This window comes from Neopsephotus bourkii, unplaced genomic scaffold (assembly GCF_033783945.1).
Source record: "Neopsephotus bourkii isolate Nb327-2 ecotype Australia unplaced genomic scaffold, CSIRO-AGI_Nbou_v1 NB_1477, whole genome shotgun sequence".
Taxonomy (NCBI): Eukaryota; Metazoa; Chordata; class Aves; order Psittaciformes; family Psittacidae; genus Neopsephotus; species Neopsephotus bourkii.
In genome coordinates, this window is record NW_026901953.1 from 247,442 (window position 1) to 307,349 (window position 59,908).

General features: G+C 47.5%; 1 protein-coding gene and 1 long non-coding RNA gene across 5 annotated transcripts; one reads left to right on the plus strand and one right to left on the minus strand.

Annotated features, from left to right (window-relative positions):
• Positions 1–724: 724 nt before the first annotated feature.
• LOC133220797 (uncharacterized) lies at positions 725–2,024 on the minus strand. The gene is made up of 2 exons (XR_009727787.1): positions 1,933–2,024; positions 725–1,400 (listed from the first exon to the last, which is right to left on the minus strand). It is a non-coding gene; the product is annotated as an uncharacterized LOC133220797 (long non-coding RNA).
• A 32-nt stretch (positions 2,025–2,056) lies between these two features.
• On the plus strand, positions 2,057–54,483 carry FERMT2 (FERM domain containing kindlin 2). 4 transcript variants are annotated; one of them, XM_061369150.1, is made up of 16 exons: positions 2,057–2,412; positions 21,967–22,200; positions 35,016–35,150; positions 38,786–38,818; positions 39,283–39,508; positions 39,650–39,752; positions 40,079–40,186; positions 41,790–41,924; positions 44,037–44,086; positions 46,698–46,822; positions 48,043–48,149; positions 48,517–48,738; positions 50,886–50,906; positions 51,417–51,541; positions 51,760–51,901; positions 53,139–54,483. In XM_061369150.1, exons 1-16 carry the CDS (start codon positions 2,256–2,258, stop codon positions 53,310–53,312), a joined length of 2,097 nt encoding a protein of 698 aa, XP_061225134.1. In that variant the 5' UTR covers positions 2,057–2,255; the 3' UTR covers positions 53,313–54,483. The 4 variants fall into 4 exon arrangements, with proteins under 4 accessions (XP_061225134.1, XP_061225135.1, XP_061225136.1 ...); XM_061369151.1 differs by lacking the exon at positions 50,886–50,906; XM_061369152.1 differs by lacking the exon at positions 38,786–38,818.
• Positions 54,484–59,908: the final 5,425 nt, after the last annotated feature.

The window sequence follows — 59,908 nt, forward strand, 5'->3', positions numbered from 1 at the left end:
TTAAAAACTGACAAAAAGAAACCTAACAAAAAAGGGTAAACCAAGCCAAATCAACCCACAACGGGAAAGGAATCGCTCAGCTTCATCACTGATTTCTTGAACATGCCCATTGAATCATTTCATCAGAAAAGCATCCTGGTTTCTGCAGAGCAGAGGCAGGAGGAGCAGCACGCTGGGAGCTGAGCTGTGAGCAGGTCTGGTAGGTATCATCCCTGTCCCAGTGGAAGTGTCCATGTGTTTCGGCACCTTATTTGGCTATTGCTGCTTGTACAGAGTGAGGACTTCTTGCAAACAGTGGGAAGAGCCCTGGGGATGCTTGGCTGCCTCTGACGCAAGAGCTTTGCCAGTGCATTTTTGACCTTGCTTTGCCTCTCAGCTGAGAACTAGAGATCACGCTGCCCACCTCTCTGCACACCCACCGCTGAGCAGTGGCACTGGGAGGAAAGGAACACCCCAAGGATGGTGGCACCTGGCCTTAGCCAGGACACAAAAGGCAAAGAGAGTGGCTTTCCCTGTCCTCAGGGAAACTCTGCAAATGGCTTTAAGAGCACAGAGGACCAGCACCCTCTACCTCATGGCATGCAATCAGCTGTACTAAAAGGTTACTAGCTCCAGCGGAGCTGTACTGAATTGCATCAGCTGGGAACCGCATCCAAAATGTTTGGGTTGAGAGTAACCCTTTCTATTTATTGCCCTATTGTTTTATACTGGAAGAACACTGAGATACAATCTGTGAAAGCTTTATTGTTACAGACCAGCTTTCCCCTGCTCTCCCAAGCTGTCACCCCCTAAATTATGCTTCAGCTTCCAAGTTTAGGGGGATGAAATGGGGATTATATTGACAGAGATTAAGGCACCACGAGGATTTGGTGGTGGAGGTCATCTGCTGCCCATCCTCCTATCATTCAGGGCAGTATTACCCAATTTCCCTCTGCACCATCAGCCACATGAGCCCAAAACCTCTGCACTGTTTATGAGTAAAACCTGGCTTACTCTGCCCAGGGCAAGCTCAGGAAACGCATACAGGAACATAGAGGACCAGTCCTTTGTAAGCATCTCCATTATAGCAGCAGAAGTAGAAAAGTAGCAAAACTTTACCATCTCCATTAAGAGCATTTTGCTGCCTCCACAATGGCAAAGCTCCCATTGCCATTCCCACACAGGACATGGGAACAGCTTTTGTGGGGAAAGTTCTGTGCTGGCAGAGCCATCCTCGAGGCTACCAGGGAGGGCACGGCTTTGTTGGGACATGGCTTCGCATCACCTGGCACAACATGGGATACATCCTGCCCGCTGCCTCCAACCACCATGCCGGACCCCAACACGCAGCTCCTTCCTCGTGGCGGTTTCTCAGGAAGCCCAGTAGCCTTGGCGGGATGTGTGTATCATTGGGTGGAGAGCTACAGGAAGCGGATAATACTATTTTTTTTCTCCATTTGTGCCGGTTCAGACTCATTTTACAGACAGTGCCCATTTCCTACATTGATACATGGTAAGGATGGAGAGACCCAGCACATCGCCCAGCCTCAGCACGGGCTCTGCACAAGCCACGGACTGCGATGCCAAGGTAAGCGGTTTGCCTAGCATGTCTTACTGCGCTTACAAATTAGGGGCTTTTAAATGGCCAGCGTCAAGAAGAACCCAAACGCACACCAAACTGAGCGCGGCAGGGGGCAGGGCTGCCAGCGAAAGGCGCTCGAAGCATCCATGCGTTTGGGACACCGAGTTCCCGCCGGCCCTAGAGGACGCTCTCGGGGCCGGCTCCCGCGCTCCCCTCCAGCATGCAGCCGGACCCCTACGGCCGCGCTGGGGCCCAGGGAACTCCGCGTCCAGCGGCTGCGCCCCGCAGCGACCTCCGCTGCCGCCGGGCCGGGCCGAGTCCACCCGAGCCGCCCCCCGGCGAGTCCCGGATGTTGGAGCAGCCCCACTTACTCCGTCCTTCGCTTCCATAAAAGGCCAAGGGGCCCGGCGGCGCGGGGCGCGTTTTTCCTTTAATTATTATCCCCCTCCTCCTCCTCCTCCTCTGCCTCCTCCTTCTCCTCCTCCTTCTCCCCGCCCGCCCCTTCTCCTCCCGCGGCGGCCCCGCAGGCAGCGGCTGGGGGCGGCGGGGTAGCGCTGCACCCCCCGATCCCGCCCCACCGCGCCCCTATCCCACCCCCCCCGGGGCACGGGCGGGCTGTGCCTTGCCGAGCCGAGCCGAGCCGTGCCGGCGGGCGGGCGGTGAGGCGCGGCTGACGGCGCAGGAGGCCGGGGCCATGGCGCTGGACGGGATCCGCATGCCGGACGGCTGCTACGCCGATGGGACGTGGGAGCTGAGCGTCCATGTCACCGACCTGGGCCGCGACGTCACCCTGAGGGTCACCGGCGAGATCCACATCGGCGGCGTCATGCTGCGCCTCGTCGAGAAGCTCGGTGAGTTCCCCGGTACCCCACATCCAGCCCAGCACTCTGCCCCGGCATCCTTCCAGCACCCAGCACCGTGCTTGAGCGCCCAGGACCCTGCCCAGCACCGTGCCTGAGCATCCAGGACCCTGCCCCAGTACTGTGCTTTTGCACTCAGTGGCCAGCATCGTGTCCCCTCTACTCTGCTTAAGCACCCAGCATCCTGTCCCAGTACTGTGCTTTAGTTCCCAGCACTCTGCTTAGCACCTTGAGTGGCCCAGCACCCATCTCAGCACCCTGCCCTAGCACCCCGTCCCCTGGCTGCCCACCGCGCCTGGGATACACAACAAAGCCCCCATTCCCCCGGTGGCAGGCGCCTTGTCCCCAGCCAGCGCCGTGGGTTGCCCCTCGAGCTGTCTGGGGCTGAAACCAGCCCAACATTTGCACCCCGGGGCCAGTTTGCCTGTGGCAGGGCCTCAGCCCCCATCGCCGCCTCCTTTGTACTCACTTTTACCCGGAGCTGGGGAACCTCTTCATTCATGGGATGGTGGGGGGGATTTTTATGGGTGCTCTCCAAGTTTATAGAACAGTTTAAGTCTGGAGTTGTATCTGGCTCTGCGCTGCTTTGGACGAGGGCCCTTTGCGAGCATGGGGTGTTTAACGGGGTGGCTTGGGCTACGCGGGAGCTTGGTCTTGGGACCGGGAACACCGCAGTGTCCGGTGGCTTTGGGTGCGTACCTGGACAAAGAGCCCGTTTGTCTGGGGCGCGTGGGAACGCGCGGCCGAAGCCGCAGGGACGGCTTTGTGGTGGGGGGGGCTCCGTGCCGAAAGCGAGCGCCCCGACCCGCCGGCCGCGGGGAGCTGTGCCCCGCCAAACCTCCCCTTGCCCTTGTATCGGCTCTCTGTGGCTCGGGTGTGTTTGCTCAGCGGAACGGCCTGGGCTGGCGGTTCTGATTGCTCAAAGAAAGTATTAATTGCGAGGTCCCCGCGCGTGCCTGCGGCTGTGGGAGTAGCGGAGCTGTCAGCTGCACACGCAGGTCCGCGTCCAGTGCAAAGCCTCAATAATACCGTTTTCCTCCATGCTTAGGTTTTGATTTATGAATTACCTGAAGTTGCAGGAAGGAAGGGATGGATATAAATACGCTTGTTTCTAAAGGAAGCAAGCGCTCGCATCAAAAGGTCTCATGCTGGAGATAGCTCTTGACTCTCCAAAAACTTGATTATTTTTATGCTGAAGCAGCAGAAAGATTTGCTGGATTTGAGCATTCAGTGGCTAGGATAAAGGAAAAGCTTTCTAGAAACGGTTAAACATCAACCCGTTGATCATGAATGAATGAATAAGCAATGCGCCCCTTGGTTTTGAGCTTCGCTGGGTGTCAGGACCAGCAGATGCCGAAGCAGAGCCGGGGCCGACTCATATGCTGTAAACTGCACGCATGCATGGGGATGAAGCCCAGCAAGGACTTAAATTAGTTCCTGACGTCATGCACCCCCCACTGCCCCCCCCACAAATGTGTTTGCCCGGATCCTCTCCACTTGTTAAATTAGGGATTGTATTAGAGGGAAGGAATGCAGTGGCCGCAGCCGCCGGCCCGGCAGGGGGAGTGGAGATGGTGCTCCCCGGGGGGCTCGGCCCCAATGACCCCCTTCCCAGGATGGGGGACCCAGATCCCAGGACCTGTGGATATCCCCAGCTGTTGCCTTCCCTTTCCTCCCGGCTTCTGTCGCTGAGCCAAGCTATACGTATTTAGTTCCTTTTAATCTTCCTGCATGTCAGCTCTTCCAGCCCTCTCATTACTTTTATGGCTCTTCTTTGAGCTCCTGCCAGTTTATCAGGGTCGGGTTTAGCAGAGAGGGGTGGGACAGGACTCCTGTCTCACCCTCATGTGCCTCCTGAATGCCCTCCTTCATGTAGCCTCTGCCACTGCTTCATCTCCAAATACCTTAATTTTGCAATTTTTCCATGTTGGAACCCTTTCCCTGTATTTTTATCGTTCCTCTGTCCCTCACAGTGTTGGTTTCCCTTTTTTAACAACTCCAAGTGTTAAAATGATTATTCGTCTTTAGCAAAGCAGATTTTTGCTGTGAGTTTTAAGGAAATGACTTAAAAACAAAGTTTCTTTGCAGCTCTGGGATCCCCTATGGACCACTCTGCTTGCACATTGCAGGTCTGTACCTTGGTCAGGGGTTTGCTGGCTCCATCCTTTTGGACAAACCTCCTCTGGGCTTTGTGCTGCTGGAGGCAGGGAAAGGAGATTTCTGTGGCCTGCTCAGTGTTTCAGTGAAGTTTAGGGCATCACTGTGATTTGCAGACATTGGTCCCACTTTGGCTGTAGGATGCTGGGTAGAAGTTCTTCCACCATTAGTGAGCAGGGGAGAAAAAATGGCCTGCCTCATCCCAGCAGCAAGGAGAGTCTGGAAGAGGGAAAATCTAGATTTATGTTAGTATTTTCTGATGCTTGTAGGGGAAAACAATTGCAGTAAATAGCTCTTTGCCCTGGTGAGGGCTGGGGTGCCATTCTCAGAGCAGGAACACAGGAAAGTCTCTCCTCCATATCTGCAAGGCTGCAGGTATCAGTAAATCTTGTCAGCTCAGTCCTTGCCTGCTTAGAGCGGCTGCAGTGAGACTATTTGGGAATAGGCAATTAAAATCTGCCACTAATACAGGCAAGGATTGGAAAAAACCCAAGCAGCAGATAGGGATTCTGGTTACTCAAGTGAATTGCAATGACCTGTTGGCTCCCCTGTTATTTATCACCCCGCTGGATTAAGCCACTTTGTTAATTGAGCTGTGCCTTGTGCTTGGCAGAGTCCTCTGAAGAATGGGCAAAAAACTGCTGAGGTTTTAAGAACAGTAGTATTTAGTTGGTCCATGTGGGTTGGGAGTACTGGAAACTCCTGGTACTCACCCAGGGGTTTTTAGGAATTTTGCCACTATTGACTTACAAACAAAACAAACAAAAAAAGAGGCTTAAAATCACTGGGAGCAGAGGAAGGAAGGAAGTGAACGCAGGTTATTGTTGTTGTCAACTTCAGGCTGTTTTAAACACATGCAAGGAAAACATGCTGCTTTTTTGAAATGCACTTGGGAGGAGCTTTGTGGGACATACGTTAAATGCAGGATTGCATTTAGGGGATGCTCTGTATGGTAGTGGGAATAAAAGAATAGCTGACAGAAGCAGGCAAGGGGGGGGGACAAATGGTGGCTGGCAGAGGACTGGTTTAAGACAGATGACCTAAATGTGCACTGAGCAGATTCAGAAAGTCTGTGGATAAAAGTTTTGTAGTGGAAGTACAGATTTCTCTGTAGGTTTCTTTTACAGGCAGGATATGCATGGCAGCCAGCTCCAGCTGTGGGGGCCCATGGGGAGGACTGAGCACCCTGAGGGGTTTGTACGTGAAGACAATAGATAAGTTGATGAAAAAGAAAAAAAGAGCTAGTTTGAGAATTGCAGCAGTCCTGGACCAAAAGGCATTAATGCTTGATGGGTCCTCTGGCCAAGGTGGGAGGATGGCTCAAGGTGCTGCCCTGCAGTGTGGTGGCATCCCTATTTTATCAAGCCAGGATGGGCACATCAGCTGCACTGGGGATAAATGTCAAAGCAAGCCTTCTGCCCTTGATAGAGAGCGGCTGATAATGGCAGGCAGTGATGACATCTTCTAAAGCCTTGGGGTTTTTGTGAATCACATCTTTGATAAGGATTTGGGCAGCTGGTTTAAACTCCATTGTTCCGTTTTGGCAGCTCCTCTGCTATCTCCTTCCCATCACTTTGGAGAGAGCAGGATGTCACTTAAGGACTGGCACAGGAGTTGTCACATGCGGAGTGTTTTGGTTTAGGTGCTTTAGCACATGGTAGCACACCAAGCTTGCTCTTTCCCTCTTTTGCAGATTTTAGCCTGCATATGGGATGTGGCTGGGATTTACCCAAGGGGCTCTCTTCAACCATCAAATGGATTCTGCCCATGTTATCCTGCCAATGACTTCATCTGTACTCTTTGAAAGATCAATTGAAAATACCAGTGTTCTCCCAGTAAAGTCTCTTTGTCTTAATGGACCCCTCAAAGGGTTATGAATAAAACACCAAGAAAGTGCAGTGTCATTGATTTCCTCAGGTTTGGGTTTGAGGTTTTGCAGTGCATATAAGTGTTCCAAGCTGTTGTGAGACTTGCTGGGGAAATTTTTTACTTGAAACTGGGATGAACCCTTTGAAACAGCTTAAGGCTGTTTAAGAGAAATGCAGCATCCTTGCTTCAGCCCATTCCTATTGCAAACACAAAGCAGGATGCAGTGCTGTTTTGCAGGTGACTTGCACCTTTTCCCATGGACTTTTCCAAATGGTAAGTGTTCACTAGGTGACTACATGTGTTTTGCTGTTGGGGAAGTCAAGAGAAATGGTTGGAGGCTAAAGAGAAAGAAAGAGGGTTTATTGTAGCCACACTTTCCAGTAATACTTACTTCGAGCATCAGTGCTTGCTGCCTGGAGTATGGTTGAGGCATTTCTCCAGTCCATGCTTCCAGGATGACAGCTGAGCATTTCCATTTGTGCGCTCTGCAGGTACTTGTCTGGCCATCAGATGTCGGTTGAGATGAGAAATTCCTCTCATTTTGAAATTCCTTATTCACTTGGTGGATAAGGAATTTGCTGGGTGGTCACACTCAAAGAGTTGTGGTCAATGGCTCAATGTCTAAGTGGAGATAGGTGATGTGGTGGTGTTCCTCAGGGGTCGGCAACATGGGCAGTGGGATCAAGCACACCCTCAGCATGTTTGCTGATGACATCAAGCTGAGTGGTGTGGTTGACACACTGGAGGGAATGGGTGGCATTCAGATGTCCCACCTCATCCAGACTGAACAAGCTGGAGAGCGTATTGAGAGAATGTAGAGAACATACTGAGAGCAGCCCTGAGGAGAAGGACTTGGGGTGTTGGTTGACAAAAATGCCCAACATAGGCTGGCAGTGTGTGCCTGCATCCCAGAAAGCCAGTGGTGTGCTGGGCTGCATCACCAGCAGCGTGGCCAGAAAGTCGAGGGAGGTGATTCTCCCCCTCTCCTCCACTCTCATGAGACCCCGCCTGCAGTACTGAATCCAGCTCTGGGTCCCCAAACACAAGAGGAACACCTGTTGGAGCAAGTCCAGAGGAGGTCACGAAGATGCTCAGAGGGCTGGAGCATCCCTCCTATGACCACAGGCTGAGAGAGTTGGGGTTGTTCAGCCTGGAGAAGGAAAGGCTCCAGGGAGACTTTAGAGCAGCTTCCAGTGCCTAAAGGGGCAAGGAATGTTTAGAGGGACTTTTTACAAGGGCACGTAGGGACAGGACAAGAGGGAATGGCTTTAAATTGACAGAGGGGCAATTTAGGTTAGGTATTAGGGAGAAGTTCTTCCCTGTGAGGGTGCTGAGGCACTGGCACAGGTTGCCCAGAGAAGCTGTGGCTGCCCCATCCCTGGCAGTGTTCAAGGCCAGGTTGGATGGGGCTTTGAGCAACCTGATCTAGTGGAAGGTGTCCCTGCCTGTGGCAGGGGGGGTTGGAACTGAATGGTCTTTAAGGTCCTTTCCAAGCCAAGCCATTCTGTGATTCACGCTGTGACTGTAATTCAAAATCAGTGCTCAGTCACTCTTCAGTATTGCTTTTCAAGTACACAGTGTTCAGGAGAGGACTCTTGACTGCCATTTAGTATGCCTGGGGGCTTCCGAGAAACTGTTTGTATTCCTTTTGAGGCTGAGTGGTGAGTGCTTGTCTCAAATAATGTGACAAATGGTGGCAGTGTTTGCTGCTGAGGGCAGTTTAGGTGGCTGCAGTATGGGCAGCCAGGACTCCTCTGATGCTCCACACTCATCCTCCTCCATATTTCTCTGGGAAACCTCATCTCAGGCTTTTAAACAGCAAAGCTTGCATAGCCAGTGAGAGGTGGGCTGGTGAGTCCAGAGGCTGAGGGGTGGATCTAGCATGCTGCTGAGCAGAGAAGTCTTCCTGCTCCAGAAATGGGCAGAATTCGGAGCCATTTTGAGGTGGAGGTGGTACCCTGGAAGATTTCAGAGCAGCCCAGTGGGGATGCTCCCAGCAGAGGTACTTCTTCTTCAGCAGCATCTTCAAGGAGACCAAGGGAGCCACTAATATGCCCTGCGTTTACATTTTCCCCTTGATTAATATCTTTGCTAGTGATCTATGCTGAATCCTCTTCCTCCAAATAACACATTTTTTATGACATTTAAGTGAGAATATGCAAGTGCCTATTAACACAGACACTCTCCAGCCACTCACATCGATCTGTGTAGGGCTGGCTCTTTATGTCTACCTTTTGACTCCAGGAAGCTTCTATGTGGCCTCACACCAAATTGTAGGATCATGGCTCAAATAATGTTCTCTTTGTTAGCCTAAGTAGAATATTCAGCTGAACTGCCAATGACCAGAGGAATTTGGGGCGGAGGTAGGTAAAATCCATATGCAGGCAGCTCTAAGTTGTGTCACGGCAATTAGTGTTTCTACCCAGAGTGGAGATGACTCTTTATAAGACAAAAAAAAAAAAAAATTTTTAAATTTTGGTTTTATTATTATTATTATTAAAGTTGTTTCACTTGAGCCATCTGCTTTGGTTCAGAAGAGCCCAGCCGATGACACAGATCGCAGTCAGAGGGGGAAGAGAGTGGGGCGGGAGGTGGCGGCAGCGTTCCCGCGAATACCAGAGCCTACCAGAGCCTACCAGAGCCGGGGTTTGTTGTACCACAGACAGGAAATTGTTGGGTTTGCTGCTCCCACCCAGCCCAAATCAGTAGTTTCCTCTTCCAGTTCCCTCAGGTTTCCATTTGACGTAGAGCGCATGGGGAAGCCAGCACGAGGAGCCGTGCTCACGTCACTCCAAGGGAGTTAAAATGATACAAGTCATCATGGTCACACACTTCCCTTTTTTTTCCCCCTTTTACTTTTTCTTTCCTTTTTCTTTTTTCTCTGTAGGTGTCTGTTCCTTTTCCCCACCCTCCTCTGTCCGAGCGTGCATTTTGCCCAGGCATCTGGATGAGTCTCAACCATATAAAATTCCAAACGAATTGTACTCAAAATAGAATCATAGAACTGTTTAGGTTGGAAAAGACCTTTAAGATCATCAAGTCCAGCTCTTAACCTTGCAGTTCCACTTGTGACCAGCCACCAACTGGATTTAACTCCGTTCACCACCACATTTTGTGCTGGGCCATCCGATTTTTACCCAGTGAACAGCACAACCCTCCAAGCCGCGAGCAGCCAGTTTCTCCAAGGAGAAATGGTGGGAAGTGGTGTCAAGGGCTTTACTAAAGTCCAGGTAGACAACATCCACAGCCTTTCCCACACACACTAAGTGGGATAGTTTAGTATTTATAGAAGCCAAATGCCTCCAGGTGTTCCCTGGCAGGGACTCTCTTTCTATGCTGTTATGCGTGTTGATGGTTGCATCCATGGCAGGTACCATCCTCCTCTGGCTACCAGAGTAAAATCATGCCTGACTCTGATTTTAGTTTAGTTTTAAAAATGGCATTTGGTAGTTGTCAGTCTGTGGCTTGCAGTCCACAGTGGGTTTATGAGCAACTTCTTGCAATCCCACTATGGGACATTATAAAAAGCAAACCAGAAATCTGGGTTTTAGCCCTTGGTCTGTGATTTGGGGGGAGAAGGATTGTGGATAACTGCATGAAATCATGGATGTGGGAGTGTTTACCAAGTTGAGAAAGAGAAGAGGGAGTATTTGCACTCTAAACTTCAGTCGTTTCAACATCACCCTTGACACCACCACTGTGAGTTCCTATTAACGGTGGGTTATAGTGATGATTTCTCTTACAGACAAGGGGAAGGAAGGAGATTTATGGTACTCATGGAGCTCTTGCTACACCACTTTCAGCCCAGCATCCAACCTGGGGTGTATCTGGGGGAAAAACTCCTGTAGTGTTAAAACTGTCTTAAAGAAGATGCATTTCTTTGTTCTTGATCTGAAATGTGGATTAGCTTAGAAAGAGGGAGAGAAACAAAACAATGCAAAACTCAGCTTGTGGGATTCAGTTCTGAATGTTCTTAGTGACTTTCAGGGCTTTTCAGATGTTACAGTTCGAAACTTCAGATTCCTGATGGAAGGAGAAATAACAGTTTTTGGCCAGAGTTGCAGTAACTTAGTTTTCTTGCCCAGATTTGATGTTTGCACATTGCTCATGTTTTCTTGGCTGAAGATTCCACCAGGTAGAACTGATGGGGCAGGGGGAGAAAAGTGCCCAGCAAACCAGAGGAAAGCTTTTTTGTGTTCCGTTTTATTTTCAGAGCCGTACTCGTTGGTTTTTCTCATTTTCACCCATTTTACAGCGAGGTTGCAGCAGCTCTGGGTGCAGCTCGTGTTCAGTGGCTGCTCAGATATGAATGTCACATTGGTCAGTAGCTGTGTGCATGGCATATACCTGTGCCAGCATTATTTCCTCTCTTGCAGACTAGGTGGGGTCTTGGAGACGGTAAATTCTCGTTAACATGTGGCTGGATTTGGACGACAGGTTGCAAACAGCATTGGGAAGGGGATGTGCAGAGGCAAACAGGCACTGCAGTGATTGTATGAACCTTCCCTTTTATAATCTCAGCTGGTGTTTAGCTTGCGAAGCAACTAGAAAGCAGAATTTCATCTTGCCAATTATTGCGTGTTAAATCTCTTACCAGCTGATTATACATGTTTGTTTGGTGGTTTTCTGTTTTTTTCCCCCTGCTCCCTGCAGGCATATGTACTTTTGGAAGGGTTAATTGCTGAAACTCCAAATTCAATTAGAAAGTCTGTGTTTTATGACATTGCCTGTAAAGAGCTGTATCTCTGTCTTGCTGAGCTTCCCTTTCTTGCTGATAATACACAGAGCTTTGCACGATATGATGTCCACTGGAGAGCTGTCTGCAGCAGAAATTGTCTTCGCTGCATCCTGCATGGCCTGCCCTTGGCTTCTGTGCCTAGTCTTGGTTCTGTGATGGGCAAGGTGGACCCAAGCTCAAGGTTAGAAGTCTTAAACCCCCTTTAAAGGTGTGTTCTGTGCTTCAGTGAGCTTGGGCTAACATGCAGAAATAAATAAGAAAAATGGTGGGGTTTCCTCCCCTTCCCATGCCATCTTCCCATGGCTCTGCAAAGGGCTGACTAGCTCATCCCAGAATGCATGCAAGGAAAGGCTGATGGCATGTGCAGTGCTTTTGGCTGCTGTCACTGCCAGGGAGGGATAAGACACCTTCTTTTCTTTATGCTCTACCTGAGGGTGTGCACTTAGTGTGAAACCTGGAAGGTTTGGTATCCCTCTGCTGCAGTCCAGGATCCCACCTGGTCTGCAGGACCAACACTGGCTCACAGGTTTGGGGTGGGGTGAGGCTGCCTGAGGCATCCTGACTGTTGCAAACCTCCCTTTCCAGGGTCCTGAGCTTTTATCAGAGAGTACCTGTTGTTAAAGTGCACTTGGGCACTTGCCTGATGAGATTGAAGCTTCAGACAGGGAATTCAGGTTGTCCTGTATCTGCCATATGCATTAATCCTGCCAAATGTCCTTTGGCTCTGTTATTTGCTATGATGTCTTTTTGGCAGGGACCAGCTCTTTTATGCCTTGCACGTTCATTGGGGATGAGTCAGGGCTGCAGACTGCACATCACCCTGGGGCACTTTTCCTTTTTGGTAAGGCAAGTGTGATCCATGGCTGGAGGGTGAGGGAGCGCCTGGGCTGGTAGTCAAGGCAGTTGAGTGCTCCCTGGAGAAATGATCATCCTTCCTTCCTTCCTTCCTTCCTTCTTTCCGATGCTTCCTATTTTGTGCTGGATGATTCATGGAAACCACACTCCTTAATTGAGTTTTATGCCATTTCTTGTGATTCCATTGGAGGCAGGGAGCAGCCAGTGCAAGCCTCCTCTAGAGGGGTGCTTGGTGAGTTGGGGGGAAACATGGAAAATCAGGTTGGAAAGATCCTGGGTTTTAAAAAATAAATAAGAATCCAGCCTTGGAAAACGAACAAGGCAAATGGCTCTGGGGGGCTGGTGCAAGGATTTAAAGCAAGTCTGCATGTGCTTGCAAAGACCTTCCTGAGCTGCTCAATGCCTGTTAGCATAGGGGTGCTGCGGAGCTGAGCTGTCCCCGGCTTTCGCCTCCTCGAGTGTTTCCTGATGCTTCAGCTGGGTTCAGCACTGCTGCAAATCTGCTCTCTCTGCTGAGAGGTTTAAACAGGGCTGGGTATGGCTGGGGAGAAGGTGAGCAGCTCAGAGAAACCCTTAGGCCTCCTGCTGCAATAGATGCTGAGAAATAAAATGTATTTTGTTATATATGTATAATAGATTTTTGTATAAAAGCATAATAAAAGTGTCTACGCACCTCTAGGGCCAATGCCATATGCTCAGTTCACAGCTTGTGCTACAGTTTGCATGTGCCTTTTGAGTTTGTGAGATAGTATCAGAGGTGTAAAGCAAATTTAAAGGTGCTTTTGCTGTTCTTTCCATAGGAGAGTAGCACATGTTCAGGTCAAAGGTGCTTGTTACTGTGGCCAGCATGAGATAAATCATTTCAGCCCTGGGAGGAGGAGGGGTTACTTGTGTTTTAGCACTAGCAGTACAAGTAGATAACTGCCGTGGCATCTCAATGAATTAAATTTCCAAGTGCTAGTTGAGTAATCCTGTTAACACTGAAAAGAGCTTCCTTCCTAGAGTTTACTTAAGAAAAAAAGTAACTTTGAACCTTGTCAGGATTTGCTCTTCTCCCTGAAGTCTGCTTGTGGACCTTGACTCCAGCAGAGATGCTTGAAGGTTCAGTATCCCGTGGGTCAAGCAGCTTGAGGGTGAGTGAGCAAAGCCCTGCCTAGCCAGGAATGGTGTTTTGGGAGGCACTTGGGTTTGATGGATCAGCCTCATGTGTTTACAAAGACCCTCACTGATGTTTTGGGCTTGTAAAATGCCCTTGCTCCACAAAATGGTTATAAAACAAAACCAGTCATGTAGAAACCAAGCGGTAAAATTTCACAGGGGCTTCTGCCATGCCTTGTTGCTGTGGTGGGCTCTTCAGGAGAGGGTGGTGCTTTTGAGCAGCAAAAAGGTTGAACATGACATTTTTTGCCACCTCTTTGGTGCTTTAGCTACCGTCCCTGCTCTATTGAGACATGGGCTTGCCCTTGTAAACCTCACTTAGAAACCAATTGAAAGGATGCTTCTTTTTCCAGCAGTGCAGCAGCACGTCCCCTCATTAGCAGAAGACGCTCCATAACTTTTCTGAGCAAGGACATTTCTAACATCTGCATTCAGTGCTGTGTCCTTCACACCCTTTTTTCATTGCTCTTGAATGGCTCTCTGCGACTACACAGTGTGCCTTGACGTCAGGATTTCATGGTGGTGAACCATGAGTGTGTATCCTGGCACGCCGGGCAGAGAGGGAGGTCTCCTGCACTGGGTTGCGCTCACAGGAATCACAGCAATGGGAACAAGGCTGCTTTTGTTCATATTTATTTATTTATTTATTTAGTAAATCAAACTTTTTCATGCAAGAAATGTTCTTCTTAAGCTTAAATTCCAGCACAGGCCCACCCTATTTTGGACACCTCCATGGGTGCGTAGATGTTCTCCTGAATGTTTGTTCTCCTGAACACAAAGTAGGATAAAATAGCGGTGATAGTGGCCCATGGTGGTGGATGCTGGAGAATTTGAGGTACCACTTTGTATTTACCTAAGGGCAAAAGCCCTTCTGTGGGTGGTTGTTGCAGTGTGTCTGCTGTATGCTGTATCTTTCATAGCACGTGTCAAATTTGAGGCGTGTGACTAAGTCTCAGTAATACCAAGAGCATCAGATTGTTGCGGCTACAGCTTTATTACAGCAGTCTGATAGTAATTTTCTAGGATGTTTATCTCCATGTTTCTAAGTATAATTTTTCAAGTGTTGTGACCAGAGGCTGGAAGGATTTTTGTTGCATTCTGAACTTTGCTCTCCAATTAAATCCCCACTGGGGGTTGGAGAGGCATCTACTTCAGTGCACACCATGCCTCAAATCAAATCATACTCAAATCCACACTGAAAAATAGATTCTGCCCCAAGACAGTGGCTTTATCACACAGCAAAAGACATCAGCATTTTTGTTGGACTCAAGATAAATGAAAACAGCTCCATCTTTAATTTATTTTTTTTCCATAATTACCCTGGAAGGAGTGGCTTTGGTATGTTTGAAGGAATCTGAGTTTAAAGAGGTCAATGCAAGCAGCAAGAAGGCTATATCCCATACCTCCCCATAGGGACCAGTGTGTTCAGCTATATAGAATCATAGAATCATAGAATAGTTAGGGTCGGAAAGGACCTTAAGATCATGAAGTTCCAACCCCCCTGCCATGGGCAGGGACACCTCGCCCTAAACCATATTACCCAAGGCCTCGTCCAACCTAGCCTTGAACACTGCCAGGGATGGAGCATTCACAACCTCCCTGGACAACCTATTCCAGTGCCTCACCACCCTAACAGGAAAGAATTTCCTCCTTATATCCAATCTGAACTTCCCCTGTTTAAGTTTTAACCCATTACCCCTTGTCCTATCACTACAGTCCCTAATGAAGAGTCCACCCCCAGCATCCCTATAGGCCCCCTTCAGATACTCGAAGGCTGCTATGAGGTCTCCATGCAGCCTTCTCTTCTCCAGGCTGAACAGCCCCAACTTGCTCAGCCGATCTTCATATGGGAGGTGCTCCAGTCCCCTGATCATTCTCGTGGCCCTCCTCTAGACTTGTTCCAACAGATCCATGTCCTTTTTATGTTGAGGACACCAGAACTGCACACAGTACTCCAGGTGAGGTCTCACAAGAGCAGAATAAAGGGGCAGGATCACCTCCTTCGACCTGCTGGTCACGCTCCTTTTGATGCAGCCCAGGATACGGTTGGCTTTCTGGGCTGTGAGCGCACACTGAAGCCAGCTCATGTTCATTTTCTCATCGACCAGCACCCCCAAGTCCTTCTCCGCAGGGCTGCTCTGAATCTCTTCTCTGCCCAACCTGTAGCTTCGATTGCTCCAACCCAGGTGTAGGACCTTGCACTTGGCATGGTTAAACTTCATGAGGTTGGCATCAGCCCACCTCACAAGCGTGTCGAGGTCCCTCTGGATGGCATTCCTTCCCTCCAGCGTATCAACCAAACCACACAGCTTGGTGTCATCGGCAAACTTGCTGAGGGCGCACTCAATCCCACTGTCCATGTCAGCGACGAAGATGTTAAACAAGACCGGTCCCAACACTGATCCCTGTGTGTGTGTGTATATATACATCCATAAAATACATAAACACACAGCTAAGTATGTATTTACAGATCTATTTAAATATATAAAAATATAAGTATGTATTTAAATAAATTGGTTGGTTTGAGGGTTTTTTGCCTTACTTGTGATTGCAGCGATGTTAGCCCAAGATGAGCTGGTCAACACACCGGCATTTTAGAGTTGCAGAGCAGCCTGAGCACATCTATCACATGAAATTCCAATCCCTGCACTGGCTGGGAGGATGCTTCAAAAGCAAATGATGATCTTGCAGCCATTCTCAGGAAACTGCATGGGTCTGGATCCAATCCACTGAGATGCAGCAGCTGATCCCTGCACCAGCTTCTGCAGGTGGGAGAAGGAAATGCAGCAGTATTTAATGGTTGGATCAGTAGTTTCTGAAAAGTACGTATTCATGACCATGAGAGCAGGTGCTGACTGGAGTGGGACCTTCAGCAGCACTTCTGGCTATAAGACACTGCTTTATTCTTGTACTGTGCCAGCACCTCTGTCCTGCTTCATGCACTGGATTAGCCATTTTGGGGTACTTCTGAATGTTTCAGGAGCATTTGCAGTATTCTCTGATTTATTAAGTGATGTGAAGATGCATACGCATTCAGACCTCATTGACACACACCGCTGGTAGTACATGGGAAAGGAAAACTTACCAAAGCCACACATGAGGTTATGTGCAGTGATTTTTCGTGGTTTGTCTGGGGGCATTTTTTCTCCTTTTTTAATTGTAGTCTTAAATTGCTCTCCTTTTCAAATTTTAGAATATTTTGGCCTTGCTTTTCGTGCATGGTGGCTGTGCAATGCATCCCAAGGGGACAGGAGGTGGAGGGGAGGATGCATCCCCTCCCAGGGAGCTCACACAGGGCACTCCCCAGCTATTTATTGCTGGAGGTCTCTTTTCCTTTGAAGGAGTTTTTCTTCCCTGCTGGCTTCCCAAGAGGGGTGTGTAACCAGCCAACACCCAGCCTCTAGCTTGGAGAGCCCTGGCCGCTCCTTGGGGTTTGCGAGTGCTGGATTAATGCGTTATCAGCAAGTATTTGAGCTTAAAGGTACTTTATTCCCCCAGCTGCCTCTTGAGCTGTCTGCTGCTTGCAGTCAGGGTTTTAAATGTGTCGTCCACGTCTGTATCCTTTTCAATAAAATGTGTATTGCATATTAATTCAAAGAAAATAAATGCAACCCACTTACTTCTTTCTTCCATCCTTTTAAGAACCCTTGAGGAATTTCAACCCACCTGCAGCAAAGTCATTGAAAAGCTGTAAAGTTGGTTGGTTGGTTGGTTGGTTATTTTCTCTATAGATTACCAAGTACAAAAATCAGGTTATGCAAGAAGCAGTGCTTGGCTTGTGAGCTGCTTCAGTCCTTGCACTGTGTCTTATATATGTAGCGTTTTTATATACGTATGTGTGTGTATAAATGTGTGTGTGTGACACATATATATGTATATATATTTCATGTATGTACATATGTGTGTACATATTATGTATGCATATGTTTATATATATGCTGTGTGTATATATGTGTGTTTATATGCATAATATATTTTATACCTGCATATATACTTCATATATATGGAGCAATATGAGGTATTGTGTGGGTAATTGAAAGGCATTTTTCCTACCTCAACTACCCAAGTGTGACTAGTTCAGAGCAGGAATAACCCTCATTAAAAGCACTCCCAGTGCACACTCACCCCTGGGAAGAGCCAGGACTGGGAGAGCTGTTGTGCTAATTCAGCCTCTATGGAAAAACAGCCAGTGAGATGAATGGGCTGTGTTTTGTACTGGAGGAGGATGGTTCTTTCCTATTGCTCCTATGGGAGGGTGGAAGACTTGAACCCATTCCTCTAAAAGCCATCACTTATAATTAAGAAATGAACTGAAAGCTTTGCTTTGGTTGTATCTGCTGACCCTCCTAAGGTGAACAGTATTCCAGGGAAAACAGCTTCAGCTGCCAGCCTTTGTTTCCAAAACTCAAACAAAAAACCATGATGCAAACTCGACAGACTTGCAGAAGTTCCCTGCGTACCTACTCTGGTTGATGTTGGAGCTTTTTAGTAATCTGCCTCCAATGTTAAGGTCATGGAGGCATTGCGAGGCTCTTTGCTGTCCTATGAATTTAATCAGGGATGTGTGTGTGAAAGGGGATCTGGTGCTACCCCGCAGGTCTAAAGAGATAGAGACCACCACTGCTGAACTTTTCCTAGTCTCCAAATATCAGTCTAGTGAGGTTTAACCATATGCTGGGGAGGGGTGGAATAAAAAGATGTTTATTTAGTTGTATCAGGGGTCTATTGTCCTGAGTGGTGCATGGAAGGAGAGCCCATCTGCAGTACGGGATATCTCAAAATAACAAGGCAAATACAGTGTTTATGTAACACTGGAGACTTGTATACTATTGCTAGTAAGTCATAAGCTTAAACAGAGAGCCTGCCAAGTGACAGTAATGCTTCTGAAGAAAGGAGGTTCAATAGCTGCTGGAGAAGTGGAGCAGAAAAGGGACTTTAAAAATCCATGGATGGGCAGAGGGAAAGTGTTTGAAGAGGCCAGGTCCTGGGATAAATGGGCCATCAGGCAGAGCGCAGGGGGCTTCTCTGCACTTTGCCAAAATTTGTCTTTGTTGCTTAAATGCTAGTTGTGTATGTGTGTATCAGTGCTGTGGCAAGCCCAGAATTAAAATACACTTTGTGTGCATCTCAATTAAGGTTTTGTTTTCTGCTACATGAGTTCTGGATGTGAATTTAGTGGTAGTTGTGGGAATAAAAATCTGCAGTTGTAATTATGCAGGGCAAGCTGGTGTGATGTGACTGCAGTGAGGCACTGGCATGAATTGAAAGCTAAGGATGTTTAAGGTTTAAAACACTTTATGAGCAGCCTTTCACCTCTTCTCATAATGTTTTGTCCTTGCAGAGATCTCTGCAGCTGTCTGGGTGGGTGATTTAAGATGCCTCTTGCATTTGCAGGACTGTCTGTGAACAGCTTTTCAAGGGGAACATCAAGCTCGCTCAGTGGGTTTTGCTGTAAAACATTTCCTCAGCATCACCAGTGCCACATCTCTGGCTCTTGACACAGTTTTGGGAGGCGAATGCAAAACCAGGTTCTTCCTTCAAAAACACAATCACAGCCAGATCCCCCAGCTCTCCCAGGCTCCAGCAGCTGAGGTTTTGGTTCAGGCTGCACTGGGAGGTGGAGGAAGCTGGGAGCAGTGATTATTTTTGATGCTGGGAAGGAAGTGCTGTGCTTCCCTTTCCCGTGGGTGCTGCTGCTAGGGTTGGGCTCCTGGAACTCCCAGTCCCTTACCGTGCTCCAGCTGATGCTGATGGCTCTAGCCTCCGCATCTCCACAGCCTTCACCTGGAGGGTTTCTTGCCTGAAAGGGCAGCATCAGTAGCAATGATTTGCTGTGACCATAGCAAATGTATGCAGCTCATGTTCAGGATCCCTCTGTGCTCTCCTTTGCCCAAGATGACCATGGTGGGAGGATGTTTTTTTGGTTGCACTGAGAATGCCTGAATCCCAGTGGTTCTGGTGTTCCTTTCCCCCTGCTGTGCCATAGGTAGGAATCAGCCTGATTTAGGCTAATACAGGTGGATTTTCCCATCCCACTGAACAAGCCTGTTTCTTTTGCTATTTGCTTTGATTGAGATGCTGATGAATACTTGCCAACTCTGAACATTTCTGCTTCTTTGTATAGCAGCATTGTTGTGAGGCTGGTACACTTCACAGCTGGAAATAGCAGATCAGGGATGCACAAGTTGCATTTAGCAGCTCAGAGGAGCTCTGGATCTGCAAACGCATCTGCTGAGATTTGCACTGTGGCTTTGGATCTGTAGTAATGTTCTGAGTTCAAGGCCTGTGATCTCTTAAATGAGTTTGCAGTGCTTGGAGACTTACCTGTGCTCTGGTAACTAAGAAATGACCAGTCCTATGACTGACAATAGTAAATGGGAAAAGACTGAGCCAAAATAATAAGCCTTGTCGTAATGCTGCAGCCCCAGCAAATCAGTAACTCGTGCATTGGGACCCTGGTGAAGATTTATAAACCTTTGATCAGATTTAACCAGGCGGTTGGCATTCCCCGGCATGCAAGGGTTGTTCCAAGCCCTGGGTCACACCACTGCTTTGCAAAGCACCAAAGGTTTCTTGTCAACGTGTGAAACTCAATCTCACAAGTCGGCTTCTAAACATTTGCTAAGCTCTCTTATAAATATATATATTTTTATATATATAAAATATAAAATAGATAACATATATATGGACATATGTTATATATATTATATAAAATAATATAAAATATATATAGTTTCATATATATATATATATATATATATAAACTATGCCATGGGGCAGCCACAGACCTTTACCTTTCTGGCTATAGCCAGCATCATATTGTTAATTCAAAGTGTTAATTGCTCTCAGGCCAGAAGACGATGCTGTGTGCATTTGTGCCTTAGCCTGAAAGGTTAATCTGCAGCGTGCATTCAAACCCCCTTCTGTTAGGCATAAATGTTAGTTATTCAAAACGCCTTTATTTTTCCTCCCCCCAGAGTGCCAGTTTGTACATTTCAGTGCCAATTCGTTCAGCTGTTAGTAGGGCATAAGTTGGACTTCATTACAGAGTCCATTGTAATGATTTTTCAGATTTTTTTAAGCATAGCCAAGGCTTGTGCAAGTTTGCATGCTTTTCTATATTTGGTTTTGTTTAATTTGATAGTACAAAGCTGTTGAAAAGTCTAGCTGAACATTTCTACTTTCTGGATGCATGATTCTGCTATTAGACCAGCTTCTGCTGGGTTTTCTCAGTAACACTGAGCTCCAGATCCTGTTTCCAGATGCAGACAGAAAAAAGTCACACTGTTCATATCTCAATTTTAATTTCAGAAGTGGCTTATGGGGAATAATATTCACGATGTTGGTCCTGGAGTGTGTTCCTCAGTACCTTCAGCCTGTTGGGTGGTGGTTCTGTTGGGGCTTTGTCCCTAGACTCTGCTGGCTTTGCCCCTTGCTTTCGGGCCAGTGCCCTGAGATGCATGAACATCACTGCCAGAGAATGGAGAAAGGAGCAGTTACAATGAATGTTATCTGGCAGCTTTAATTTGGGGAACAGTGATGTTTCATATTGGGAATCTAGGATCACAGGAGAATCTGGAGCTAAAAACTGAATTACTGTATAACCAGTGCTTTAACCTGGGAACTGTTTTACATTCAAGCTTCTATTTTATTATGAAAATTAGAATAATCCTCATACAAAGTCCGTAAGCTCAAAACTTACTGATAATTCTGTCATTCATGGTATCATAGAATCATAGAATGGTTTGGGTTGGAAGGGACCTTCAAGATCATCTAGATCCAACCCCACTGCCATGGGCAGGGACACCATCCACTGCCCGTGTAACTTGTCCTGCAACCTCTTGAGGTTCTCGTGTGCTTGCCCAAATGACATCCCGTGACAACATTTGGTTTGTCCTTTGAAACTGCCCCATGTCAGTATCTTCGGAGATGGAGGGTTTAGGCTAAGCAGAGCTTTGCAAAATGCAGCTGCAGTGTCTGGATCATTCCCCCACCTCTCCTTCCCTTTCCTCTGTGTGGTGGGGGACATTGCCCCACCATGGTTGATGGTGGTCGGACTGGGAAATGCTCTGCAGGAGTGGCAGGGGCTTTGGTGAGAACAGGGCGGGTGTCAAATACTCCAGATGTTAGGGAAAATAATACACAGTTGCTCTTTCTTGGAGTTATCACCATGCTTTGGTTCCCCAAATGCATCCCAACTTGGACATGATCTTCAAAGACCCCATGGTTATGTCCCTGCTGGAAGGAGACATGGCTGTTGGATTTTGCACTCATGTTCCTTTGAGAAGTAAATTTTAGTTTCATCTGGGAATTTTCCAGTTTTGTTTATAGAAACTGAAAAACCTGGAGAAGACACGGTGTTTCTGTTTAATTCTTCTTGCAAGCCTCCTTCTAGTTCTGCTTTTCATGTGTGCCGAGGGGGCTGAACTCACGTTTGGGTAGCGCATGTGTTCTACATGATGGGGATGAGGAAGGTATCGGGTCGTTCATGGCCCCCCAGATTCATGCTCCAGTCTGATGTTGGGCTGAGTGATCTGTGGACACATTGTGTTGCATCCTTATTCTTCTTGAGTTCTTTCCTACTTTTATCTCTGAGCTGGCTTTTAGATGCTATTGAGTAGAAGCAATTATTTGTATCTGAAAAGGGCTGTCAGCACTTTTGGATCAATAGTCACTTCACAGTTAAATGCATTTAAACTTTTGCTTTTGTCTTTTGAAGGCTAATTCTGGTCCTGTTTTTAACTGGTGAAATGGCTTCTTTGTTCTAGATGTCAAGAAAGACTGGTCGGATCACGCGCTGTGGTGGGAAAAGAAGAAAACTTGGCTCCTTAAAACGCACTGGACGTTGGACAAATATGGGATACAGGCTGATGCCAAGCTTCAGTTCACACCTCAGCACAAGCTGCTTCGCCTGCAGCTACCCAACATGAAGTATGTCAAGGTGAAAGTCAACTTCTCAGATAGGGTCTTCAAGGCGGTTTCTGACATCTGCAAAACGTTCAGTAAGTAGCAAATGCCGAGAGCCACTGGTGGGGACGTTGTCATTTGGTTGGCTCCTGCCTGTCCTTTGGTGCATGTGCTCATAAATTTACCGTTCACTGGTAATTCGTTGCTTTAAACAGCCAGCAATCACTTGGGCATCAAGCAGCTCCAGTATCCACTCTTTTCCCCTTGCAGATCTAACCTTTCAAGTGGAAATACTTAAACAATGAGACCAATTGTACCGTAAATGAAAGAAGAAACAGTTTTTCTGTGCTGATTTCTGTTTTGTAGTGAGGCTGTTCTTGGTTTTCTCTTAGGTGAGGTGGTAGCAGCCCTGCTTTCTGTAAAGCTGCTGGTGTTGGGTCATAATTTTTTTTCCTGCAAATTTATGTGCTAGATGAAAAACAAACCCTGAAATAGGAAACCTGCCAGCTCCGTGGGTTCTCTTCCAGTGGAATATCGCATTAGATTAAGTGATGATGCTTCACTGTAAAACTGTCTGGTGGAAGGAAGGCACCAAGTCCCCGTCGCTCCTCCCCAACTCTTCTTCAAGCTTCTTTCCCATGTTGAGAAGCTGCAGATGAAAGAGTGGATTATTTCCTACCAGGTACACAAGGCTTGTCGTCAGCTGCAGCTCTTGCGCATCACTTTGTACCCACCTTCTCATCCCAGAATTTGTCATCCCAAAAGATGGTGCTTCTTTCTCTCCCCCCAAAAACCCAGCAGATAGCAACTGCACTCCAGGGAACTGAAATAAGCACTCAGTGTAGGCTCTGTACTGGTGTCCTTCCTGCTTGCTCCCCTCCGCAAGGAGCCTGCAACCTGACCTCGGCTGTAGTAAATCTATTTCTGCTCTCAAAAAGCAGCTAGGGTTACTCTTGGCTGACCCAGTTGTTTTGTGAGGCGGGAAGAGCTCAGCCGTATGCGCGGTGTTATGGCATGGCCTCGGGCACATATGTGGTTAGGTCAGTATATATAGCTGATTACAAATCTTTGCTATTTCTTTCCTGTTTTGTTCTGCTGGGGGGGGAGGTAATATAAATATTGGGCAATTTCTCCTTAAAATAGAAAAGGCTTAGCCAGCATTATTTCCCAGTAGATTTTGCTTCCCCTATGTCTCCCATTGCCATTTTTAATGTCATGCCAGACAGAGAAGTCACAGGCGTCTGCCTGGTGCTGATGCATCTTCCTAGCAGTGACTCATGTCAGGAAGTTCTGATACAGTTAATCACATAACAAGATCTTTTACTGATGCTGCCAAGCAGTCAGAACCTTACATGGGCCTATTTATTTGATGCCCGGGCTCTCAGTTTCTTTATGAACAGAATAATGCTAATATTTAAAGATGTGGAAGGGGAAAAAGCCGCTGAGTCCTGCTGTGGTAGGAATTTTCTACAGCAGACCGGGGATGACATCTGCCGAGGGTGATGCTGACTTTCTTTCCATGGCATCTGATGTACTGGAGAAAATGTTCCCCATTTGGGGGAAAGAGGGATTTTTCCTGCAAACTTCACTCTTATTTTAGCGACTTTTGCCAGCCTGAGCCATTTGAGGACAGACAGAATCTACGTGGCCAAATACAGCGATTAAATCTTGTTTAGCCTTAGTCTTTGTTTTCACTGGGAGCCAGATGTTCAGTAGAGCTGTGGGGAAGATGGCCACGTTGGCTTAAAGGCCGGAGGGAAGAGGGGATCGGGATGGAGGGAGTCAGCAGTGCTGGAATTGGAGAGGCTAGAATACTCTTCCCTGCACTTCAGAGGTATTTGGACACCTATGTAACATACAGGTGTCCTATATCATTATATAGGTGTCCAAATACCACTATTTGTACAGAATATCTAATCTATTTTAACATATATATTTAATATATAATATACAGGTGTATATTATGTTTAATATATATAAGTAGGTGTCCAAATGTCTCTGTGGTCCAGGGAAGAGCTTCACAGTGGGAAGACATATGAGACATATACCAGGTTTGGTGTTTGACCCAAAGAGTTTTGGTTCATATATACACATATATATGGTCTTGGATCACATATATGCACATATATATATGTATACATATATGTATGTATTTGATCCAGGATCTCCTTGGGGCAAACACTGAAGTGCTCCATGCAAATCCCAGTCATGTAGCGCCTGTCCTTTCTTCCTCCATGTGTGACCTTGGCCCTGTACTGTGGGTCAGACACATCCTCAAGCACGGTGTCCTAGAGCTGAGCACTGACAAGAGTGAGGCTAATCTCAGCCAGGAGGTCACGCGCTTGCCAGGCAAGAGGGGCTGCTGCTTTCTACCATGCAGAATCATCCCAGGGTTGTCAGGCTGAATTTGCACAGGGCATTTCATTCCTAGAAGGTGTTGGGGATATCTGCCTGCACCGTGGTGCCTGCTGCAGCTTGACAAGAATTAGAGCGGCTGTAGGGTAGTGGAGTCAGCCCGGCTTGGGGAGCTCTTGTTTTTCTTCTCAACACAGCCCTCTCTTGGGGTCTTGCAGTCTGTGCTGTAACACTTTCCCAACCTGTTTCCCTCTTTTTTTCTCCCCAGGTTAGTGTTTATTCTGTGCCATTTTTCTCCATTATCTTTTCTTGCCCTCCACAGCGTCTCTGCACAGGATGACTGCAGAGAGCACTCATACTCTATACTGTAATATGTACTCATGCTAAGAGGAAAAATGAGTAGATATTTTGAAGTAGAAGGGGAAAGAAGCAGTCCTTGCTCGAACAGCATAGCTCTTGTCTCTGCAAATCCATTGATGTCTAAATTTAGGGTCCAGTGTGGCCTGGACCAATGTCCAGCTGACAAACTGCTTGTGAGTTGCTTATATTTTGGCTATAATTGTTTGCTGTCTGTGCCCTCCAAGCATTTAATTACACACTTCAGTAATTTTAGCATATGGCATGATTAATGAGTAATTTAAGTAATTCCTCATGTTGCCAGCACTCTAGCTGGTTGCATTTACAAAATCCTCTACGCACAAGCAGGAGCATACTTGGGTGAATTATTTAGGGTTGTGCCTTTTCTTATATTCCTTTTAAACTGTACCTAGAGCTGACAGCACTGCGGTGTGTGGTTGCCTTTTAAAGCAGAGGCTCTGTTCTTGTGCGGACTGGAGTTACTGCAAAGGGCAGCTCTCACTGCTGCCCGGGCTGCAGCTCCTGGGGGCCAGCCCGGAGGTGGTGTGGGAAGATGCTGGTGCCGCACGCACATCCCTCGCTTTCTTGGAGGTCGTGCGAAGCCGGAAGAAAACACAATCTCATTCCCAGTCGCTGGATTGCAGCCCCTCAATTCCCACAGCAACCGGTCGGGAGGGTTAACGGCACAGATTGACTCTGCCTGTGGTAGGAGCGGGCAGGAGAAGAGGAGCAGGGCGGTGGATGGGATGGGCAGCCCTCACCCGAAGGGTGGCCTGGAAGCCTGCCCAGGAGCAGCTGCTGGCAGGCGGCTCCGGCCTGAAGGGCCAGCTTTGATCTGCAATTAAAAGACCAGAGAAAGAGAAAGTAAAACTCCACTTTCTCTTTTTTTTCCTGAAGCAGCATGGATTTGTGCTGCCTGCCTGTCTGGCAGCAGGGCATGGAGGTTGGCATGGGGGCTGCCTGTGGGGTCCTGCATGCCCCCTTCCTCTAGTGGACAGCCTATCAGATTCATAAGTTCCATTTCATTGGTGTGGGTAGAAATATCCTCATTGGAAAGCAGGATTTGGGAAGACTCCATTGCAGACTCCTTCTAACCCATCTTCCTACTTAACAATGAACAGAAGAATCCTCTTTTCTTCCACAATGGCTTCATTTGAGTCCAGGACAGCGGACGCCTTGCATCTGCTCATGCCCTTAAGCTGCTTCCTGACAGCATCCCCCTTTCTCCTGCTGCTGCCTGTATTTTGTTCTGTGTGTGCTGGGAGCAGTGAGGGACTCCAGGCAGGATCTGCTGCTTCTGTGTGGGCACGTGAGAGAGGAAAAGCAAACAGCGAGATGCAAGTGTGAAGGTTTTTTCCCATGCCTCGGCGTTTCCTGCCCCAGTGATGTTGCTTCTCATGGGGAAACAGCGTGTGTTGCAGAGCCGCAGGGCAAGGGGACATACTGTGATGGCGTGAAAGCTTGCATCCTTCTCCTCCTCTTCTGGCTGTGAAGATTTGGGACCTGTGCTGCCCTCCAGCCTGAGCAGAGGAGAAGGGATCATTCCAGTTGATGCTGGTTGGAGCTGGGAGCACCAGAAGGAGGATGTGGTGCCAGAGCTGGGAGGAGGCAGCTCTGCGAGGAAGCGCTCCAGAATTCATGACTACTCCCTCCCTTACCCACCCTGAGGCTGTGCAAGATGGAGACATTCCCTTCAGGTCATTTTGGTTTTTTCCCCCGAGGCCTGGGAGGGCATCACACCCATGGGAGGGCATCACACCCAGCTCCTGCCTCATAATCCTCACAGCCTCCTGTGAGTTAATACCTGAGTTGGAAAATGAAGTCTGGAGAGCATCCTGTACTGAGCAGCAGAAGTTTCCATGCCCGCATCCCATCTCACTCCAGTCCCCAGCTCCCTGTTGGGACCATTTTTGCATAGGGTAAGGGTGGTCCCATCCCGGAGAGCTTGTGAGGCTGGGGGATGAGGGATGGGATGTGGAGAGTCCCACTGGGGCAATGGGCTACTTCCCCTCAACTCTTCTGCCCCAGGACGATGTGACTGATAGGAAGGCAAAAGCCAATCTTCCTTGCTTAACCCTCCAGCCACTGGATGCAACCTGAGACAAGGTGACAGAGGTAGCATTTGGGAGGGCATGATGCAAGCCCAGCCCGAGCAAGATGACACCGTCCAACAGTCTGGATGCTGTGTATGACCCTACCTATTTTTTTCTTTACAAACCGTCTCCGCTCCAGTACAGAACGTCCTCTGACTTCTGAAGTATTTGTAGTATTTCCACGCCCTCAGTTGCCAAAAAAACTTCTATTAAAAGCCACTCTTTTTTTTCTTTTTTTTTTCCCCAAAGCTGGATCCCTTTGGTAGTCTGAGATGCTCAGAGTTCCCAGGGCTTTGCCCATGCCCATGAGCACATGGAGCCACAGCCCAGGCACGGTTGCTTTCTGAGAGTCTGGACCATTGTGAACTTCTTCAGAACATTTTGTCTTCCTTCACACCCTCACTGGTAAATAAAGTAGTAGTTTCCCTAAAATAATAGAGCTGAAAGAGAGTCCTGGTAGGTGTATGTGAGCATCTCCGGGAGGGTGTATTTGTGGGGTGACAACAGCATCTCATGATACAGTCTCCGGATGCTCAGTAGCATCACAAAGATGCTTGGAGATGGCGTTTGCATCCTGGCGTGGAGACAGACCCAGTGAAAATCCAGGGAAGGGTTTGCTGTGTTTTGCTACCATGAGCAGAGAGGTTTGGCAGAAGTGCAGCTATTTCTAAATATGTCTAGGGGATGGGTGTGGAAGGAAATCTTACCATTTGGAGTGTCGGCCAAATTGCAATGTACTCAGCTTTTTAAATTGCGAGGCCCAAGTGTACTGCTGCCAACTTCTTCATTTCACTGTTTTCCTCTTATTGCTTGCCTGTATTCAGCTGCAGTTGCTGCGTAGGATCCAGATGAGCACCAGAAACTGGTGTAAGGGAAATAACAAGATTTCATTGCAAAGTGTCTAAAATGGAAGAAGATATTCCCATTTCTCCCCCCTCCCCAGGCCGGTCTGTGTGCTGCCTGTTGAGTAGCATCAGGTTGTATGTCACTGCATGAGTCAGTGAATTTTTTCATCCTTACTGTGCTGTTGACAGAGACCCTTTAAATAGCCTTTCATCCTGAAGACATTAGGAGATGCTGACAAATCCAGTGCCACCGCCTTCCTTAAGATTATTCTGATTGCTCTTTATGGTCTGATGCAGGGGTGTAAGTGGAGTTTTTTCTCTTGTTTTGTGGTGCTTAATTTAGTTGACTTCAGCTGAAGTTCGGACACTTCAGGGGCAAGGCTGGAAGTGCTGTCTGTCCTCTGAGAGGCATCCAGATAACGAGTCTGGGGATCTTGTCCTGCTTGTGGAAAAAACCATCCAGATATTCAACATTTGTTGACTCTGTCTCTCCAATGGCCTTTTTTATTAGCCTTGCAGTAGTGCTTGGCTCCATCACCACTGCCTGCCTCCTCTTCCTCCTCCTGCGTCCCTTCTGGCTGAGGGTGCCTGATTTCGGCTCTGGGTACCACTCACTCAGACGGTGTTTACAAGCAGCAGTCCACCACTGCACACCCCCTGACCTTGTTTCTCAGGTGGTTTTGCAGATGGTTGCTCTGGTGGCAAGTCAACACGTCAACAGGTGCTTGGGTTTTTCCACACTGAATTTGGGAAAGCCCCTCCCAGGGTCAGCTCCAGTTTGGTCTGCAGCCATGGCACTTAATGGGCATCTCAGGAGGCTTTGTGGGATGTCCTGACATAGCTGCATCGCCCCAGGCATCAAGTGGAGAACTTGGCTTTTACCCAGATAAGTGTTTTAAGCACCTAGGCAGCTGAAGAACCCATAACAAAATGTTCTGAATGTAGGCAGGTGTACAAACCCAGTAACTGTGCTAAGGGGTGAGGACCTGCTCCACCCTTAATCAGATACTGCCAGTGACCAGCACAACCATAGTCTTCTCTCCAGGCACTTCAGAAGTTACATAAAGTCTTTCGGCTTTTTTTTTTGCTTCTGGTCTGTTTTGCAGAACTTTATCTTGAGTGTATTTATGTTGAAGATAAGTCAGAAACTTAATTCTGTGAACTTAAACCATGAGACACGAGCCACAGAATTCACTCAGTCCGAACAAAAATACCTTTTTTTTCTTTTTTTTTTTTTTCACTTTTTAAGTCTGAAATGGGGTTTGAGGTCTCATTTTTCTAAGAATCGTCATGGTGATGCGCAAAGGCTGTAATTTGTATGAGTCATTGCTTTGAGTCCATGGTGATCCAATGCAGAGATATCCCACTTCAAAACACATTTCTTGATGGAGGGTAGCTGGATCAACATTAAAGAGAGGATTTCCCCTAAATCCTGTCGGTGCTACAAGTAAAATTATGGAGTTTGTATAATTCAGGAGCTAACGAGGCAAACCAGCTTCTGGCCTTTTAAGGGAACCAGAAATCATGTGGGAAAAAACATAGAATCGTAGAATAGTTAGGGTTGGAAAGGGCCTTAAGATCATTAAGTTCCAACCCCCCTGCCATGGGCAGGAACACCTAACATTAAACCATGTCACCCAAGGCTCTGTCCAGCCTGGCCTTGAACATCGCCAGGGATGGAGCATTCACAGCTTCCCTGGGCAACCCATTCTATTGCCTCACCACCCTAACAGTAAAGAACTTCTTCCTTATATCCAAACTTCCCCCATTTAAGTTTTAACCCATTACCCCTTGTCCTATCACTACAGTCCCTAATGAAGAGTCTGTCCCCAACATCCCTATAGGGATGGAAGGCTGCTATGAGGTCTCCACGCAGTCTTCTCCAGCCTGAACAGCCCCAACTTTCTTAGCCTGTCTTCATACTTCTGGGGGAGTCGATATGTACTCAGGCAGTCAGTGACACTGTGTTGTGTATGTAGGTGATGCAAGAAAACCACAAATCTGATTTCTTGTGGGAGAGACCATCCCTCAGAGCACTGAAATCACTGTGTGTCCGTGGACCCTTCGGCATGTTGCTTGGCAGCATCTGGGGACCCCCCATCTTGGACAGGACAAAGCAGCAAAATCATCCCTTCTTCCATACTGTGACATGTGGATTTTAGTCCAGTCTCTGACCACAACTGCTTTCCCATGACAGTACACCTTGATGGTTAAAGATGCAGCAGCTGCAAGATTAACTTGGTGGATTTAGTGCAGAAGAGCATAAATTGTGAATTTTACACCCTGTAAGGCAGATTGGGTTTTTCGAGCTGGTTTTCTGGGTGCAGGCAGTTTGATGTCCTGTGAAGAAGGTGGATTTCATCCCAGCCCTGCTATTTGTCTCTGGGTGGGAGATAAATGGGCACAGCTGGTCTGGGTGAGCTGTGGTTACACAAGTAAAAAAGGCCAAGGATTTGCTTTCAGTGGGAGGCAGCACAGGCACAAGTAGGCTCCATGCTGGCAAATGGGACAGAAGATGATGTCAGGGAGTAAAATGGCTTCATCCAACAGCTGAAAACTTTTCTTTTGGAGGTTGAAAGCTGCCTTGCCAGTCACATTTTTTAAATGCCTCCCATGAAATGCATGTATGTGTGCTCCTCTCGCCAAAGGACATTGCCCTCACTTGATAGAATCATAGTCGCAGAACGGTTTGGGTTGGAAGGGATGTTTAAAGGTCACCTAGTGCAACCACTGCTGCAGTGAGCAGGGACGTCTTTCACTAGATCAGGTTGCTCAAAGCCCCATCCAACCTGACCTTGAATATTTCCAGGGATTGGGCATATACCACATCTCCAGGCAACAAATCCCCTAAATTTGACAAAACTCTTCTGCTAGGACATGGAGCTGCAGCAGTTATGGCTCAGGCACAGCTGCAGCTGGTTCAGCGTGGACTGGAGATGTCAAAATACAAACAGTTCTTGCTTGAATACAGCTGAAAGATGGTTTGGGACCAGTTTTTGGTCTGTGCTCTCCTCTCCATACAGAGCATCCGCATATTGTTGCAGATGGTCTCTGCTAGTGGCTGCCACCAGCATCACTGGGATGCTTGGTAGGAAGCTGGGTACATGGGTTTTCACACACACACTAAATGGAAATGATATGGTAAAAGGATCATTTACTGTAAATTCTAGTAGATGTTGCCAGTGCCACCTGTCTCATATGTACAGACAAGGAATCTCTTTTAAGCAAACACAGCCCCGACCAACGCATCAATTGAAGGGTCAATGCATTAGTCTTGTTCAGAAGGTCACTTTTGCTGGTCCACTCACTTTTCAGTGACCCTTTTTCCTTCTAAGTGACGTTGTTGGGAGCAGCCTGGCTTCAGCTGAAAATATGGATGAAACAATTAACAGGATTTCAAGTGGGGATTTGGGCTGAAGTCAAACGCTAGGGAGATATTTTACTCCTGGTGAACAACTCCAGATGGGCTCATCCAGGTGCCCTGGGACTTAATGAAAAACACAAACCTGTATAAAGGACTTCATGGTTTTTGTGTGTCACTTGAATACTCTAAGGATCTTACTCTTGCTCTTACAGTCAGGAAATGGGCTTGGGCTTGGGAGCAGTTCCTTGTCCCGGTTTCCAGTTAACTGGAGCCCTACCATCTGCAAGCCCTTCCACCCTGGGATAGGCTCTGCTTTAGCTACAGTAACTAAACACCACGTTTGCCAAGCACGGCTCTATTCAAAACATGCTGTAAGACCCTTTGTACGCTTATTAATCATGAGCAGCAGCAAACATGTTTTTTGCCAGCATTTTACTGAAAGATTGAAATGTGAAAAGATGCTTCTCACTTCTAATTCTGCGGTAGGAAATATAAACATCGTGCTCTTGCTGCTGTTCTGCTTGCTGCTTTTTAGCACAGCAGGCTTTGGTTTTGATTTCCCCTGCAGCCCTCAGTTGGCTTCAGTGGGTTTGTAAAGTCTCAGAGATGATGGTACATCCAGCACGCTGCTGCTTGGGAGAAATCTACAAGGGGAATTTATCAAGGGGAAACTGGGAGCAGGGATGCTCTGGCATCACAAGAATGCCTCTGCCTTTGCTATACCCTATGGCCATGCGCTGTTTCAAAGCAGCTGCATAAAACTTGCCTGTATCCTTTGTAATCCAACAATAGCATCATGAACAACTGAGGGACTATAAAAAATCACTTTGATATCAGATGGTCAAGCTTTGGGCCGTCTCCAACAGATTGCTTCCAGGAGCCAAGCTTGGCCCAGAGCCCTTCTCTTGGCCTCTCTGAATGGTTTCAGCTGAGAAGCTGCATCAGTTGCTAATGCACCATAAATAAACATCAGAGTTTAAACCTTGCTAGCAAAATACCAGGGGAACTCCTTATTTTAGGCTGTCCCTTGCGCGTGACTCTGGTTGTCCCAGCAGATCTTTCCTCCATGAGGTAAGCTGGCTGGGGTAAATGGGAATGCGAATAGCTCTCTGGATTCATACTCTAGGTATTTATTGCTAGAAATGGTCAAAAAATTGTGCATTGAAACTAATGGTTGGTTAGTGGGTGCAGGGACGGAGTTTAGCATGATAACGTGTATGTAGGAATAATAAATCAGTGTTAAAGCTGAAATTAAATCATACATATAAAAATAAGTACAAAAATATCTTATAAATAAATATAATAATGTAAATAAAGATAAAGCTTAAATTAAAGCTGTGCTAGATGATGGCTTGAATGGGACACCCATCGTATCAGAAGTGATTAAATCCAGAAGTGCCCAACCTCTGGATTCAGGAATGCTGGAACTAGTGGGATCCATCCCTGGAGGTCATCTAAAATCAAATCCCCCAGATGTGACAGGCATGGCAGGGTTTGTGATGCCACACACGCTGTTATTTAGAATAGGATCGGGGTGGAGGGGAAGAGGAAATGGGAAAAGCAGACCTGAAATAACAGGTTATTATTTCAAACAGCATTGCAGGGAGGCTGTTGTGGTGTCCATTCTGATTAATGGGCTCACAGTGTGTCCCTGGATGGGGCGAAGAGGGAGCAGAGCTTGCTTCCAGCCTGACGTTTCCACGCTCATTTGCAGTAAGGAAGATGCTGGTGCAGGCAGACCCATCTGCTGCAGGGATGTGTCCTGCTTGAGTCACGTGCTGAGGACAAATTCCAGTTTTAATTAGAACTCTGGCCCAGAGAGTGTGCATTAAACTCCCACTGCTGCCAGTGCAGTGGTGAGATAGGAACCCTGTAACTTCTGCTCATTAGTATAATGACTTATTGTCTTGTTCAGCGTTCCTCTTGGTGGGAAAATAGAGCCTGGCTGCAGTGCAGCCAGCTCCCTTTCCTCTGTCTCCTGGCCTCCCTTGCAGCTACAGCTTCAGGCTTCGATATACAGTGGGGATGGGAGCAGGGGCTGCTTTCTTTAGGGCATCCCAAAGGCAAAGCTTTGCACACCTGTGTGCATTTGGGCATTTTCAGATGATACATGCAATAAACGAGCTAGAAACAACACAGGGGCTTGACCATGGACAGCCAGCTGCAAAGGAGAGCTCTGAAACTACTTTCCAGGCTCAAGCATGGCTCCCAATCCAACCCTAATTTCAGAGCTCTCCAACCTTTCTGCAGCCTTTCATTATTGCAGCAGGATGGCTTCATTCCCAGGTGAATGCTTTTCCAGGTCAGTTGTCACATACTGACTGAGGACAGTTTAGAGTAAAATGGAGGAGGGTTTTTCTTCCCTCTTAGTGTTTGCAGCGCTGGTGAGGGGCTCCTGGCTCCCATCCAGTCCCTCAGTGCTTTCAGTGGTATGATGAACAGTGGGCTCTGCTTTTCCAGAAGACTCCTTCCTGTTTGGAAGTGACTGCAGGAGAAGGGAACGCAAAGCACTGCCACAGTGGGAAGTGGCCTTAAAATCCTCACTTTCATTACCCTCCTATAGTCCCATGGCTTAAAACACAAATACACCGTGACACTCCTCAATTACATGGTTTTAAAATTATTCAGGCTGGTTCTGGACAGGGAAATGGGAGAGATTTGCTGTGAAAAAGAAACGCTTTGGCCAAGAGAAGAGATTCAGAGCAGCCCTGTGGAGAAGGACTTGGGGGTGCTGGTCGATGAGAAAATGAACATGAGCCGGCTTCAGTGTGTGCCTGCAGCCCAGAAAGCCAACCGTATCCTGGGCTGCATCAAAAGGAGCGTGACCAGCAGGTCGAAGGAGGTGATCCTGCCCCTCTGATCTGCTCTTGTGAGACCTCACCTGGAGTACTGTGTGCAGTTCTGGTGTCCTCAACATAAAAAGGACATGGAACTGTTGGAACAAGTCCAGAGGAGGGCCACAAGGATGATCAGGGGACTGGAGCACCTCTCGTATGAAGACAGGCTGAGAAAGTTGGGGCTGTTCAGCCTGGAGAAGAGAAGGCTGCGTGGAGACCTCATAGCAGCCTTCCAGTATCTGAAGGGGGCCTATAGGGATGCTGGGGATGGACTCTTCATTAGGGACTGTAGTGGTAGGACAAGGGGTATTGGGTTAAAACTTAAACAGGGGACATTTAGATTGGATATAAGGAGGAAATTCTTTACTGTAAGGGTGGTGAGGCACTGGAATGGGTTGCCCAGGGACGTTGTGAATGCTCCATCCCTGGGAGTGTTCAAGGCCAGGTTGGACAGAGCCTTGGGTGACATGGTTTAATGTGAGGTGTCCCTGCCCATGGCAGGGGGGTTGGAACTTGATGATCTTAAGGCCCTTTCCAACCCTAACTATTCTATGATTCTGAGATCTCTTTAAAAAGTGTGTGTCTTAACTGTAGGCTCTAAAATTTCCAGTCTTATAAGTAAATGAATAGCTTAATTCTTGTATTGCTCTTACAGAAGTGAGAGTACCTGGCCTGTTACCTAGGTGCTTAAATAGGGATATACATGGTGAATTATGTTTGTGTTTGTGTTTATTTATGGTTATGCTTATGGTTGTGAGTGGTGCTATGCTCTGTCACTGGGTCTAGCAGTGCTTGTATTTCTATTTGAGTGGCTGTGCCTGGGAAATCCTGCATTTTACTCAAATGCTGTGTTAACTTTCTAGCCAAGGACAGTGCTTGTTTCCAACAGGCTTGTGGGAAGAATGTTCTCAACTTGATTTTCAGCCATTGCAAAGCAGGAAAATCGGCTGAGATACTGCACATTACTGGATGTTGTTCCTAAAGGAAAGATCACTCTTCTCCCCCCCCGCACCTTTTTTCCCATCTTCCCTTTGTAAAAGTGGTCCATTTCCTTCCCAGACATTAGGCATCCGGAAGAGCTCTCCCTTTTGAGGAAACCCAGAGATCCATCAAAGAAAAAAAAGAAGAAGCTGGATGATCACTGTGAAGATGACGCCTTTGAGCTGGAGGGTCCGCTGATCACGCCGGGGTCTGGTGAGCTGGGGCTTGCTTTGTGAGGATGGGCTTGCAGGGAAGGGGCCAGCAAGAGTCAAAAAGATGATAAAATGGGGGAGGGAGATGACATAGCGGTATCAGTCTGGCCTAATTCCTTAAGGTCTGTGGAAGAAACAGACCCCAGATAAATTCCACGAGCGATCCAGGGCTGCAGCACTCGGTCACAGTCGCACAGATGCATGCCTGAAGCTGTCACGCATATAGGGGAGCAGAACAACGCCAGACTTTATAAAGTAAAACAGAAACCAAGTGTGACCACTTTAGAACTCGGATTGTGTTACTGAAAGATTTTCTTGCCCTGTTAAGAAAGGAGTTAAATGGAAAATCGTTCCTAATGTCAAATTCCAGGTGTGTTTTAGGCAGTACCACTGTTCTACTCCTGATTTATAGCCCAGCAAACCTAGTATTTTATTAATTAGTGTTCCTCTGTGTTAGGGGTGTAGTTATAGATTGTAATGCTAAAAAAAACCCACCCGACTTTTATTGCTAGGGGGGTAGTTTGCCAGTCTGGCTTACAGAACCAGAGCAGCATTGGTAAGAGAATTGCTAACACAGTAGCCTCGCTGATGGAGTAACATCTCTTGCCACATTCAGCAAACTGATGCAGGGAGGTTTGCAAGCAGAGGGTTTTTTCAGCTCTGCCCCGCAGCTGCTGGAGGTCTGGTGTCTGAAGGCAAATGGCAGGAGCAAAAACCATTAAATTAGTCAAGTGGGAGCAGTTCAGCCCAAATGGACTTGCAGAGAAAGCCACAGTGATGCACAGTGCCAGGCGGGCGAGATGTGTCTGGCTGGCAAAGATCTTGGTTTTAAATGCAGCAATGATGGAGAAACAGGGCAGCAATAATTAAAAAAAATAAAGAAAATAAATATCTTAGAATTCAGTAAAATTGTATTAATTTATCTTAAATTAACTGAAGTAAAAGTGAAGGTCATGTAGTGTGGTCAGTGCCACTGGTGGCTCTGGGCTTGCAAGCAGAAAGGCACAAGTGAAAGTGATGGTGCCCTGGAGCTGCTGAGCCACAAGGCTCCAGAGCAAGCCATCAGCACAGGTTTGTGGCTAGGGAAAAATACTCCTTCTTTTGCTCTGATCTTGTTCTTTCTTCTCTCAGATACTTAAAAATACTGCTGGGCTAGTCCTCTCCCACTGCTGGCTCAGGGAGTTTTCCCTGCATCAGGCAAGGCTCCAGCCAATTTTCATTTTCATTTGGCATTTGCATCTTAAAAGTCCATAATTAGTCATCCCAAAAGTCAGTGTTGGCAGAGAGCATCTCCATTAGATTAATAGGAAATACTTGGCCTGCTTTGGGGGGGAAATGCACATAAAAGATAGGGTTTATTTTAATTCTTTATTGGTCTCTCAGCAAGTCACTTTGAACTGTCTTGACAGTTTTGCTTTCCTTGTGAATGAAATTATTTTTGCTGTAGGGTTAATTACTGCAGCTACCTGCCATGTTGAGGTGCCATTAGTTAAAAGGCTTGGTTTTAATCTGAATAAATTGTTTCTAGCATTGTTCCAACATTAATTTGCATGCTGAATGCTTCTGTAAAATGAGTTTTATTTCAAGATCTGCTGTTTCAGTGCCTGTAGATGTAAACAGGCATGTTTTGTTACTGAGCACCTCCCATCTGGTAATGAAACCATTTAAATCACTGCAAGCAAAGCTGTCAATAAACCCATAGTAAATGTTGCCCAACACTTTCCATTAGAATACCTGTATTCACTTGTTTACAAGTTAGCCAAACTTAGAGCTATTTCAGCTGGAACTTCCCATGACATTGTCTGCCTTGGGCACATTTTTTAAGAGAAGCTTATTTTGAGATATTTCAGATGTTTGGAGAAGGTGATGAGGAGAACATCCGAGGAGAAGGTTTGCTGCTCTGGAGCAGACACTTGATTGGAGGAATGTGGGAAGATGTCTATGGGCAAATCTGCCCAATCTGGGGCAAGAAGTGAGCTTTTCTTTTGTTGATCCAGTCTGTGCTCAGCCCTGTCTGCTTGAGCCACAGGAAGGTTGTGGAAGGCACGCTGCGAGGGCAGATGGAGAGGAGGCAAGAGCATCTTTCAGGATGCAATTTAGGGTGGTGGTGGTGGTTTATTGCTGGTTCTTGTTGGACTGCTCTGCTCTGGTGTCCATGGGGAGAGCAAGGTTCTGCTGCTTTTATAATCTTAGAATAATCATAGAATATTTCAACTTGGAAGGGACCATAAGGATCACTGAGTCCAACTCCCAAAGTATAAGTATCCGGTATTAGTACCTGGCAAGTCACCTTGGCCTTTTCCTTACAAGTGTGAAGCTTGAAGGTAGATACCTTCGTCCCTTGATTGCTCCTGCTTTTTTGCTCATGCCTGGTTTACTGGGTCTGTCTTGATGGCAAGTACCCACAGTGCTTACTGGTCCCCCACATCATTAATCCAGGCGGGGATGCCAGCAAAACTAGCAGGAGCATTAAAAGCTTCCTGGTGATTTTCTTGTTTGATGCAATGGACAGCTTTCACTTACATTTTCCATCCTGTGAGACAATTCAGGATCATGTTTCTATGTTAAGTTTCCTTTCAAAGACATTGTCTGTTATTGGTGTGATGCTGCTGATGTAACCTGTTCTTTTTGTTCCTTGAGATACCCATCACAAAAAATCAGAGTTTGGAAAGGTTTTCCTATTGTTTTGGTCTTAGACTTTTCCAGATGTGTAGCTCAACTTCCTGTCATTCCTTGTGCACTTAGGAAGGAGGGATTGTTTGTAGTGAGGACCTGGAGGATGGCCCAAGGTTCAGGGCAGAAGTAGGAGATGGCACAGAAAACCGTGCTTGTGGCATCTCAACCATGCCACACACCACCTTAAAAACCCTTAATAGTGCTTGTAGAGGCAGAATTTGGGTGCATCGAATTGCACATCTAGGTAGGCTTCTGATGTAAAAAGGACGCATCTCTTTCCCAGAAAACCAGTTTATTATTGGTCCTTCTAGGTACTGAAGCTCAGATTTATGCCCAGCAAGCAAATGATGCTGAGCTCATTGCCCAGCATACATACGCAGTGGAATTACTGACAGTAGGATACGGTCATTGAACCACCCTAATACTGAAAATCCAGGTTTTATATTCTTAACATAAAAATCAGTGAGATGAATAGGGACTATTTAGCTCTCAGCTATTCAGGGGTATGAGATACCTAGCTGGTCCACTTTCTTCTCTTCAAGTGTGTAATTTTAAAAGGGGGGTATTTTGTCTGCTTTGAGTCTGTACGAGCTGTAAAGCTTTAAAAGGCCAGGAGTAATATGTGCTTCGGGATCAGTTTGGCACCAAATTGCACCACTTGCTCAGCATATTAATACCAAATTTGTTTGGCCATCTCAGCAAGCTTTTCTGTCCATGAAATGCAGCGTTTCCATGCCCAGCTTTTTCTTGTATCAGGAATAGAATAATGTGGAGTCACTTGGGTTGCTTTGCCTGCCGAGTCCACTGGTGCTGCTGCAGACACTCCATTTGGATGGTTAAACCTCACCTGTGCTTTCTGCTCTCTTCTGAAAATGGCTGTTTTCGCCTTCTGTCCTTCCCTACTCTCCCGGTGACTTTCTCTCGCCTTCTCACTTCCCTCCTTTCTTTCCCTCTCCATAGGCACTGATATTCTTTACATCGGCCCCGTCAAAGGTGAGCTCCACCTCAGTGGAGGACTTTTGCGCTCTGCCTCTGGTCTCTTTGGCTGCGCCCTTAGTTTATTTTCCTGCTCCTCTAAAACTTTTGACTTCCAAAATCTTTAAGCAACAGGTAATACCGGTAAGTTGGGGGCCCTCTGTGTCCCAGGTGCCATAGAATTGCAGGGGGCAGGAATTCCTGGCGTGGGAGACCTGCGCCTTTTCCCATGGATTTGGGCTGGAATGAGTTTTCCATCAGTTTTTCTCTTGGAGAAGAGCTGGGAGAGAGGGACAGCTTTTCATGGGAAAACAAGCAGCACAGTGTTTTCCCATTGTGGGAAAAAAAAAAGAAAGAAAATTGATAAAAAAGGGAAGGTTTTTCATCCACTGGCTTCAGTTTTGTGTCTGAGTTGGACTGGTTGGGAGCAGGCAGGGCTTGGCCCTAAGCTAACTCCCAGCTTTTATTCCTCTTACTGGTAGGAAACATATATTCAAGCCCAGGACTGTATAGCAAAACGATGACGCCGACATACGACGCTCACGATGGCAGTCCCCTGTCACCCACTTCAGCCTGGTTTGGTGACAGCGCCTTGTCAGAGGGGAACCCGGGCATCCTGGCCGTGAGCCAGCCCGTCACCTCCCCAGAGTCCTTAGCAAAAATGTACAAGCCACAGGCGTTGCTAGATAAAGCCAAAACCAACCAAGGGTGAGTTAAGGATTTGGTTTTCTGCTCTTTTCTCTTTTTGGGTTTTTTCAATACGCAGTTTTAAATTGTGTTCTTGAAAGCATCACTCTGACTTCACCAGAGCTCTTCGTGTGTGTGTTACTCCATGTTGACAATTTACAGATGGCTGGATTCGTCCCGATCACTTATGGAGCAGGAGGTGAAAGAAAATGAGGCTTTGCTGCTCCGGTTCAAGTACTACAGCTTTTTTGACCTGAATCCAAAGGTACAGAGCTATTTATTTTACTCGCATCTTGCAGGCAAAGGCTTTGAGCAAAGGGTGCCGGTATCTCCAGTGTGCTTTTGTTTTGGTAAATCCTCCACTACTTTGAAAATTAATTGTGCAGACAGCAAGCCCAGTTTGCATGCTCCCAAGTACCAGTTTGCTAATGCTTAGGTATTGCTAGAGGTGCTGAAGGCCACTCTGCTTTGGTGGTAGAGGCTTTTCAGTCTTAGATTGAGGCACTGCATTGAAATGAAAGATGAAGTTGTTTGTCTTGAGCTAGGATAATGTGTTTTACAACCAGCCTGTGGTTTTGTGCTGTGCCGTAGTACGACGCGATCAGGATCAACCAGCTGTACGAGCAGTCCAAATGGGCTATTCTGCTGGAGGAGATTGAGTGCACAGAGGAAGAAATGATGATGTTTGCTGCACTGCAGGTAGGAGACAGCCTGGGACACTTGCAGTTTTGGTTAAACTTGATTTTGTAGCTTTGCAGATATCCCTATTAATGAATATTGATTAACACAATAAGTGAAACCTCCTGTAACTGGTGTTCTAAGCCTCACCTTGTCTTTGATGGAGCCTGGCCTTCTCATGCTTGTAGAAGTCAGATCATTTCCTGTCTCCTGGTCCTCACTTGAGCTTATTAGGCAATTTAAATATTTGCTGCTGCTTACTTCTCATGAAAAGGAATTTGGCCTTCTTTTAACCAAACGTGTTCTGTCTATCTTAACTTGAAGGTCTGCCCTTCTTAAAAGAACCCACTAAGTACACTAGGTTACTGAACTGTGCATTCTGGCACGCTGCCCCCCCCAGCAGCTGGTGATAATCTGTGGGTTTCCCAGAACTATTTATTTATCTGTTTTATAAAATACTTAGCATGATTTGGCATAAATACTACACCTGCTATTGACTTCTGTAAGATGGATGGCAGGCCCTTTACTATGTGTGGTCTGGCATGCCTCGTTGCTGTAGGATGTAGAAATAGCTCCATCAAGAGCAGGGCTCTCTGCTCCTAGGGCCCCTCAGTAAAAAAATGAGTGAAAACAAATACAAAGACTGAGATTACCTCCGTGAACAGTGCAGAGTGGGCTGGGCATAGACCTTCCTTAAGATTTTGTGGGTGTTTTGGTTTTCTGGGGAAAAAACAGATGCAATGCTTCTTCCCAAACTGGGTGGTGTGGCTGATAGGCCAGAGGGTCAGGCTGCTCCGCAGAGGGACCTTGGCAGGCTGGAGAAATGGGCCAAAATGAACCTCATGAAGTTCAGCAAGGGGATGTGCAGAGTCCTGCCCCTGGGGGGAACAACCCCAGGCACCAGTATGTTTTCTGGACTATCCAGCTGGGAAGCAGCTTAGCAGGAAAGGACCTGTGGGTGCTGGTGGCCACCAAGTTGAGTGTCAGCCAGCAGTGTGTCCTTGGGGCAAAGATGGTGAATGGTATCCCAGACTGCATTGGACAAAGCATTCATAGCAGGTCAAGGGAGGTGATCCTTCCCCTCAGCACTGGTGAAGCCAAACTTAGAGTTCTGGGTCCAGTTCTGGGCTGCTTAGTGCAAGACAGATGTGGACATACTGGAGAGAGTCCAGTGAAGGGCCACAAGGATTATAAAGGTACTGGAGCATCTCTCCGATGAGAAAAGATAGAGAGAGCTGAGACTGTCTCCATCCTTGGAGATAATCAGAAGCCAACTGGACATGGTGTTGGACAGTAGTTGTAGGTGGGGGTAGGACCAGATCCCCTCCAGATCCCCTTCCAACCTCAGCTAGTCTGTGATGCTGTGAAAAGAGTAGCTCTGCTCTGCAGAGTCCAGAGCAGTCCTTCAGGGTTTGTACCAACTCCTTGGACTGGAAACAGCCAAGCTGGTCATTCCTGACACAATTGCACTCAGTCTCAGCACTTGCTGGCCTCTGTTTATGCAGAGGGTACAGCTCCATTTTTCCACTCTGATTCCCAAGCATGATGGCTGTGTTGTGATGAGCCCATAGCATCCAGCAGATCGCAGGAGCATCCCAATGAAATGCTGTGCCTTGCCTTTCAGTATCACATCAATAAGCTGTCTATTATGTCCTCTGAAAACCACCTGAACAACAGTGACAAGGATGTGGATGAGGTGGATGCTGCACTCCTGGATCTGGAAATTACTTTGGAGGGTGGCAAAACGTCAACAATCCTGGTAAGGGTTGCAGGACCTGGTGGCAAATGGCTTGTGTGTCCTGTCACCTCACACTAGCAGGAACAATCATTCCAAGCTGGGAATCCTTCCAGGGATCCTTCCTTTTGTATTTTCTTCCTCTCCTTTTTTTTTGTTGTACTTCTGCTATTACAGCCCAGTGAAGCAACACAAAACATAGACCCCAATAATATTTTCCTTAACATGGTACTTTTGTTAAGTATCCAGGGGTAGTTCTGGTAGGAGGAGACCCTGGGCCAGTGTCCAGCATGGGGCCAGCACCAAACTGGAGCTCTGCTCTGGGCCCAAGGCAGCATAAAAACCTCTTTGATCACATGCATGTACTGAACCAAAGGCTTCATTTAAGCTGTAAAACTGCCTTCTATTTTTTGGGTGTTCACAGTTAATTTAGCAGGGAGAGCTCAACCTGTCCTGTGCGCCCAGCTCTGCACTGCTGCGAAAATCAAGTATGGTATTGCTTTTTTCCTGTAGGGACCATAAGAGCAAATGATGTTGGAGAAATCTTGGAGGAGCTGGGGTCTCACTGACACCCCCTTGCACTAAGTCACTTTCCTTAGTAAAATAATGGAAAAATGAATTAAAACTAATTTGGTTTCTGTTCTCACTACCGACTTCCCAAAATAGTGGATTCTTCACGCTGAGGTTTCTCTTCCACTGTTTCTAATTCATGGCAAAGTTTTACAGCACCTAAAACAGCTGCTGTGATTTTCAGAAGTAACTTGTGCTTATGAAGCCCTATTTTTATGGGGCTGGATTTGAGCCTGGAGGGGGCTATGACTGTTTCAGAGGATTTCTCGGCTTTTTTGTCTAATACACTCTTTTGACACTGTTTTTCCACTTTTAAAAATGTAAAGCCCAAGAACTAAACTGCAGATAAAGGACTGAGTCCAGTCAGACTTGGCCCAGGACAGCTTTTCCAGGCATTTTGCGCATTTATGTCATCTCTGAGTTTCATTTTAAGTCCTTTCAAACCCTAAAATCCCTGAAATTTTCCAGTCTTACACTTCATATAATTTCTTTAAGTGTTCAAGAAGGATCTTTTTGAAGTTAACATCCATACTTAGCCTGCTTTACTAGCATTAATAACAGCAGAGGTTTAGGATATTAACCAGTCGCCGCAGGCACAGCAGCACTCCTTTGGTGCGACAGAAAGAATGCCAAGATTTTATCGCCAAGAGAGCCTTTATAATTTCTTTGCAAAACCAGATTTGAAGCACAGTGCTTAGGAACAGTCCCTGCCAGAGAGGAGGGAAGATGACAATGATTCATCAGAATTCTCCATCCCTTTCCGTAGGGGTTGCTAGCAGTAGCCATTTCCAGATGCACTCGAGTAATTGAATACGGATAATGGGCAATTACTGGATTGTTTGTTTAGATTCTGCATTTTTTTCCCTGTGGTATCTATAAACAGCATTGCTCACTGCAGATGGAAAGTAAACTGGCTTGCTACTGGAAGCTGTTGGAGCAGTCTTTGATTTCTTTGTCCTTTGAGAACCCTTTAGTTTGAGCTTGTGGGAATTGCAAGTGCCACCCTGTGTATTTTTCTCATGCATAGAATCAATATTTAAATATAACATAAACATAACATAAATAACATTTAAATAACATATTTAAATATAAATAACATCAATTCAATATTTAAAAAGCTGGGAGCAGGAAACTTCTCTAGACTGTCAGAAAACCCTTCCCTAGTCCTCCATGGAGGTGCAGAGCAGCATCTTTTCCTTTTGTTTGGAGCATAAGGAAATAACTAAGGGAAGAGAAAAACCCCTACGCGAACATGAGCTGGTGTGACCGCCAGTGACCTCGCGGGTGGGAATTGGCTCCAGCAGCAGCAGGAATTCCTCAAAGGAAAATAAAACCTTGTCCTCTGGTTTGCAGACAGCACTTCTGTGCCATGGGTTTTTCTCTGCTTGCTTCTCCTGTGAAGTGGATGAGGCTTTCTCAGGAGCTTTTTCATGACCCCTGAGCTCTGATGTTGTCCAGTGAAGCTGCCCCTGGCTTCCTCCCCTGCGCAGCATCCCTTCTCTCGCACACCCAGCACCCCGGCCCCACTCTGGCTTGCGGGTGAATGGGGTAATCTTTTCTTTCCAGGGTGACATCACTTCCATCCCCGAGCTCGCCGACTACATTAAAGTCTTCAAGTAAGTGCTGATGGGAAGGGGTGCTTGTGAAACTGGTAATGTCTGTGAATAATTAATGGTCCTATCGCCTAAATCCTTTTTTAAATTTATGTCCTGGCCTTAAGATCTTGCTGCACACCACTACCTTATTCTCCTGTGTAATACCACAGCTCAGTATCTGTGCTCTCTTACTGTTAAAACATTTTGCTTTATCCTGTAGCACAGCCACTATTACACACTATTGAAATACTTGATACTGAACTTGATCAGTTCTTAAATACAAAACAAAGGGTGTTTTCACACTGTTGCCACCCCAGCAAGTACACATCCCTCCAGGAAAGCTTGCTGCATCCTGTAGCCAGGAGTGCATGCTGGGATATTTCTGTCACACACTTAATGCCCAGGGGATAATCAAGCCATCCTAAAATTAGGAGTGGAACATAGAAACCTTATTCCTCCTCCTGTTTTGGAAGAGGCCGGATGAATTCTAAAGAGCTGAGATCCCGGTCAGTCTGCCCTCTGCTTGCCAAGAGGAGCAGGTTAAGCTGGCTCTGCTCTGCTCCTCTTCCAGCTCACGCAGGGTTTAGTTTGGGGTGTTTATATTTTGCTTTGACTCTGACGGTGGTACGTGGAAACCGGGAACGTCTGGACTTGGAGTAACGTTTTGGCAGCCACAGCCGTCTCTTGCAATTTATTGCCTGCTGCGGCGAGGGTTACAGTGAACATTCTGGAAACTGGAAATATGGATGAGATTCCACAGCATAGCTATAGGATGTAGAAGAAAAGCTGTAGCCAGCAAAATAGTTCTGGAAGAAGCCTTTATTTTATTAATTGTTTGGTTCTGGAGCCAGAGCTTGGCACTTATGTTCTGAAAAGCTCTTTCCCCCTCTCTGAAGGTGAATTAATAAGGTCTCCATGTCCATCAGGGCTTATGAACTGTCTTCACTGAGGCAAAGTTTCAGGGCTGCAACCTGTGCCCTGCATCTGAGGGGCTTCCCCCCCCCCCCCCACTCCCTGACCAAACAAACAAAAAATCCCTGTGCTGTTTCCTTCAGTGTGCTTGTTTGCAATAAAATGAGGCACAACCTGGGGATTTAATTGCAAATTGGAGTGCCAGTTGGTGGGACAGGAGATGAAGCAGCAAGAAGCTGTTGGCTCCTCACCTGATGCAAGCCCCAAGGGCTGGGTTGGGATTTGAGGCTGTCCTGCCATGGCAGGGAGGGACAGAATTGCCATTTGCTCCTAAAAATGTTGGCCAGGTGGTATTTTAGTGCCAGAAACCCAACATAAATGACATGACACTAGGAGATGGTCCAGCTTTGGACATGCCTCTTGTCACACTTCAGCTGGAGAGGAGCTGCAGTATATGTCCCTAGTATGCCTTACATAGAATTCCTACATGTATGTCCCTATAAATGCCTGGTGTTGCTGCAGTTTTGGGATGTTTCTCTCTCCCCTGCCCCCTGTGTTACTGCCCGTGCTAGCCAAAATATGTATTAAAGCATCTTTAGCAAAGCATGAGAGTGAAGGATGGAAAAACCTGCACGTGTAGGATGGCTTGGCTCAAGGTTGGTGAATTCTGTAGTGGGAGGCAGCTTTCAAAAGCAATTGCAGTTGTAAAGTTTGTATAGGACAGCGCTATGTGTGCCAGGGCTTTAGGAGGAGGAAAACCAGCAAAGACAGAAGGAGGCAGCAGATGCTTCAAGTTCAGATGCCCATTAGTGGTGTGGGAGCAGCAAGGCTCGTTCAGACACTGTGTTTCTCCCACACCATCCCAATTTCCTTCTGACTCGCACACCATGAGCAGCCTCCGGCATGGTTTTGCTTGGAAATGAAAATGCAGAGGGCCGTCACAAGCCCTCAAGCACAAGCAGTTGGGGCCATCACACATTTGATTCTTACAGATGAGGGTTCAGCAGCTGTTTCTGGGATAGAGATGTGAGAAGTGCACTGCAGGGAGAGGAGAGGCTGCGAGCACAGCCTGTGAATAAGGTTTAGAAATTAACTGGGGTTAAGAAATTAAGAAACTTGCAGCTCTCAAAAGGTCCTGGGCTCATGGTGGGATGAGGAGGCTCAGGGTACCACCATGCCATGTGGTCACACTGCTGCAGGCTTGCAGCCCCATCAGTTCTTATGCAGAGTTAAACAAAATCTATGTTTTCCATAGAAAAGAACTGAACCTTTTCTGATGTAAAGTGGCGTATTTAAAAAGAAAACAACGAGTGTACTCATGCATATACTTGTACTCTCAGTACTGTCAGAGTGACAGATCTGTTAGAAGTACCGCTTCCTTTCAGAGCTTGAGCAAAGTGGTTCCAGTTTAATGTGGTGGGTGAAGAGGCATAATTCACAGCAGTTTGTAGATAGGTCTGTTTTTGTAATACAGTTCTCCAGCTCCCCTGACCTTGCCCTAAATTAGTGGGACCTCCATGGGATCGAAGAATCCAAACTTGCAGTTACAGCTCAATTTCTTAACCCACCATTGTAGCGAAGGGATGATGAGTGGTGGCTGAGCTCACAGACAGGGACTGTCCCAGATTGCTGACACCAGATTTTCAAGGGTGAAATGAGTTTCCTGATGCAGCAGCTTGGTTTAGGAGCTTAAACTAATGTCCCTCAACTTGTCTGGCAGGCCCAAGAAGCTGACGTTGAAAGGCTACAAGCCATATTGGTGCACCTTCAAAGATACCTCTATCTCCTGCTATAAAAGCAAAGAGGAATCCAATGGGACTCCTGCGCACCAGATGAACCTGAGAGGTAAGAGAAGTGTAAATGCTGTTGTCTTTTGTTGTACTAATAGGCTGGTCCTCTTGCATCTTTTCCCACTGGTTTATCTTCTTGGGATGCCATCCTAGGGTTGGGTCAATGCATTTAAAGGAATGAGGGTGGCTGGGTTTGATAGCATGGTATATGTTTAGACTTCTAGAAAGTGAGTACGTGGTAATTGTGATCCCAGCCCCCCAGCTTCCAAGGAGCATGGGGAGACAACTTGCTGTTCTCCTTTTTGTCATGGCTATCCAAAGGAATTGGACTAACTCCCAGAGAATAAGCCTGAGCTGGAGAGAACAGACCGTTGTCTTCCTCTGCTGCCTTTAACTTTTATTCCACCTCTCCCAGGTGCTGGTTGTGACCAGCCTCGCTCTGTCACTCCCTGCGAGCTTTGCACATGAGTTTGTAAATTCCTGTGGCTGTTGGCTTTTCTTACGTCAAGTGAAACATTCCTGCTCCAGCAGCCACCAAGCTGCAGAGAGCTCATTGTGTTCCCTGTGGAGGCAGGACCTGTGGAGCCAGGAGACCTCAGGCTGCAGACAGGGTGAAGCCCGTCCTGCAGGACCTTTTTGGGAGCTTTTGGCATATCTGCTGTGATGGCACTTTTAGAAGATCTTGGAGGCAGAGTTGAAGCAGTGCCCGGGCTAACTTGGCTGGTTCAGTTCATCACCCCCCACTGTTCATACAACTGCTTGTAGTTCTCTACAGACACCAAAAGTGGGATGCTCACACCTTGCTACTGACTATAGCAGCGATGTGCCCATCTGAAATGATGTATAGGGGTTGGGGGGTGAGAGTCCCCACCCATCCTGCCACCTTATCCCACCCTTCCCTAAAAATTTCAGGGATGTGGGCTTTTTGTCAGCCATCGGGTCCATTCACAAGGCCAGGCAGGATCTACAAGGTAAATTCTGCAAGTGTGCTTCAGCTTTGGCTCCACTGCTTTTAGATCAGGTCTTGCTTTTTGCACCCTTTTTTCTTGTCACTTGGAAAAAGAGACATTGGACAAGTTTTTTTGTCCCTGCTATGTAGAGTGTTCATCCCATCGGAGATGTGGTGCAAAACTTTTGCAGTGCTGCAGTGTCATAGGAAACGCTTCATTTGGAGAGCTTTGGTTTTACTTTTCTTCCTTTGTGTTTAGGGTTATTTTTCCCCTTTTTCTAAAGCATGGTTCTTGACACCCCTGTTAAACCCCGGCCTCATTGCAGGATGTGAAGTCACCCCTGATGTGAACATCTCTGGTCAGAAGTTTAACATCAAACTTCTGATTCCGGTGGCGGAGGGAATGAATGAAATCTGGCTGCGCTGCGATAATGTAAGTTTATCACTTGGACTGGCTGTCTCTTTGCCCTTTGCCTACCATCAGCTCATGCTCAGATGGGCCATGTAGCTGGTGATAGAAGAAAAGAAAGACAGCAAATTCAGTCACGTGTGTCTGAGCTCTGTGTTCAGTATTGCACGTGGACACACATGGGAATTTGGAGTAGAAAATTAGCCCCTGCTCTTCCCTGGCTTTGTCCCGTGGTTATAGTCTACACATTGGCTGGGTTTCTGCCTGTCTTTCGTGTGTGCTTCAGTCTCCTGGGCTGGAAGGGAAATAAAGGCTCCCTGGAGTTTAACTGGGGGTGGCAGATGGTACCCCCACCACTCTGATGGGCATGGGTCTCTGTTTTGGGGGGCAGGAGACGCAGTACGCCAGCTGGATGGCTGCCTGCCGCCTGGCCTCCAAGGGCAAGACGATGGCTGACAGCTCCTATGGCATGGAAGTGCAGAACATCCTCTCCTTCCTGAAAATGCAGCATTTGAACCCAGACCCGCAGCTGATCCCAGAACAGATCAACACTGACATCAATCCCGAGTGTCTGGTTTCTCCTCGCTACCTGAAAAAGTACAAGAACAAGCAGGTACGTGCTCGCCTGCTCTGCCGGCACAGGTTTGGTGTGGACCCGGCTGACCGTGCACCCGTTCCGGCGGTCCCTGGTGTTTAACACTGCGTGTTTTGGATGTGTCACTTAATCAGATGCACGTGGTTACTAAAATGAAATGCCAGCTGAAATGTGTGGTTTCGATCCAGCACCTGGGGATGGCACCCACGACCTTAATTCTGCGTCCATTATGTGATGTTGCACGTACACAGCTTTGGCAGCAGGGAACTGTTAAACACATTCAAAATTCATTTATATTTACTTTAAATACATTTTGGGAATGGTTTTTACCCCTGCCGCTACTGAGCGACAGTGCAGCAAAGCATGGGTCAGCTGCCCCCATCTCTCCCCTCACAGATGTAGCAGCGGTGAGATGAAATCAGTCCCGGTGCTGGGATTAAAACCCCTTCCCTTGCACAGAGTCCGTGCAGAAATCCTCAGGATCAGCAGAGTTGCAGTTGCTTGCAGTGCTTTATCCAGACTTGGCTGTAATGCGGTTTGCATATTTCTCTCTTCGCTTTTCCACTACTTCCAAATGCCAGTCCTTGAAACATTTGCTTCATTGAGTTGCTGTGACTTGTGCTTGAACTCCACACTACATTCGGTCTGTGCATGACAGGGCTGAACTGTTCTGCACTGGAAATAAATGCATAACTTTCTGAAAGACATTATATGTCAGAACAGCAGCAAAAATAATTAAGTCATTGCTCTGTGGGCCTTTCTGTGACTTAATCATTCAGCTGTAGCTTCGCAGCCTGTGTGCTTCAGGCTGGCTGTAGCTAGATACGATTTTCTCCAAACCCAGAAGAAGGCTGCAAGTCAGAGGAGCAGGAAAAATGTAACTTTTTACTGGCAAAGCATGATGATTTCCTGGCAGTAGAGTTACATTTTATATAGCCCTTATTATTCTTGTGAATAAGCTTTTATATCCACTTGGATAGAGGAGAGGCTGCATAAATATACCATTTTAATGCATATAATGCCTTCTAGGCTTGAACTCAGTAAAATGGAGGCACCTGGAAAAATATTAGCTTGCAGAACTTGCTTACTGTGCAGGTATCCTCATTAGAAAAATAGCCTCCATCAAACCATGGGGATGGGCATGAGCCCTCTCCCTGCGCCTCGTTGGGCCGGCGGCTGCGATGCAAACACCAGGTCCCCTATAGACATGGGTTAAACATCAGATTTAGGGTTTTCCTTCATGGCCAGAGGCAGAGCTTGCAGCAGCGGAAGATGTTTGTGGGCAGCACTCAGCTGGGAGGGACGGAGGGATGGAGGCTGCAGGAATGCATGGAATTTGGCCACAAGGGTCCCTCAGCGCCCAGACACGGGCAAGGAGAAGGAGAAGGAGGAGGAAGAGGTCGTGCAGCTCACAAATGGTGGTGAAATGGAAATTGGCAGTGGGCCTTGCTGAAGGATTTATAGAGGCTCTTGGTCCCACACCAGCCCCAGACCCACTGGGGTGGTGTTTATCTCCACGTGCCCTTGCAGCAGCCTAGGGTTGGCAGGTTGGGTTTGGGGAGCACCAAATCCTAAATACAGAAAAACCCAAGCCAACACAAACTAAGTGTATTCACAGCTCTCAGGTGCCTTCCTGGGGTTCAGTGTCAGAGCAGTGTGCTGCTGGCTTGCAAGGGCAGATGCATCCCAAGGAAGCCCGGCTGATGTTCTCCTCCAGCCGCCTGCTACCCCAAGCAGTATCCCCATCATTTCTCTGTATATCTCACATAAAAGGAGCTATTGAGTTAATGACCCATAGAAAGTGGGCTAGAGTTCATGCAGGGGCACGGGAGGAGTGTGAGGACACTAATTCTCCTCTCAGCTGGCAGCTTCACTCTCCCCTTCATTCACCAGCAGGACCAAAACCATCTCTACATGGTGCTGGGCAGCCAGGACCACACCAGCGTTCAGGCAGGGCCAGCACAAGCGGCGAGCATTGTCCTCTCTCCGTCCTTACGTTCACTTTGGCTGCTTTTTCACCTGAGATACTGTGCATGTGGTTTTTTTGCTTGAACTTTGGTTTGCAGTTAATTTACACTTTTTCTTTGCTTTGTTGCCATTATTTCTGATTGCTTTTTTTTTTCTTTCTGCCTCCTTTTTTTTTTATTTCGCCTTGCCATCTTCAGCCAGGCTATGTAAGAGACTTGGTAAGTGACAGCAACAATAAAATACAGATAAATTTAAGATAAAGCTTTAAATAGTCTAGAGCCCCTTCGGTTTGGAGAACAGCAGGGAAAAGACTAACAAAACCTACAGTCTCCCTGAGAAACGTGGGCCCTGTGTGGTTTTTATAGTGGTCCCTAATGATTAATGCTGTGAAAGTGGAAACCCTACACCAGAAATTTGCCCCACTGTTTGCTCACATCCTGCATCTTAAACTAACTGAGCGTGAGCAGCTCTTTGCCTCCAGACAGCTCAGATCTATATTTGCTTTTATGTGTCTGGAGATACGAAGCAAAAGCAGCTCCATGTTATCAGCTGTGGTCACGGGGTTCGGGCAGTCATAGCTGAAATAAGAGCTCAGGGTAGAAATTGATTATGTGTGTTCATAACCGCGCTGGCACCCATACGCCTCCCAGGTCGTTGCCCATTCACGTGACAGTCAAGATGCCTTTCATGTCCCCTTGCCTAAAGCTGGTGTGTCTCACCGCCCGCAGATCACGGCACGCATCCTGGAAGCCCACCAGAACGTCGCCCAGATGAGCCTCATCGAGGCGAAGATGCGGTTTATCCAAGCCTGGCAGTCGCTGCCGGAGTTTGGCATCACACATTTCATTGCAAGGTTGGTGGATCTGCTGGGCAGAACAGGAGGGGTTTCATGAGCATGGAGCAGGTTACATATGCAGCACATCCTTAGCTTTGGAAATCGAAGTGGAACCGAAACAGCAGTAATTGCATTGGCTCATAAACCCAATTTTATACGTCAACTCAGCTGCCGAGTTTAACACGCGTAGCTGTGTATCACAGGCATGCGTTTATTAACCCCTCACTGTGTCACAGGTTCCAGGGGGGCAAGAAGGAGGAGCTGATCGGCATTGCCTACAACCGGCTGATACGGATGGACGCGAGCACGGGCGACGCTGTCAAAACCTGGCGGTTCAGCAACATGAAGCAATGGAACGTGAACTGGGAGATTAAAATGGTGAGCTGGTGTTTTACACCTCAGGCGTTTCCTCTGCTCCTGTGATGTGAGACAGGCGCTGCTCTCGGGGGTGGGGGGGTGGTAATTCAACTTTATAAGTCAGCTTGTAAAAAGTGAGGTTTTCACAGTGCTGTTTTCTAAAGCATGTCCCATCCAGCTGCACTGATGTGGTACAGTTTCTCCTCCTTCCTTAGGGATCTAGCAGAGCTTGTCGTAACTGCTGGTGGAGTTGAATATGACCCTTAAAAGAACAGCAAACCCTGAACCTGTCTTTAACACAGCTACACGCTTCCTGCATAACCATTTTCTCTGGTCTCTGAACACCCACTCAAAGGCAGCAAAATAAAATCGAACTAGAACTGATGCTCAGGCTTGACCCTAACAGTAACATAAATGGACCGGCTTTATATGCCCTAAAATTCCTTTTATTTGCAGTACAACTCAAACTTCCATGTAAGTAATGAAAAGCAACAGTAGAGACATCACTAGGGTCCAAGATGGGCTTTTACCCAACTGTTAAATTTGGATGAGCAAACTTTCTCTGCTCCTTTTCAGTGGAGCATCTCATCAGAATTGCCAGTTTTCCTCTGTGGTTTGCGGCCATTAAGAGTTGCTAGAGAAATTATTCAGCTTCCCCTCTGCCTCAGAGTCTTTGTTTTGACCCTGTTGCAAGCCCGAATATCCCGATTATTCATCTCGGATAGTCTGCTGGGAATTCCCTTCCCTCCTGTAGAGCTGTCGCTGATGGGGGGGACAAAAAAATAATGGGCATCAATAAACAGGCAGTCTATTCAGTCACTGCAAAATGAGCTCCCCCAGCCCCCATAGAGCATTTCTACAGCCAAATTTCCACTTACAAAACCAACACTCACAGGAAAAAGTGAAAAGATACCGGTGAGAGATGCAGATGTGCTGGGTAATTACCTGTGAGTCACGGGAGAATGAAAGGTGTAATGAGAATTTAAGTAAATAAATAAAAAGATAAATAAAATAGAAAATTAAATAAAAGGAAGAGGTATTTGTGTGTCTAAACATTTGAATAATAGTGACTGTATCGTAGAATATCTCAAATTGGAAGGGAGCCATAAGGATCAAGTCCAAATCATCATTTTTGTCACTGGATTTTGCTTGGAAAAGGCATCTGGGTTAACAGAAAAAGGAGAATGGGACAGAGGGAAGAGAGCGTGGCAGCGCCAGTCCTTCGGGTGAGCCTAACGCTGCGGTTTTTCCTCTCTAGGTGACAGTGGAGTTTGCAGACGACGTTCGGGTGTCCTTCATTTGCACGGAGGTGGATTGCAAAGTGGTTCATGAGTTCATCGGCGGCTACATCTTCTTGTCGACACGAGCAAAAGATCAGAACGAGAGCTTAGATGAAGAGATGTTCTACAAACTGACCAGTGGTTGGGTGTGAGTCCCATGTACTGTACACCGAGAGGAAACCCCATGGCCATATTAATATTTAACTTTAAAAAGCTGTTCTTTGAAATATGCTGCTTAATAAAGTAAGCTTGAAATGTATCTTTTTTTTTTATCATGACAATTTTTGCATTACCAGACCAGTTAATCTGTGTGCACTAATGAGCACTTCTGTTAATTTCCTATAACAAGACCGCATCTGGGCCAGGGAGATCGTGCTACTGGCCTTGAGATACAGAATCCGATGGGCAGATCAGGATAAGATTTGACTGACTTAAAATAGCCAATTTTCTACGAGAACTCTAAGCCATCTTCTTGTAAAGCCATCCAGGGCTTAACCTATATGAAGTCTATTTATCATGTTTAATGCATGAGTGTTTTCTTTTTCTTTGTGTTTTTTATTGTGTACATTTGACCTATTTGGAAGTCGTCCCACCCGTAAGTAGAACTGCCATCTCTTCTTTCACACTACATGCACCAGGACTGCTGCAGGTGCCTGACATGACTTTGAAGACAGTTGCGTGTGGCCTCAGAGATGACCTTCTGTTAATCTGTTACAGCTTGGTTTTATTTGTTAACTTGCCTTTTGATAATCATTTATATTGTCTTATTTTTTTTAATTTTATTTTATTTTTACACCATATTGTATTATGACACTTTTAGTATTCACCAGCATAGTCACTGTTCTGCCTATGATATGCAAACTTTTTCATTACAATATGAAGTAAAGGTCTATGAAGTACAGGTTTTGTGTAACTAATGTAAAAAACACAAATTTTATAAAATTGTACAGTTTTTTTAACTAGTCTCACAAGCCAGCTAGAATATTGCATAGATCTGGAGCATTAACTCTAGTATGTCTGTAAGGGGTACAGGGAGTAACCAAGAAACAAAAACCAAAACCCCACAATTTCAGTCCAGCAATTTTTTATCTAAGTTAAATGGGATTTCAGAGCTGCGCCACAACACCCTCAATAACCCATACCGGGGGCCAGGACCTCCCTGTTTGTTAAGCCAGCGTCGCATTAACACTAATGGAGAGGGATCTCCTTCCCCACTTAATGCCGAGGGATAACCAGTGTTGTGTTCCTGTAGTCTGTGGTTTCAGGACTATATACAAATGCATTTTATTTTAAATAAAAGTCAAATCTTTTATTTAATATTCAGCTGCTGCTCCTGGTTTTTGTGCTTCAACAGCGCTACGGCAGGGCCTTAAGCGTGTCCTCTGTGATTCAACCACCCTGTGCCATCCCTACACTTCCTCCCTTATCCTAAGCTTTCTGAAACAAAATGGTACTAAAAAGCAAAGCAAAATACAGGGATGGGCCAGGAGTGGCCAAAGCCCCGTTCCCTGCCCAGGCAGGCAGTGGCGAAGCAGCCCAGGGATGCAGGGAAGGATGCTGCTAGGACACATGGAGCCAGTATCCTGCCATCACCTATTTTGAAGGCTGCTGGTGGAGCACTGAGCTCAGTTACAATGGCAAAAAGGAAAATAGATTTGCAAGTCAGCCTTAAACCAGTGTATTTGAGCCCTTCATTTGGCAGTGAAATGAAATTGGGTTTGCTGCCACAGGGGAGCACTACAGTGGGAGAACCTGCAGCCACAATGCACCAGTGAGGGCCCTTGACCAGCTGCCCAGCAGACACAGTGCTGTTGTGCAGGAATAGGGTGCTGCGTGGGCAGAGAATCCAGTGAGGGATTCACCACCAAGAGAGCTCCGTGCACAAAAACACCCTGAGGGAAGGGCCAGGGACATTGCTTGGCCACATCGGGCTCAGCTCCCAGCTTCAGGCTCTCCCATCCCAACACGGCAGAGCCATAGCAGGGCTGGAGGGAGGCGAGGAGGGATGCAAAAGGGGGCAGGTGAGGATGGCTGCTCACCTGCATGTCTGGGCGGGACAGAGAAGAGCAAGCAACAGCAACACCCGCAGCACCTTCCCCAGGCACAAGCTGAATTTGCTCCCTTGCAGGTGGGTGCTCAGAGGAAATGGCGTGTTTCCACATCACTGATGCATTCCTGCAATGATCCTGTTTCTTGCACCATGTGCTCTTGGACAGGCTGCACTCTTGCTCCATAAAAGCAAGGGGAGTGGGTGGCCTGATGGTGCTGGGCGATTCCTCCCATTCCACAGTCAGGCTGCAAATGGGAGCACTGCCAGGGCAGAGGTGTGCTTGGGACGTGCTGGGGATGCTCCCAACCCTGCCCCACGCCTGTTCTTTTGGGTGCTGGCAGCTCCCCACTGCCGAACAAGCCCGGGCAGCCCTAGGAGGCACGCGAACAGCAGCAGCGTGCACGCTTCTGGCAGGCAGCGCTGGGATCTTGGCTGGATGGGGTGAGGCACAGCAGTAAGAACGTGCTGGCCTGGAATAGCATCGGAGATGAGCGTGTGATGGGGATGGCTCGCTGGAAAATATTTACCTCCTCCACAGCCTGAGGTTACGTGGGGTGGGGAGGTAACGGGGAAAGGAAAGGTGGGAGGAGAAGGTGCATCCTGCCCCCAGCCCATCCATCCCCAGCCACATCCACACAGCTCCACTACAGTGAATTGGGGCCCGATTTTGCAGCTGGGGGAGGTGATAAGACAGGAAATGCTAAGCAGAAAAGTAGAGGAGGTCGGGGAAGGGGCATGGGAAGGCAGAGGCTGCTTTCAACCCCGAGGATGGGAGCTGGGAGAAGCTGGGCAGGAAGCGGGGAAGCAGTGAGAGGGTCAGAAGCAGCTTTGAGGTGATCCAAAGCAGGCTGCCGGGGTTTCTAGGATGTCTTTCCTTTCTGCTAGGATTAAAAGACACAAATGGAAACGAGCTGTTAGAGAGGAGAGTGCAAGGGGATATAAAAAAGACTGATTTATCTGGAGAGATAAAATACAGCACAATGGGAACTGCTACACTGAGGCTGGACACAGGAGTGAGGAGGGAGCACAAGGGGCACATTGCAAGATGGCTTGGGGAGGAAGGTGTTGGGAGTGGAGCCTGTGGGAGAGGATGGATGACCCACCTCAGGGACAGGCATCAATGACAGCCAGCCGGCAGGAGGACAAGAACAGGAGCTGTTTGCTCTGCTGCTTCTCCCATCATCATCGGACACCACTGCTGGGATGATGCTGAGTCAAAGGGAACCCAGGACATGGAGGGTGCCGAGGGTTTCCAGTGATGTGCTGGGGAGAGGTGTCAGAAGCTGGGTGCGTTTGAGGGTGTTTGGGCATTAAAGCAAACAATGGAGGATGAGGAGGTCTTGGCAATGCAAATCCTAGCTCCTGCAGCACCAGCACTGAAGGGAGATGTAGAGGTTTATTCTGCTGATGCGATGAGATCTGGCTATGGGTGACCCTTTTAGGTAAACAAAGCAAACCAAATTAAAAACAAAAACAAAGAGAAACCAGCCTGTGGGTGTCCGCAGCCCCTTGGGGTGAAGAAGAGCAGCAACCATCTGACATCCACAATCTGGTGGCTGCCCTGGGGAAGAACAATTAACTCAAACTACCTTGATAAGCACATTATGGGGATAGATGTTCAGAGCCAACAGCACTGCTTAAACCTCCTTTTAACCCAAACAGACATCAGAGGTGCCTGAATATGGGATTACTCCAGCCCTACATCAGCAGGCAGGGCTGGGGGATGGATGCTCCTCCCTTGCTGACCCTTCTCAAGGACCTTGAGGAGGGGAAAGGAAAGAATGAATTACTTCACCGAAAGGTTCTGATGCAAACCCGCTGCCAGGGTGAAAATACACTCCACTTAGTGTGCCATGGGGCTTTGCATGCCTTTCTGAGCAAGGTACCGGCTGCGGTGTCAGCTGGGATTCATACGGCTTCTTAAGCCCCAGGTAATTCAATACCATGAAGATGGGTAAGTCACACAGTGGTTTTAGAGCAGGAACGGCAGAGGTTTGTACTGCGAGAGAGTTTATTTCCAAAAGCCCCATCCCAGTCCTCCCATCAAGGGATGTCCACCCTAGACAGTGGGGCTTTCCTGCGGGAGGCAGGGGCTAAAGAAAGGTCATCAAATTAATTAACTATTCATTAATCATCCAAGCTGGACGAGTCATTTCAGCATCTCAGCCCTGCAGGAAGCACACTGGGGACTTTCCAGACTTTGGGTTGGGAAGGGGCTCCCAAATTCCTGGTGCTCACATCACAGATGAATTAAAGTGCCTTCCCCTGCCTTGTCCAGCCCCTCCAAGCCCCTCACTTTGTTGAGCATCAGAGGGGTTGGGATGAGCAGCACCTTTCACCCTGACCTACCCTGTGTGCTGCATGAGAGGGGCTCTGGGCACCCCTGGGGGCACTCGGGGCCACAAGGGGTTTACCCAGCATTGACCAGGGATGCAGGAAACCCAGACCAGGCGTCGCCACTGCCAGCCAGGATCCAACCCAGAGACAAAACCACATGCGGATGTGAGATGCCTGTTTCACTCCAGCTGCCAAGAAACCCTCACTTCCCAGGTGTATTAACCCTCATCTTGATGCAGGAAAGGATGGCGAAGAGGCAAAGCCCTCAGCAACAGCACCAACTCAGACGGCAGGAGCAGTTTCATCACTCTAATTAAATTCAGACTGATCAGTGACCACGCTCACATGGCTCAAAACCTTTCTGGAAACCAGGAGGGGGTTGGTTTGTCTGCTTTAAATATCATAAAAGCGCTGTATGCTCTTATTGTGGCACCAAGGCACTAAAGAGATAAAAGATCTATAAATATCTGATGGATGTTATAGATTTAAGAGGTTCCTCCCTGTGTGCCTCTTCCCATCAGCACCAGTGCAATGCGGACCAGGCAGCCCAGCCTCACGCCTGTTCCCATTTCGATTGGCATCCCAGCCTTCCTTTTGAAATCCCCTGCATCCCTCCAGCTGTTCAACATATTTCAGGCTTGAGTCTCCCCCCAGAAACTGCTTCTTTGGTTTCTCTTAAGCCCTCCCGTCTGGTTTTCATAACTGCAGAATGCAAAGGGGGACTTTTCCCAGGGCGTTACCAAGGCCTCAGGTCTGAATGCCCCTGGGATGGAAACCCAGACCTTCCTCACTGGAAACAGCTGTGCCGATGGGCGAGCACGCGCTGGGGAAGGAGAGGATGGGAAACACCAGTTTAAGGAGAATTTGAAATCTCCACATGCCAAAATCACCGCCGAAAGCTGCCAGGGAGCAGCTCACACTGGTTTGATCAGCATTCCATCTGATCCGTGTCAGAGGCTGCAGCGCTTGCACTTTGGGGGGGGTCTTCTTTTAATTTGACACAGGAGCATCAAAATATTTCCTAGAGCCCAAAGGCCAACCCCATATTTCACAGCGACTCAAATATGCAAGAACCTGTCAGATACTGAGACAATTCAGTGCTCCCTTTGATCCATAGCTAAGACAAAGACCTGAAAACGGAGCTCCCCTGTGCTGTCAGCTCCCGGTGAGGCCACAGCTCCCCGGCTGGTGGGAAGCCTCTGGCTGCAGGACTCTCACTCCCCCTGCTCTGAGAAAGCAGCAGTTTGAGCAAATAAAGCATTTGCTCTGGGGGCTGGGGGGTTTGGGTTTGGCTTTTGGTCAGCAGCTGGTCAGCCTCTAAGGAGCAAGCTGGGCTTGGATTTCCTGCCTGGGAAAGGGGGTTAAAGGAAACGGGTTAGAAATTCGACTCACGCCAGCAATCCTGGCTGGGAGTTGCTCCCGTTTGTCCCTTGCCCAGGAAAATGTCCCAGATGGAGGCACTGGCTTGGCTCGGGGACAAGCGTAAGGGGCCACAAGGGAATCACAGCAGTGTCTAGAGAAAGTGAAGCCCCGTGGCCCCAGCTTGCCCAAGGAAAGACAACACTTGCCCCTGTGCTGCCTTCCAAATCAGGCCTGCACCATCTGGAGCATGCAGGGTGAGACAGCAGTGGTTCTGTTGGTCCTCCTGTGCAATTCCCCAATTCCAGGGCAGAGCACCACTGCCAAGCTCTGGGTTAGCTCTACCCCATGGGCACACCAGCACGAGAGGGGGTGACGGTCCTCTACAGAATAAGCCCACCAATAAGCTCATTCCCTTCACTGTGTTTCCAGCTGGCTCTGTTGCTGGCTCGCTCCAGGCAGAGAGCAGAGGGGAACCTGCAGCCAGCTCCCTGACATCAACATCCCTTCCCACAGGGCTCCTCTCCTGGTGTGTTCCTCTTAGGGCTTCGGCACTCACAACATCAAACATCCCAAATGCAATCCCCACCAATCCCCAGCACCTTGTCCCAGGTGGACAAGACTGGAGCTACCAGCAAGCCACAGCTGTGCTGCCCACATCCAGCCCAGGAGCAGGAGGGGCAGCTCGTCATGCAGTGCATTCAAGGGACTCCCTCACTGTGTTTAGATGTGGTGAAGGTCTCCCTTGCTCCTGACCACAGTAACTGTGAGTATTATCTCTCCCAAGTGACAGGTATGGCCAGACCTCACCTAGGACACTTGAGACAAACTGGGTTCCTCGTTTCCCTAATGGCTCTCAGCAGATTTAGGCAGGAGGGCAAAGAGCTGCTGTTCACTACTGGTGACCTCAAGGAAAGAGTTTTGTGTATTTTGCTTTTACAAAGGCAGTGAGGGCCAAGAGAGCTCTTGGGAAGGGCAAACCTGGAAAGAAGCAGCCCAGTA

Bases quoted from the DNA above. Each gene is read 5' to 3' on its own strand.
- FERMT2 (XM_061369150.1), top strand. From the start codon at position 2,256: ATGGCGCTGGACGGGATCCGCATGCCGGACGGCTGCTACGCCGATGGG. The intron at 2,413-21,966 runs GTGAGTTCCCCG...TCTTTGTTCTAG, and splicing joins GCGCCTCGTCGAGAAGCTCG to ATGTCAAGAAAGACTGGTCG. The intron at 44,087-46,697 runs GTAAGTGCTGAT...CTTGTCTGGCAG, and splicing joins GACTACATTAAAGTCTTCAA to GCCCAAGAAGCTGACGTTGA.